Consider the following 72,089-nt stretch of genomic DNA (forward strand, 5'->3'; position numbering starts at 1 on the left):
GGCTTGCAAGAGTGAAAGCTTAGTTTCGAAATCTTTCACTGTTAGGACATGTAAAACACACCAGTACATGTCCCACCTTTAACATCCAGTGCACCCTGCCCATAGGGCTACCTGGGGCCTAATTTAGGGGTGCCTTACATGTAGAAACAGGGAAGGTTTAGGCCTGGCAAGTGGCTACACTTGCCAAGTCGAATTGGTGGTGCAAGACTGCACACACAGACACTGCAGTGGCAGGTCTGAGCCATGTTTATAGGGCCACTCATGTGGGTGTAAACCAGTGCTGCAGGCCCACTAGTAACATTTGATTTACAGGCCCTGTGTACCTCTAGTGTACTTTACTAGGGACTTACTAGTAAATCAAATATGCCAATCAGGAATAAACCAATTACACATACATTTTACACAGGAGCACTTGCACTTTAGCACTGGACAGCAGTGGTAAAGCGCCCAGAGTACCAAAAACTGCAAAAACAGAGTCCAGCACACAGTCAAAACATGCGAAGCAGAGGCAAAAAAGACAGGGGAGAGCACACCATGGATGTCAGGTCTAACACTCACAATCTCAACATCATTTCCTACACAGACGACACTCAAATCATCCTCTCACTCAGCAATGACCCCTCCACCACCAGGACCAACTTCCATAGGTGCATGACAAGCATCGCTAACTGGGTGAAGAGCAACAGCCTGCAGCCGTCACAGACAAGATGGAAGTACTGATCTTTGACAACAACAGCAACACATGGAATGACTCCTGGTGGCCATCAGACCTAGAACCCCCACCCACTCCCACTGACAGTGCCAGAAACCTCAGAAGCATCACTTGAAAACAAGCTCACTATTAAATCACAGATCAGCGCTGTTTCCTCTGCCTGCTTCCTCACTTTGCACATGCTATGAAAGATCAAGTGGCTACCCCTACATACGAGACACATTGTGACACACGCCCTCATCACTAGTGGACTGGACTCCGGCAACAACCTCTACATAGAGATTACCACACACCTCCAACAGAGACGTCAGACCTTACAGAAAAACACAGCCAGACTCATTCTCGGCCTTCCCCAGCAGACCCACATCACACTCCACCTCAGGCAATTCCACTGGCTCCCAGTACAGAGGAGATGCCAATTCAAGTTGCTGACCCATGCACACAATGCTCTACACAACCAAGGACCCATGTACAATAACCACTACCTGAAAATCCACCAAACGTCGAGAATACTACACTCTCACCCTTGTTCACTTGCCCATACTACCCGCATCTACAGGAGCAGAAGTGGAGGATGCTCCTTCTCTCACATCACAGAAAAACCTGGAATGGACTTTCCACGCACCTCCAGACCATCACCTCACTTCCAGAATTCCAAATAGCCCTCAAGATCTGGCTATTCAAATAAGCTTCTTGGACCTGCAAGCGTCTGGATACCCTATTGGGTCATTAGCTTCACTTTATAAATCCTGATTGTTTGATGATTAATTGAACACTATCATAATTCTGGCTTACAGTTTTTGGTAGAGAAAACAACGAGTGGGAAATTAACATGTAGTGGAAAGGAGCTGTGGCTTTTCACCATGCTGCCACATTCTGCTCCTGGCCTGTGCCCATATTTGTTGGGCATTCATTTGGCAGGGCTCAAGAAAACATTATATTTGTGTGATCATGAACACACACACTGTGCTTGTCAGTTATCTCTCCCTCCGCGTTTTATTGACAGGAGGATGAAGGGGCCTGTGGCTACTTGACCAAGATCCATCCAAGAGTGCAGATTAAGAACAAGTAAATGGATGTCAGGATTGTGCATGTGTGAGGGTGTACTTCAGCTACATCCCCTAATACAAGTATAACCCATATTATTTAGCAGATTTGCTGTGCATGTCCCTTGCAGTACAACATATCTGCTAAATTAGGGCTGTTGGAGGACTAACCAATGTACCGGGGTGTCCAACTAGAATATGCACAGATCAGCAAGGGTGATATCCCAAGCCCTGTCACAGCTTCTGATAGGGCTGGGCATCAAGTTCTATTAAAAGCTGGGACACCACTTGAGGCAGATCTTCAAGTCCTTTATCCTACACATGCTGCATTGACTGGCTTCTGGTTGGTAGAGCAGGAGTTAAGGAGTAAGTCTTGCTGGTTTCTTTTTCCAGTGCCAGATTCCAGCCCTGCTGCTGCCAGGGAGGAGTTCCTAGCAAAGGGAACAAGGTAAGTAAATGAAAATATCAGTGTTGCTCTGTGTGTGCATGTGTGTGTCTGTGTGTGAGCATAAGTGAGATTGAGAGAGAGTGAGTAGGTGGGTGTGAGTGAGAAAGACTGAGTCAGAATGAGTGAGTGCAAATAATTGAGTGATTGAGTCTGAGAGAGTGTGATATGAGTGATTTAGAATGTGTGAGAGTGTAAATGTGAGTGTGTGTGTGATACTTTGATAGTGATAGTGGGAGAGAGTGAGAATGTGAGTGAGAGTGTAACAAAGTGAGAGGGCAAGAAAGTAAAAGAAAGTGAAAGTAAGGGAGTAAGAGTGATCATGAGTCAGCATGTTCATGAGAAAGAGTGAGTGTGTGAGTGACAGGATATGAGTGAGTGAAGGGGAGTGAGAATAAACATAAGTGAAAATGAGTGAAAATGACAATGAATGAGTGAATGTTAGTGAGCATAAACGAATTTGAGTGAGTGCTGGGAATTCTTGTGAGTCTGCCGCTGTCACTGTCATACTGGAGGCACCCATGGCAACATGCTGGTGGTGGTGTATTGTAGTCAGTTCATGGCATAGGAGATGGTATCTATGGCTGAATGGAAGCCCCAGCATACTGGAGGTAAATCTTGAAACTTGGGGACACCAATGGAAAAATTCTGGCACTGGAATATTGAATGAATTTCTTGTCCAAAGGAGGGCAACCAATGTTTATGGAAAGTGGGGTTTAAAACTGATCCTGGTATACTGGATGAGTTTTTAGCATATGAGGTACCCATAGTATGCTGCTCCATCCTTGAAAAACGTTTTTCAATGGCATTTTGCAGACAATGTTTGCCATAGGGAGGGGGGTGTCCAGGTTATATGGATGGGTGCATACCCATTCCAAAAAGCTAACCTTAGCACATTAGCACACTGAAAGTGAATGAGTGAGTGAGTGAAGTTTGCATCTATTATCCATGAGATGAGTCAAGAAATAACTTACCCTGAATCCTGCCTATCCTTTATCGAATCCTGGGATTTAGTGCCCACCACAAAATAACATGATAAAAACAAAATTTGTTCTTAGATTGACTAACACTGGTCTCCCCCTCATCCACTGCTGTCTTTCAGAAATGAAACTAGAAGGGTTAATTCCACTTTCAGGTCAACTGAACCAAGTCTTCAGGTTTTGAATTTTACACCAATGGGTATCCTTATTTGGTTTCTGATCACAGTTTCTCACCATAAGCCCAATTAGTTATTTGATCAAGCACAATCATTACTCATTGACGTTCAGCATATGTGATTGATATCAGAAGTTTAATTATTATTCTGAAGTTTCTTCATATATAACAAAGGCTAATAAACTGTCCTTAGTTGACTTTTAATAAGTGGGTCACTAATTGCCAAAATAGCCTATGACTCAAAAATCACCAATGTCTGTGACTCCATTTCCATCACACTGGGACAAGCTCCATACTCAAAGAGCTGAATCCTATAGTTACAATCTTGGTGTCAGATTTACAAACACTTTGAGTTGGTTTGCATTACTTTTAAACACAAATCTAACCATAAAAAAATGGGTTATTGATTGGCGGGGATGGAAGACTCACTCAGCTGACAGCCACACCCCTTGTCAGGGTGAACCACAAAAGTCACTAAATTAGCCTCTGCTTAATCCTCTGTTTCTGTGGCACAAAAGCAGGCAGGCTTAACTCAAAAGTAATGTGGAAAGAATTTCTGGAGCACACAAACAGTAATAAAGTGAAAACACAACACAAGAAAAAATCCAAACTAATTTTGCAAAATAGAGCAAATGTTAATATATAAAATGATACCAGAACTACATTAATTCAATCAGTAGAATTGAAGATATGCCATTTTTTATTTTTAGGTAGATATAGATCCTGAAAAACAAACTGCCACTTGTAGTCATCTTGTCATGCTAGACTGGGGTAAAGTCACAAGTTCATACCAACCATGATGGAGCACAGGCGAAATACATGGACTAAGTTAGTCCCTCTGAAAAGCTTACCTTCTCAAAGGCCTGGCCGAAGATTTCTTTTTGCTTTGGAAAAGGCTGCGAGGAGCAGGGAAAGAGCATCACAGATGGTCATTGCTGTAGTGCAAAGAGTAGGCCGAGTGGCGCAGGTTGTCAGCGATGTAGCACAAAGAATCAGACGTCACAGTCCATCATTGCATTGGCAGCCACCATGGGCTGTTGTTGCTGTAGTAAAAAATGTAGATCGTCCATTGCTAGTCATTGCAGTTGACTGAAACCAGGGTGGGCATTGTCACAGTCCCAGAGAATCCAAAACCTAAGAATTTCTCCTTTCTTCTTAGGAGGAGCTCAAGTGATGCCAGTTAAGTGTCCAGGACCTGGGGTAGCACCACTTGGGAATCAGGAACTCACTTCAGCAGAGGCCAGCAGGTTGTAGGCAGGTCCAGGCAGGTCCAATGCAGTAAGTTAGCTGGGCAGTTTCAGGGAGGCCTGTGGAGCTTGTTGTGTCCCTGTAGCTCTTACAGGAGGTCAACCAACTGACCATTGGAATCACTAAGGATAGCCTGGGATAAAAGGAGCAGGTCCATTCTTTCTTCTCAGAAAGCAAGGCAGTCCTGAAGCAGCAGGGCTGTCCTTTCGTAGCCGCAGTGTAGTCCCCTTGTGGCATGAGAGTTCTTCTGCCATTCATGGTCATATGACCCAGGATACTGGCAGAAGGCACACATGGCTAGGACCAGAAAATGCCAACTTTCTAAAAAGTGGTATTTTCAGAATTATGACTTAAAATCCAACTTTACCATTAAAAATGATTTTAAATTACAATTTATTTGAGTCTAAACAGCATATTTCTGTCTGCTTCCAATCGAACGTTAACACTAATTAAATGTAATAAGGTAACCCAGTGTTATCCAATAAGAGAGATAGACCTTGTTGTAGAGAAACAAAAACAACTTTAGCAGTTTTTACTACAGGGACATGTAAATTCTAAACCCACATGTCCTTTTTTATATTCAATGCACCTTCCACTATGAGCCTTTTTGGGCCTACCTTAGGGATGACTTAGAAGTATTAAAAAGGAAGATGTAGGCCTGGCAAAGATGTATTTTGCCAAGTCAAAATGTCAGTTTAAAATTACACTACAGATTCCGGTGGCTGGCCTGAGACATGTTTCAACATGCTACTTAAGTGGGTGGCACAATGACTTCTGCTGCCCACTAGTAGCTGTTAATTTACAGGACCTTTGTACCCGTAGTGCCATTTACCAGGAACTCCAAGTAAATTGAATGTTCCAATTAGTTATAGTCCAATTTTTCCATGCTTGAAGGAGAGAACACAAGCACTTTAACACTGGTTAGAGGTGGGAAAGTGTACATAGACTTAATGCCAACAAAAACAAATCCAGCAAAACAGCAGGGGTGATGGCAAAAGACATGAGAGAATACTACACCAGTGATGTCAAGCTTAACACAACACAAAGGGTTATGCTAGGATTGTAACCTAAAGTAACGCAAAGCTGTGCACTGTGCTGCCTTCCATTACTTTGTGTCAAGAGGACATTCTGGGGGGGATGCAATTGGTTACAATTAACCAATGATTGATTGTGCCACAAATCCTTATCTACGAAGAATCGGAGACAGGGATTTGCTCCAGAATCCTGAACCTTGCTCTGTGGGGCATGGCTGTTTAAAATACACAAGTGCAGGGAGAGAGCAGTACAGCACCACATCTTAGTATACATGGCACTGTTCTGCTCTCTCTCTTTTGGCCAACGCAGACCAGCAACTATACTTGCTGTGCTGCGTTGTGTTGCATCTTATTAAAGCAGGCAGACACGCGGCACCTTTATTCATACATTTGTATCATACCGTGGAGAAAAGAATAGCTAGAAAACAAGATAACATCATTATTTATTAGAGTGCAGGTTTACGTTATTTTCAGTGTTGAAATGTAGGTTGTGTGCCTGGTGAATCAGTAGATTTAGGAAAGGTTTGCTCTACAAAGATACCACCTACAGACATGCATACATTCCAGACATGAATGACACTTGCAATTACATTGAGTCAGAAAAATGCTTACAGATGTGGACTATTTGTGCTGGACCAGAGTTTGGCATTATTTGCATACCTAAGCAGGCTGGTTTTGTACATGTGCTTTGGAAATGCTTTACATTGGTACAGTGAAAGTGGAAGCATTTCTAAAACCTATTATGTGAAGACGTTATTACAGCACAATAGAGAACTTCATCGTGGGTGGTATTAGCTCCTAACCTAAGCTGGGGTAAGCAGCAACAAGGTTTGCTCATCTCCCCTTATTCTCCTAGTCTCAGGAGGGTGTTTATCCCCACCTGGATTTAGGTACAGCCTGCTGTGCAGACCGCCAATTCACGTAACTCTTCTGCCGTCGTAGTGTTACGCGGCATGCACCAGTACATTAAAATTATGCCCCCCCCCAAAAAAAAAAAAATCTGCGGCCCATGCATGCAATATGTACATCTTCACTAGTGTACAATCACACCTTCTATTTACAGTTCTATTTACAGTTCTTAGTATGGTCTGAAGTATTGTTTACGAGCTAGTTATTATTACAATTATTATAATGCTTGAAACGACTTTTGTAGGTGTCAAACTCTTTGTGAAAAAGAGACAAACACCACACTATTTCATGCTGATTCTTGTAAAATTATGTATTCTCCAGGAAAATGATTGCCCTGTTGAAAAAAAAGAGAAAAGATAGTAGCATTGTAGATTGTCAGATCTGCTGACTATCCGAAGGAGCAAATTTAGAGCAACGGGAGTCCTTGAAAAAATGTATGCTTCAAAGTTTTCAGGGCCTACTTCTGTGGATTACTGTGGATCTTCTAAATGTCGAGAATCTACTCTAAGTTTAGGAGAAAACGTTCAATGAGTAACTTTCAAAATTTTACAAATGGGTTACTGAACCTGGTCGTTAGAACTGTTTTGTTTAGCTGATGAGACCATTCACATGCCTATATGGACTGATCTTGTCTGTGCACATACAGTATGAGTCTTTGCATGTCTACTATTTTGTGGCTGGCCATTATAGCTTTAAACGTGACTCGGCACTTTTCAGAATATAGTTTAACTGGGGTAAGGGTCATAGAGGTTATCATCTAGAGCACAGTCCCACCTAGAACCGAAGCAAATAAAGAGAGAAATATATCCCATGTGACTCATCTCACATTTAATTTTCCCGCCACAAAGTAGGGACGATCCAACTCTGTAATTTCTCCGTGTCTAACCAACCACATCAAGAAATATAATTTTACAAGTAGTTTAAAGGAAAACAACAAGGCCCGTATTTATACTTTTTTTAGCGCCGCATTTGCGCCGCTTTTTGACGCAAAACGGCGCAAACCTACAAAATACAATGGGCCCGTATTTATACTTTTTTTAGCGCCGCATTTGCGCCGCTTTTTGATGCAAAACGGCACAAACCTACAAAATACAATGGTATTTTGCAAGTTTGCGCCGTTTTTGCGTCAAAAAACGACGCAAATGCAGCGCAAAAAAAGTATAAATACGGGCCCAAGTGTGCAATGCATTGTTTTTTATATTTTAGGAGTTTTGTTTCGTGACGTGTGAAACCTTTTGGTTGAGCGCTAATGAAGATAAGTGTACAGTAAAATGGCAATGACAGGGGCAATGGAGACAGAGAGGACAGAGAAAGAAATTGCTTCAGATGTTACTCAGTCTCTGCACGTGGTCTAGCATTCAGTTAGTAAGCATTTTTAGGGAGATCCGTTTCTATGATCTCTCTGAAATGCTTCTAATTGGAGTCTGATGTTCCAAAATCTTGGATTTTATACTTAGATGGTACTGCCACCCTGTTTCATCCATTTGAATGAGAATTTATGAAATTAAGTGGACAGACAAAGGCCAGAGGATCCTTTTTGGGGTTTAGTATGGTGTCATTTTTCATAGCTAAGCTGGGAATATTTCCCAATATGGCTTGTAGATGGGCTTTGTATTTGATTGAGGCTTTGTCTGGAAGCCATGGGAGAGCTTTTAAGGAGATGTGTTGTTCAATTTAATTCAAGTAATCTTTATTTGGTCATTACTGACCATAAAAGTACAGCACAATTAAAATCCAAAATATATGCTTAAGTTAATAAGACACATTTCAGAACCATTTCAATATCACAGATCTTTTCTAATCCTTCACAAAAGACTGGAATATTTTCAGAATGTATTGTAGTTAATTAAAAAGGCAGTTTTTCAAAAAGCAAAACAGCATTCCAAAGAGTAAAATACAAAGATCAGAAAAGAAAGACACTCCTTGCAGACACATATAGCAAAACAATCAGATGTCAATGTTAGACCTGGCATCCTTGGCGTGGTCTCCCCTGTCTTTTTTGCCTCTACTTCCCATGTTTTGACTGTGGGTTGGACTCTATCTTGTTGCACTAGAGGTGTCCAGGGCCTGTAAATCAAATGCTACTAGTGGGCCCGTAGCACTGGTTGTGCCACCCATATGAGTAGCCCAGTAAACATGTCTCAGACCTGCCCCTACAGTGTCTGTGTGTGCAGTCTTGCACTGCCAGTTGGACCTGGCAAGTGTGCCCACTTGCCAGGCCCAAACCGTCTGTTTTTATAAAGGCAGAGCAGAGGAGAATTGCTGCCCCTGCCTGTGAAAGGGAACAAAGACTGGACTTTGGGGTGCATTCCTGCTTGAGAAGAATCTCCAAGGGCTTGGATTGAGCTTGCCTCCTGTTTTGAAGTCTCAGGGCCATCAAATACTTCCTCTGCCAGCACCTGGACTCTCTGATGATACTCCTGCTCGGCCAAGTGGTACCCCATTCAGTCCCTGCGCCCTTGAAAGGTGAAGTTGGCAGATTAAACACAAACAGAACACTGTGCGGGAACATTTTCGATGCACCACCTGCAACGTGGCTGAAAAACGACACTCCACCCTCTTCGCGGCTAGAATCGACACTCCACCTGCATCGCGGATGAGAGATCGATGAATCACAGTGGGAGAAATGACGCAACACATTCTTGCGGCTGCTCATAATGATGCAAACCCCCATGCAGCACGGTTTTCTAAAACCGTGCAACTGGGTTCTAATTCATCATCACTGGGTGTCAAAGTCATCATGAATCTGCGCAGATCCGAGGTGCACTGTCAAGAAATCGATGCATCACTCTCTTGCGAGGGAGAAAAATTACGAATCGCCTACCCAACCTGAGAAGAAACGATGCACGGCCTCACGCGTGAGTAAGGAATTTACGCATCGCTGACTTTTCAGACACACGCTCGCCCGTGCGGCTTTATTTTTGACACAAACCAGGTACTTTGCATAAAATCAACATTTCCATTGTTTTTTATGAGGTAAGGCTCTTATGCGTTTGAAAATTCTTATCTTGACTTGTGTTTTTCGTTTTGGTCATGTTTGATTTAGATAAATATTACTTATTTTTCTAAACCGGTGTGATGTTCATTTTGTAGTGTTTTCACTGTTTTACTGTGTGTGTTGGTACAAATACTTTACACATTGCCTCTGAGATGAGCCTGACTGCTTGGGTCAAGCTACCTAGGGGGTGAGCAGTGGTTATCTTGAGCGTGTATCTCCATTGCCCTGACTAGAGTGAGGATCCCTGCTTTAACAGAGTGCAAACTGACTGTCAACCAGAGACCCTATTTCTAACAGCCAACACTACAAAAAAACACAATATACATCCTTAAAGTGCATAGCAATGTGCAAAAAGCAATAAGATCCAGAACAATAATGCTAAAAAATATGTGCATTCAATTTAAAAAACAAATCAAAATAAGGCAAGTTATTTTTGGAGACAATGTTGCTAAAATTAATTTTAAAGCATTTCAGAGGAATACATTCTCCTTAATTTTATAGCAGAAATAATACAATTTAAAACAGAGAAACAGACATCAGGGGATATCAACCTTTGTAAAAAATGCAAGCCATCTAGATGTGTAGTAACATTTCTGTGTAATGAAATAGGATGTAAAAAATGGGATCTTAAAATGCAATATAGTGTGCAAAAAAACAGAAAGTTTATTGCTGATTGCAAGAAACAGCATTGCGGGGGCAGCAAGGTAATGAGTTAAACCAGGAACCAGTTATTGGAAATGCTACCATGAAATGAACCATATTCAGTTTTAAATGTGAAAGATAATAATCTGTGCTCAGGGTTCTTAATCCAATTTAAATATGATTCAATCCGTACAATGGTAGATAGGGATAGGCACATAACGTGTGATAGAGATCACATCAAGATATTTATATCTCTTCTAACATTTTCCCTACTGGCAAGGTGGCAAGAAATCACAAGGCTAGAATGGATTACATAGTACTACCTATAGTAGATGAAAATTAGCCCAGTGAGCTTATTACAGTGACAATTGTATCAAAAGCTATGATGCGTGCCGTTTCTAGGAAGGTGCTTGGCTTTGATGGGGTCCTAATAGAGTTATTTAAATATAATCCTTATCTTTAGGCACCCCTGATAACTAATTTACTAAGAGGCACAGTAAGGGTGGGTCCCATAGATTCCTGGTGACAATCAATAATGGTGCCAATGTTTAAGAAGAGAAATAGGAGTCTTTCTGCCTGCTAACAACCTTTTTTTCATCATTAGACTTCTTTGCCAAAATCTTAGTGCATGTGATCCCTGGGAAATTAGAAGAATGGGCCAGATCCAACTCTTTTTATTCAGAGGTGCAATATGGGTTTGGATCACCCTAGGTACTGTAGAACAAGCACTTAATTTGTCCCAAATATTAGGCAAATATGTCAAAGCCAGGAGAAGCACCATTCACATGGCATTTATGGACCTCTCTTGTGTCTTTGATCTCGTTGACAGAGGGAAATTATGGGCCCTAATGGGATAAGCTGGTATTGACCCCTTACTGTAGGATTTACATAAGCATCTCCACCAGGATACCATCATGAACGTTTTATACTCCCTAAATGGCGATTGCACTAATTCCATAAGGGTCACAGAAAGGGTAAGGTTGTATACTGGCACCTTTTCTCTTTTTATTTTATATAAATGCCTTAGATTCATTTTTAGTTTCCAGATTAGGGATGTTCCCAAGATTGTCCAACGCCCAGACCCAGTTATTTACATGCAGTCAATGCCATTATTATTGCCCACACACCAAAGGGACTATAGGCCCTTCTGGATGGTTTGTACATTGTTATGAATGATTTTAAGTTCACAGTTAACCAGAACAAAATCTTTCATATCATTTTGTGGTCCAAAAAATACCAAATCCAAAGTTTTTTTTTATTGGAGGTCCCTACTGTTAAAGTCTCCAGCTTTAATTATCTTGGTATTTCATTTGATGCAAATTTAGCTTAGGGTAAGCTAATTAATCAGAGAACTCAAAAGTTCCTGGCATCTTGCAAATCAATTTGTAGGTTCGCTAGTAAATTTGACCGCAAGCCAATTAAAGAGATGTCTATATTATACAAGTGTAAATGTTCCTCGATTGGTACCTATGGTGCGAGAGTATGGGAATATGCTGGTTTGGGCGGTCTGCAGGTAGCTGAAAATAAATCTTTCTGCAGGCTATTGGCAATCTCAAAACTGATGTCAAGCCTCGTAACACAATATAAATTGGGCTAGGTTACTTGTAGGCCCTCGTTAGACTGCCCCTATACTGCTATGGTTAGAAGTATGGGCCACCCCTTAGGTAAATGTTTCCGTAATGGAGTAAAGGGCAGTCTCCAGCTAAATAATATGAATGCTCTCCCTCGGCTAATGTATGTAAAGAATACCTTTGATGAGCTGATATTTTGAATCTCCAGGTCAGATTAATACCCATATCAAGTAAATGGTAAAACAAGGGTTCCCTGCCAATAGTAAGTGCCTGAATAGATAAATGTCTATATATAGAGATTTGATGTATTTTTGATATTACAGGATATTTGGGTTGCCTGGTACTATAGTCTTCAAAGAGTCCCTAAGGTATGACCTCATCTTATGTAGGCCTAGACCCCATCTTTTTTCATGGAGTCCACCATCATTCCTATCTTGAACAACAGAAGCTGCCATATTCCCTGATTTATGCAGAATCATTTTTGTGACTGTCTTTTAAAGTAGATGTCACCAAACCTTGTCTTTCTAGAAACTGTGATATCATCAGGTTCTTTGATTAATGACGGATACAAAATCTAAGGCAACATTTGTCTGTGCCAAAAGTCTCCTTCTCACCATGTCAAGGTTAATAAGAACACATACAGACATATAATCAAAGTAATGTAGCCTGTCTGTCTTACATGCTAATGAGTAAATGTCTGAGACATTTAAATTGATGCACATAATCTGTGTCAAACATTCTCAAACTTTTCAGAAATTCCAATTTATAACAATATTTTATGTATATAAGGACTGCCACTTGACCACTTATCAGGAGAGGTTCTTCACCCAATTTATCACTCGAGATTCTGCCAGAGACAATCTTGCATGCTGTCAGAGCACTTCACACTTTGCAGATGGTACATCTTGCCTGAAGACTGAAGCTGATAAAACCAAGTCCCAGAGAAAGACCAACTGACTATGAATGTAGTGGGTATTTGCCCTTTGTAGGGAACACTCTCTTCATGCCTTCAATGATAAAGACAGCCTTTCCTGTCAAAAAGGTACGCAGTGTGTCTCTTCCCCCGAAAAAACTCTTGCAAGTTCTCTGCCTTTCATGCTCTTATAGTATAGCGCATCAAAGTAGGCATAACATTTTTTTAGCAATGCTGGAAATGTTCATTTTGTTCTCAGTATTTATAATGTGTCTTGTTGCTGTTTTTATAATATTCTGTATATTTGTTTTAGATATACTGAGAAACAGATTATTCCTTAATTCTTCTTAGTACAGTGTGTGTGATACTGTGAATACCATAATAAGGTTTATTGCTGTTTTCACAGTGCCCCAAATTCCATTATGAGATTTTTTGTAACCCTAAATCAAAACTTCTATGTCAGATGCACATTGAATAGTGTCTTGTTGGGCTACAATAACTTGTCGTTCACATTCATTGCCGGTGCACTGAACCAAGTTCACCCGTCACACCCGTGGGTGGAAAAGCACAACTTGTGGATTTATGCCAAAGTCATAACTTCTGTAGCAGTCTGGCAAAGAATTCCTTGGAGATGTAAATGATTTTGCAATGATGCATGTAGGCTATGACAAGAGCTGGTTTCATCCCAATGTGGTGTTCATTTTGGTGGAATGGGAGGATACAATAAAGGAGGAAAAGTTGTAGTTGATTCCCTGACCAATGCATTTACTTGTGGAGCAAATGCGAAGTCAGATGAACATGAATCCTAAAGACTGTGGTTTTTAGGGTGGTAGACCAGAGTGTACCAAGACCTAATGACTCTTCAAAGGGCAGTGAAACCAGCAAGTGTTATCCCAAATACTAAACTCAGTGTTAGCTCTATTATCACAGAGGAAGCACAGCTCCAGCCAAAAGTGCACATGGTTTAGGCGCAATGTGATTTTGGAGGGTTTGTTTGCTAGTTTTCTAGACAAAGTGAACTTATATGTCATCTCAATACAGTTAAGCATCCACTTTGTACTACTCATTTAACTGTGCAAACTGGAATACATAGATGAAGAATGCAAGACCAAAGAAGGATGATTCTTAGGTAATGACACACAACATCAGGCACATGGACAATCCCACCAACCAAAAATATTTTTCTAGCTACTGTTAGAGAGAAAAGGGTAGGACAATGATTCAAAAAGCACCTGATATGTTAATCCCTTCTTCCAGCCTTTTAAGCAATATTATGTAGTTGGCTGTGCCATAGGGCATGAAGAGATCAAGACATTTTAAGGTGATTTACATATCTTCATCCACAGACAGAAGGAATTTCTTTCTAATGTTGACTAAAACTGGTTAAGACCCCATATAGGTCTGAATTCACACTAGTGGTTATAGAAGTGATGCTTAATTTCCACAAAAATCTTTAGTTGTTTCACCATCTTCCTTTCATTGATCTTTTTGGGGCAGGTGAAGGTTGAAAATAGCCTGTAATATGCCAATATCTTTGGGCAATGTTATGTTTCTTTAGGAGTTGGGTTGTGATGTTTTCTTCAGTGGGACACACATACTTCCTGAGCATAGAGAACTATTAGGCCTGTTTGTAACACAATTTGACTAAGAGAAGAAGCAGTTGCTTGAAGCATGGGGCAAGGCATGACTTTGAAGGTAAGTCAGATGCTTTTATTTGGTGGCCTGGCATATCAGCTCAGAGTTCTCCTTGCAGATAACTGGGGAGAATTCAGGCCTATATTTAAGAAAAATTCATGTAATGCAGCATAGCATGTGAAGTTGCTGTGCTGCATTGCGTGAAAGGCAGAGAGCAGGACAGCGCTATATCTACTAAGATGCGGCTCTGCTCTGTTTTCTGTCTAAACTGGTGCACTTTTGGCTACAATGCACCAAACAGACAATCTTTCGCCATAGTGCAAGACTGCCTGTGTTGTAGGAAACATAGGTTTTGTTATGGAAGAGAGCACTTCCAGCACAAAAACTATGCTTTAAGGCGTTTCCCACGTTGTATTGTGTGCATCTACAATGCAGTACACATGCAAAGTGGGACAATATAAGGAGAAATGAAAACATTTCTCCTTATTACGGCTGCCACAAGAAAGCTAGAATTTCGGCCACATCCCTGTCTAATATTATTTATAGATAGGGATTTGCATCAAAACCTATGGATAGTGGCATGGAAATGCCTATGCACAACTCAAGGAACACTGCCTTGTGGCAAAGTAACTTGAGGCAGCACTTTTCTCACCTTGGTGTTACGTTAGGTTACTCTACAATGTAAATCCTGATTTCTGTTGCATTGTAAATTCTACCTGAACACTGTGTCAAGTTTTTGCTACATAAGAAACACAGTCCTGACTTAAAGTGGTTGTAAATCTGGCCTGTACAGTGTAGTGGATGCAGAATACCTGCCATGAATGTGTGGATGCCTGGCTCCACCACACTCACAGTTCCCAATGGTGAAGTCTTTGGTGTCTTACTCATCCAGCTTTATATCATTCACTGACTTGCCACATTAAGAAAGGGCCTTTTGAAGTTCATTTTTCCTCTTTGTTACTGCTAAGTAAAATATGCATATAGAAGAAAGGGAAGATTCCTGTATTATGTTTTTGCCAAATATGGTCCCATTTTGGTGGCTGGTGCAGTTCCAGTAAAAAACATAACTGAAACGCTTGTGGTGATATCAACATGTTCAGTGGGTTGCCACTAGGCCAGGAGGAGCAGGGCCTCCACCTCCTTGTCGGGTTGGCAGATGGTTCACTAGAATGAATATGACCCAATTTACCTTTTTATTTTTTAACAATTATTTCTATCATTGTCCATTGTCAATCCCACATCTAACCTCTCTTTCACAAAATTATGGTAAATGGCTTTTGTTTAACTTTACTACTTTTGGCTATTTACCATTTATGAATGTTAAGTTACGTGTACACTTACATGTCGGAATCCCCAGAAAAGGGGTGGAACTGTATTTACGAGTTTAAAGTTACCACTGCCAAAAAGAAGCAGTAGTAAGTCCAGCACCACACATAGTCAACCACTGATACTGCAATACTATCCCTTAAAAAATATTCAATGCAAGGAACCCCATAGGAATGATTTTAAATGGAAATCATTAATTTTGAATTTTCAAAAAAATATATTAAGCAAATTTTAATGTTAAAAAGGTAATTTATGCAGTAAAAATAAGGGTCTGATTATAAGGTCGGTGGACGGGATGACTTGCCCACCAAACATCCGGCAAAGAGGCAGCCGCCTTACTAGCTACCTCCCCGCCATAACTATAAAGGGGGCACCAGCACCCTGCAATGCATTGCGAGGGTGCTCGGCAGGGGGACCTCTGCACTGCCCATGCCAAATGGCCCCCCGCACCCCTCTGCACCTGTTCTCTCCCATCCTTTACATGGCAGTGAAACCGCCATGAAAAGGCTGGTGGAAAACCAGGTCATAATCAGCCAGGCCCTGGCTGATTGCAACTTGCATCCGCCGTCAACCTGGCAGTACCCTGGTGGTCTGACTGGCAGGGTCGTAATGTGGCGGTGGGACTACCAAAGCAGCAGAGGACCTGACCGCCACTGTGAGTCTGACGGTCTAGTGACCACCAGACTCGTAATCAGGCTCTAAGTGTTATTTAATGATGAAATATTTTAATAACCTTTATTTTGAAACGCAATGTAAAGATGGGATGATCATCTCAGAGTTGAGTGGATGGTGAGGTATTTTCATAAGGAGAAAAGCACTTCTTAAATCTATCAAATTGCTACTAAATGTATTTGACTATTGCAGAGAAAATCTGGGCCGCAAGTCATGCATTCAAAAACAAACTACAGATTCTATTGCATAGAATTTTGGAGGCCAAAAGTGCTCAAGAATAAACAGCAGGGGCATTTTTTCTTTTAGGGCTGAGGCTGTGCCCCTCTGAAATTCCTACACATTCATATAAAAAATATTAAATAGATTGATTTGTTTAGAGCTGCAATCATATCACTAAACAAATGGATGCATTTATGTCTGGGCTGTCTGTCCCAGGGTGCCTGCTCCATCTCACTTTCAAGCATGAGACGGAAGCCAGGCAGTAAATCAGCTTTCTACACTGGGACACACAACGCAGGACTGACTGCTCTAAAGCCCTTCCTTTCCGTTGTGGTATATGGCAATATCCACTATAGGCCAATGACGCTTTTTGCATCATATTTTGGGGCGTCCAAGTCTTCATCCCTTCCTGAGGGCGGCCATCTGTCATTAATAGGCATAGATCCCACCCTTTCCCAATTCATCACACATTAGGAGTGGATGCAAGCATGTGTGATTTAGTGCCCTGTCTTCCATAACGGTAAGTTATTTTTATTGTACAAAAGACCCATTGTCACGCTGACCCCCCCTATGTGACATCCCAGGCCCTGGCTGCAGACTGCTAGGTCCTTTAGAAGTGGAGCTGCTGTATTTGTTCCTCATGAAGCTGTTCCAAACGAAACGACAAGCAGAGTTCTTGCTACCTTGCGAAATAGATCCAATTATCCGAGTCAAGCACAAGGGGAGAAAAACGTGCTTTCAGTAACAGCAGTTATCTCCTGCATGGCGATAAAACTGGCCCTATCTTCATGCCCCTAACATTAATGCCACAAACATGGATTGATATGCAAACAATGAAAGTTAAAATGTGTGTTATGTGTGTCAGCCATTTAGATCCTCTTATTACACATCTTTTACTTAATGCTGCATTCCCCAAGAGAGTTAGCTGTTTCATCATGCTGTATTTCTGTGCATTGTATTTCTCTTGCATAGTTCATACTTTGACTCATGCCAGGTGTTTATGAGAGGCCTTGATTGAGAGTGCTGGTGTGAGGCTGAAGGCAAAGCAAAGTGCCTGAGTGCCTAACAGTGGGTTGGTCTCTCTGCAGAGCACACGGAGGAATGTTCATGTATTCCAGGTGCAAATGAAATTCAGTGTAAATGTGTGTGAATGGGCGAGTAGAGGTCAAAATATTTAGAAGACAAAAGCAAAATGTAATAATGTGCTTAAATGTGAATGAGTGCAGTGTATGTTTGCGGTGGTAAAATGAGGGAGATGTGAGGGAGTGCGTTTAGGGGAGAGGGAAAACAGGGTGCTGAAGAGGAAAGAGAGGCAGTTGAAAATATGCAGATAGATGAGATGTGAGGAGAAAAAGGGCATTCCTATCTAAAGTAAAACACACATAACTGAAGGCCATACTCCTTCCATAAGCCTCAATAATATTTAATTCACAGTCTCGCAATGTCAGAATTGAAACGTTTCCAATGTTAATTATTTATAACTAATCATTGTTGTTACTCATTTATCTGAAACAGCTAACATCCATTGACAAAGCCAATAGTACTGACAGGTTTTTGGTGTGTGTCAGTTGTTGTGTTATATTTCTGGATGCATTAACATCTCAGAGAGAAACTAAAATACAGGCTGGGTGGCACACTGTGGGAATTACAGAAATTTATTTTACATCTTCTCTTTTAGAGAGCCCCCACTTTTTTCATCCCACTTAAAGATCTATCTGCACATATTTCTGTATGATGTATTGCAGCCAGCAGCTGTGGGTGCTTCCTGATGCCTGGTTAGAGCATTTTCTTCCAAAGCTGATGCTGCTTGCAGTGCAGGACACTGGGCGAGCACGCACTTTAAAGGGCCTGAAGTTGTCGTGCTGCTCAATTTGCACATTAAAGCAAATGTTGAGCTATTAACACAGTAAGATAAGGGTCAGTTTTTAATGTGTTTAGTATTAGTATTTCAGGACAATATGTTCCCACTGCTCTAAAAATCTTGCTTTCTCACAAAATTCATTTGCTTTCAAATGCATCATATGTCGATCTTTTTTACAAACATTTTTGGGAGAGCTCACCTTGGACCCCACGTTTGCCCATCAAGCTTGCTTGCTTCCCTCACCACCTAAAAGTCATACTTAACAATTACGCCCCACCACTTTCAAATGTCACCAGCCGCCACTGATAAACAGCAGCGAAGATAAGCATGTTGGAATCATGCATTTAACTAATCTAATCTGGTATGATCTTGTCCACAAAGGAAGCAGAATCATTCATGAACAGCATGACAGAAGGCCCGAGAAAAAGACTGGAGATTAGGATGGAGCCGATGGATAATTTGGTCCCACCTGAGACACTGAGTGGCAAGCTTCAACACCAGACTTGCTGTGATCTCTTTGCAGACAGCAGTGGCAAAGAGAAATATCTTTGACAATGTTAGTATATAAACATCCTGGAAAGAGCACAAGAGCTGAAAAGAAGGTGGGGGCACAGCTATGATTGTTTTACAGTCAACAGAGATGATAAACAGGAGCCGAGGAAAAGTGATTAAGCAGAAAATGTATTTCATGGCTATTACCATGTTAAATTTTTGGATCCGTACCTAAGACCTGGGTATAGCAAGCAGTGGCAAAGCCAATAGGTTTCGCCCACACAAGAGCTATTGCCTTTGCTATTGTCTTTTAGCCATGTTGTGGAATGGAGTAGAGTAGAATTGAGTGAAGTTGAGGAGCATGGTGTAGAGTGGCATAGAAGGGAGTGGAGCAGAGTGCATTGGAGTAGTGTGGCTTGAGGTGGAGTTGAGCGGCGTAGAGTGAAGTAGCATACAGAAGAGTGGCATACAGTAGAGTGGTGTAGACAAGAACGGTGTAGAGTGGAGTGGCATACAGTGGCATACAGTGGAGTGGAGTGGCGTAGAGTAAACTGGTGCAGAGTAGAGTGGCTCAGAGTACAGTGGTATAGAGTAGAGTGGTGCAGAGTTGAGTAGAGTGGTGTAGGGTGAATTGATGTGGTGTACAGTAGCCTTGAGTAGAGCAGCGTAGAGTGGTGTAGGGTGCAGTGGTGTAGAGTGCAGTGACATAGAGTGGTGAAGAGTTGATCTCATAGAGTGAAGTGGCATAAATTGCAGTGACAGAGTGCAGTGGCGTTGAGTGGTGCAGAGTAGAGTATAGTGACATAGACTGCAGTGGTGTAGAGTGCAGTGACGTAGAATAGTGGAACAGAGTATAGTACAGTGATATAGAGTGCAGTGGCATAGAGTATAGTGCAGAAGTGAAGAGTGTAGTGGCTTAGAATGCAGTGGCATGAAGGAGTGGCACAGAGTAGAGTAGAGTAACTAGAGTGCATTGGCATGGGATAGAGTAGTGCAGAGTAAAGTAGAGAGGCATAGATTTCAGTGGTACAGAGTGCTGTGGCATAAAGTAGAGTGGTGCAAATTAGAGTGACAGAGTGCAGTGGTGCAGAGTAGAATGGTAAAGAGTAGAGTGCAGTGTCATGGAAAGCAGTAGCATAGAGTACAGCGGTGCAGAATAGAGTACAATGGTGTAGAGTGCAGTGGCATCGATTGGAGTGATGCAGAGTAGAGTACAGTGGTGCAGAGTGGTGTGGCATAGAGTGCAGTATAGGGGGTGGGAGGGAAAAAAGCAACATGGAAGGGAGTAGATTAAAAGAACAGAAGCTACACAGAAGGGGCTATGGGAAAGTGACTGAAAACACAAGCACTCACATGGAGTGCTTGAACAGAAACAAGTATCTCCAAAATCATGAGCAGTGGATTGACACAATTACTTGGTCCATGCTCCAGTAGAGGGCCACACACAAGAAAAGGACATGATACCTCATGCCATGACAATCTGCCGTGAAAAAAATGAAAATGACACTGAAGCTAATAAATGGTAAGCTGTGGATGGCCTGTGAGCACACTAAATGTAAACAAAAAATCTGTGGAGACAGCACAGTCACTGGTTAGACAACACCTAAAAAGGTTGTCCATTAGGAGGGAACTGAAAAGGTTGAATATTCAAACCTCCCTCATCTTTTCACTACAATTGGATCTCCTTTATCATTTTGAACTTCACCGGAAAAGAAGAAAGCTGAATACCTTATATATTAATGCACCTTTCTTATCAGCCAAAATTAAAATTGCGATGTCTTAAACAAATAGGCTAATGCAGTAGATAACTGATGTCATCTGTCATACATGGAGCAGGAGTTGCGTGGTCCTATCTCTTTTTTAGGTGTTGCGTAGATAGCGCATCCACTGTCTCTTCAAGACATTTTGTTTATTGTTAGTGGGCTTGGAGCCCTCCTATTACTTACAGTTATTGGGCTTCAAAGCCACTCTCTATTGTTTGCTTCCTGCTAATCAGCTCTGCAGTCGGCAATTTGCTCTTCTTACATGTGACCTCCTCCATGAGCATGCTGGAGTGCTTGTGTCCTTCTACTCCTAGCACTTTTGGAAGCTTTTTTGTCGTTTTGCTGAGCCCCTTTACAGAGCGCATCTTCTGTAGCTGGCTCTGTCATCTGCTGCACTCCACCCTCCTGTTGTCTGTGTCCAATAGTTTATTTAGCTTTCACCACTGTTTGCAACTGCATCTTGGCCACATTCTTACTGTTTTTTTTAACAATTTTCATTCGCCTGAGTTTATGTGTTTAATGTGTGACTGCGAGGGGACCTTGCACATGAGTGTTTGTTTATTCTTAGCTCAAGCACGTGTAATCACATTTGGGGAACTGCTTGCCTGCTATACGCACACTCTGTCACATCCCTTTCATTTGAGATAAGAGAATGTGCTTCCAACACTGACATTGGACTTTTACAGGTTCCCCAACTTCAAAGACCACTAATCTGCCAATAAGAAGAATAAGAAGACCTGCCTTGCTATATGTTTTGTTAAGCGCAAAGCCGTGCCCTTTAAAGCCAGGGAACCACCATCGAGTTCCAGCAGTGCCACAACTTCTTGTGATTGTGGTGAAAATTAGCTAATGGTGTGGGTCTTTGATCTTTTCCTTTTAGGTTGACACCCTCCGGTTCACCACAGCTCTATTAGGCTGTTTGAGCAGAGAGGGCACCAGCTCTTTCACCCACTTCCAGGTGTGCACACTGCCATTTTGAGAGTTGGTGGGCTAGTTGTTGGCCGTAAACTATTTCTTGCTCCTTTAGACGGATCATGCCAGCATGGATGCCCAGCAGATGCACTTAGTGGGTGCAACTCAGGGTTGCCAAAGGGGTACATAAGGCAAGCCTTTTTGTGCCTATCCATGCCTGGATGGCACCAGGGATGTGGCCGATCAATAACGGGCCAGCCTCAGGGTTGTTGTCTGTCTCATAAACAACTTTTAGACCTAAAGTATTTGAATCCCCAGGCAGCCTGTCCTTTAACCCCTCTTCAAATCCTTCTATGAATCCCCGCCCAAATTGTGATTTCCACTTTATGTCTAATTTGGAAACTGCAATATCTTACAGAGTACCTAATTTAAACCATTCCTAATCAAAAATGTCTAGCCCTACACCTACACACTCTGGAAAACTTCATTGCGCTCTGCTGAACAAGCGCTCCTTAATTAAGCATACATTTGAAAATTATGAATTGATTTTTTTCAGAGGCCTTGATTGCCTTTTTATCACTGAGACGTGGGCAAGGAAGACTCAAACCCTGATGTTGTTGACGCCATTCCTCCAGGCTACTTTAGTTATATACAAGGCCTACTGTTTTCAATAGTACATCCAAGAGCGCGATTACAGGAAGATGCTGTTGCTTGCAACATTCAGACTCACTTGGGTATTTTCATTACATCATTGAATATCAATGCTTGTTTAATGTCTCATTTATTATGACTAATGCTTGTTGATTATGCATATAGTATTTCACCTGCTCCATCTTTAACTGCCAAAACATATGCTATTCACAATGTGATCTGTATTGAACATGTGCCATAATCAGGAGGATAATTGCTCATTTCCTTAACAAGCAACCAGCTGCCTTTCCACCTGCTCCAACTGTAACTGGCAAAACATGTGCTCTTCACAATGTGATCTGTATTGAACATGTGCCACAATTAGGAGGATAATTGTTCATTTCCTTAACAAGCAATCAACTGCCAAAAGGCATGTGTCCACATTTGATTAATTAAGGATGGTTGTGAGTCTCAGGCTTTGCTTGGCTTCGTACCTATTGCTCTGCTTACCTGTTTCCAGTCAAGTTGAGCTTCTTGTCCTCCAGCCTACCCCCCAGTCGAGTTCCAGTGTAAGTTAAGTTCTTTATTCTCCTTCTTACCTACAGTTGAGTTCTAGTGTTCCTTGTTCTCTGACTAGCTTCCAGTCGAGTTCCAGCACTTCTTGTACTCAGTACAGCCTCCAGTCGAGTTCTGGTGATTCTCGCCCTCCGGTCTTCTTCCTACAAAGTCCTGGCTCTCCTCGTCTGCTAATGATCCCATATTTCCCGTAAAAGAGAAGAAAGGTGAAAAATCCCAATTTGGGTTCTTCTGAAATTTTCAAGCAAGTAACTTAATTTCAAGATAAAGAAAAATTAGTCTCTTAAATTAAACAAAACAGAGCTCTGCCTTTTAAATAATTTATGACAATAGGAACTAGCATTACTTGTAGTTTGGGTGGGAACCCAAGATACCGCTAAACAGACATTAAGGAAAGATGTAACAAGCGCTCCCCTGAGAATTAGGAGATTGGAAATAGAGCAAGTTTATCAGAACTATTATTGGCAAGAGATTACGTCAGAACACAAAGAAGCCCTTTAGTCCAGTTGATTGTTTTTGAGTTTGGACATTGCTTCAGACGCTCTGAAAGTATTGTAAAAACAGGAAGAATCTAGTTTAGCCTTATAGAAACGTATGCACAACGTGTCAACAAGAACTGACTTTATGCAATGTACAATACTTTATGCAAGTTCAATGTATTAGTGAAGTAATTCTTTTGCAGCCCTGAATCCTAAAGAAACAAGAACCCAGTATTTTGAGGAATCATAAGTCCTGACGCCCAACATGACACACAGTCCATGGTTCAGCAGTCAGATTAAAGCAGAAGCTGGTATTTTCCCTTTTTCTCTTCCCAAAACCCACTTCCTCTTGAGGACTTGTGAGAGGTCAATGTACTCTTCATCAGGGTCATGTAACTCCTCATCGGTATTGGGGTATTGCCATTGCTTCATTGGAACGTCTGGAATTCGGGTGAGTGGCTTGCACAGGACAACGTCAAGGCCAGGTAAGTGGTAGACTGACTATTATAGCAAGGAACACACTTGGTTGCCTGCTGGATCCAATATCTTTTAACATAAAAGATAGGACCGAAGCAAACATTTTTAGACTAAGGCTTTCAGCTAAGGATACCTTTCCTGGAATCCTAGTCTACAGACCACCTGGCCCAAGTGCCAGCATTGAAACGTGGGGGCAGCCTATTGAATCTTACCTATATTACAATACTAGGGACTTTAATGTTCACCTAGATGACCCCTACTGCAGGGACACCGCTTACTTGCTTGAACTACTGACTAACTTAGAGCTTTCCCAGATAGTTAGGATGCCTACTCATTCCTCGGGGCATATCTCAGTGGTGTTTTTTCTAATCATCCTGAATTATCTGTCAATGGAGTCCACCCTCTGGCATGGACAGACCATTAAATCATTCTATTGTGCATCCACCAAGCCAACTCCAATGCTAAACAGGTCTCTTCAAAGTCCATTATCTGCAGGAATGGGAAGATCACCTCAGATACCCTAGAACAGGCACTTTACTCCTCTAAAAACAGCCAGGTTGCCTTCACGGGTATTTTGACACCTGTGTCACATCTTCTTTACATACTATCACTCCTTTAAGGACCAAAAATTTGACCAGGATTAAACAATCTGTACCTTGGTTTTCTGCAGAACTTAAGGAGTTGAGATTGAAGTATTTTAAACAAGAGCTCAGGAGGATTTCCACTACTGATACAGACGAAAAAAAAAAACAATTGAAGAAGTAAAGCATAAGACTGTTCTGTTGCAGTACAAGCTGGTGATTAAATCCGCCTAAATAGCCTTTTTTACAGACAATATCAGCGTTGAAAGTAAGTCATCTAAACTACTGTTTAAGGTTAAGGATTTGATCTCTCCCCCTTCTCAGAATCTAGTTTCCATCTCTCAAGATTTATGTGATGGTATGCCGGTCCTTTTCCAGCAAAGATCCTGGATATATATTCAACCTTTGATCTTCCTCTGGATGGTGGCTCCTTGCCTGTTGGTGTGTGTTCCACTAGCCATAAGCTGTTGGAATTTCCTGCTATCTCTCCACAGCACACTAAAGAGCTTCTTTTTAACATCAAATTAGGGTCTCTGTTGCATCTGTGTTCTGCCAAAGTATTTCATCTAGCTCCTGAACCTACTGCTGATTTTTTGCAGAAAATTTTTAGGTGCATATTCCAATCTGGTATTTTGTTCTATTTCATGGAAAAAAGCTATTTTACTCCTCTATCAAAAAAATCTAATCTAAATCTGAAAGATTTCAAGAACTATCATCTGATCTCTTTACTTCCATGACCACCCAAGGTATTGGAAACATTTCTAAATCTTGAACTTGTGCAATTCATGGAGGCATGCAGCTGCTTGGACTCCTCACAAAATGGCTCTACATCAGGCCATCTCACTGAAACTGCCCCTGAGGTGGTAACTGAAAACATCCGCCACCATGTCGATCAGGGAGGTGCTACCATTTTGCTAATGGTCAATCTATCTGCAGCATTTGACACAGTCTGGTCAGCATGGCTGGTTCAACTGCTGGAGGAGATCAGGGTTGGAGGCCTAGCCCTCTGCTTACTTTCCTCCTTCCTCATGGATATAGTCCAAATAGTCAGCTGCGGGGACTTTAAAGTGGAGGCTTTCAGTCTTCCATGTTGCATTTCCTAAGGCTTTGCACTCAGTCTGACTCTCTTTAATATTTATGTTGCTTTCCTGGTGGTTTTGGTGCACTCCTTTGGCTGTGATGTACAGTCGTATGTGGACAACACTCAAATCATGCCAATTTCCAATGACTTGACCTTGGTTGCTAAAAATTTCAGGCATGCATGTCCAGCATTGAGAAATGGATGAATGACAACACCCTCAAACTCAATGCTGGGAAGACCGAGGTCCTAGTTTTTGGCACTCAGGAATCGATTTGGTCCAATATCTGTAGGCCTAAGGAGTGTGGACCTCTTCCTGCCCTAGTTAAATCAGCCAAAAAGCTGGGCATTGTGTTTAATAACTCTTTGAGCTTTGACATCCAAGTGAATTCTGAGGAAGCTCTTCGCTTATATTCCTGTGGAGTTATGTCAGGAAGTTGTTATTGCTCTTATCACCTCTCGTCCAGATTATTGTAACTCTCTATATTTGAACACTAATACGGCATGTGTGAACAAGTTACAGGTTGTTAAAAATGAGCTGCTCATCTCTTTCTGAACATCTCCAGGCATGTATCGGTCAGGGAACGTTTGTGGGCCCTTCAATGACTTCCTGTCAGGAAGAGAGTTGTTTTCAAGGCCTTATGTATGGCCCATGGGGCCCTCCACCAACGGCTCAACGTTATGTTCTACTGTTATGTTCCAACTAGACCTCTCAGATTCTCCTCTCGTAAACTGGGAGCTGTTCCTAGGTTTCATAGAGACAGATGAGGAGGCAGGGCCTTTTCATTAGAGGCTACCACGCTGTGGAACACCCTGCCAGTCCACATTGCAGACATGGAGTCGTTTTCATTTTTTTAAAACAGCTGAAAACATGGCCCTTATACAGCATCTCCCATAAATAGTACCTCTATTGTCCTCCTGGGTTTCCGCAGGCACTGTGTAGTGCGCTATGCAAGCTCTAAATACAAACACAGATGCAAATGTAGACAAGTAAAACATTATTAATCCTGTCCACCCCTTAACATTGCAGGTGAAAGCAGTATGGGAAGCACATTTTTTTTATCTCAGACAAAATGGACCTTGCATGTGAGGGTTTGTTTATTTACCTTTATTCCACGTCAAACAATTCTGCCTTTCAATTATTTTGTTAGATAGCTTTAAACAATATTTGTGACTGCACCGCAAACACAACCTAAGTTTTACCCCCCGAACAATGCTGCCTTGCAATTCTTTTGTTACAGAGCTTTAAACAATAGTTGCGATTGCAAAAACACAGAGTGCATGCAAGGTACACTGGAAAAAGTTACCCTTTACTTATTTTAACTTATGGGTGTCCATAAAGTGACCAGGAAGGAAACATTTGAATTTAGCTTAATTCCTCCTCAGACAATGCTGACTTTAAATTGTTAGGTTAGACAGCTTTAAACAATATTTGCGACTGCACGTCACCCACAACTTTACTGTGCCAAAAACACTTTTTCTGCACTTTTTAAAACAAATAGCATGCATCCTTAGCTCAAGTTCACATGTTATCAAATTCTGGGAACTCCTTGCCTGTTATACACATGCTCTGCCTATTCAGTTTCCTTTGAGATAAGAAAATGTGCTTCCCACCTGTCTTGACTTGCAATGTTACGGGGAAATTTCATTAATCTTTTTTACATATGCAAGTTAATTAAATTGCACCATAATCACAATCATTTTCATCAATTTAAAATAAATCATTTAAAAAATAAAAATTATACAGTCCTTTCCACTAAACATTATGCATATTTACTATCATACTACTGATTATCCGCCTTAGTTGGTAACTACCACTACCCATCCCATGATCTACATTTACCACCCCAACCCCATAAAAGTGCAGCGTACACTATCTCATAATACTTGTTTAAGGCAACCATTGTTCATGTTGCTACTTCCCTTCCATTTCATATTTTAATGCAGAGTTTGTACTACCCCTCAAGCATTGATAAATAACAAAAGAGTAATGGCTGTTTTATATACATTTCGAATAAAACATACTGTACAACCATAGTGCTGGACAACACATTTATGATAAACTAAACCAATAGCTTTTGCAGAGGCAAGACCTGTTGGCTTTGCCAATGCTTGTTCCTTATGCTATATTGATATTAGTGTTGCTTAATAAAAAAACACAAATCCTCAACAGGGAGCATATGTTTACTAGGTGACACTTGAAACAAACATCCAAACTCCAAAACATTTGACAAACCAGTTTTCTAGTCCTAGGTTATTGATGAAGGGGTACTAGAGAAGCCTTTAATGCTTTTTAGAGTTCACAGGTTGGGAGACTACAGTTTCAGGCTGCAGGCACTTGTCTTCCACCCACATCTCTGCAACCTCTGAGGTACTGGGAGTAGGACTGTTACTACCATTGTCTGTGCTTAAGGACTGATCACTTTCCTGGGAGACTTGGTCTTCAAGGATTAGCAGAAAATGCAGTTGTTTGATGTTGGCAAATCTTTCTGTGCCATGCAGTGATCTGTCTGGTTCAGGATTCTTCTTCCACCTCTATGACAGCAGAGTCAATACCTCCGCGTTAGAAGTAACCGCTCAGATAAGGGTCTCAGCTACCTCTCATGTGATAGGTAAACCCTGGCTTCCACACTGTCCTAATAGATCCCTGATACATGAACTTAGTGGTCACTACCCACAGAGACTCTATGCGGGGAAACCTGGGTGCTCTCATTCTCAATTTTTCTATCCACTTGTGTAGTTTATTGCCTGTGATGCAGGTCTGCTTGTAGGCAAGAGCAAACAGTTACCCTGATGGGGCAACCCTATTCCATTCTAGGTTAACTCCGGTCATAGGGCAGTCATTCTCAATTTTGAAGTACTTCTCTGGGAAACCTAACCTTTCCCCCACCAAGGTCTAGATGGCACAGGTATGCTGCAGTGGAGTCATAAGGATCCTATTCCTAGAAGCCTCCTGAAAGAACATCCTGGAACTTTCAGATGCCAAAAGCTTACCCCACTTTCATCTCCAAACGTAGGGTCACTAAGACATGATCTACCCCATCTTCCTGGAAATGACCTCTTATTAGCCTCACAGAGGGTATCCCTGTGGATTGCCAACCAGAATGGGGATTCCTGAGGAATAACAAGCCCCCTCTCTTGTCCACAATTCCATCCTGAAGTGATAAGGGTCCCCCATTCTGTTTGAAAAATTTAGTTGTCTAGGAGAACTTGAACTTTGTTTTTTCCATTTGTAACTCGGTGTGCCTGTTGATCACCCACTTGGCCTTTTTAGGCATTCTGGGTCATACCTATCTGTCTGATTACCTGCCAAGCTCAGTGAGTCTAGAGCCTTATAGGGACTGGCCTAACTCTTGGAATTGCCTATGGCACTGTACAAAGAAATTGTCCACAACAAGCACAGCACGATCACTGTCATCTCTCACACATTGTTGGAACAGGAATGTCCTCTACATTGTATATTGGCATTTTCCCTTGCCCTGAGTGCCCAACTGTGTAGCCTATGGGAGAGATAGCCTTCAACAGGTTAAAATGACTTTAGGAGCTTTTTACTGCCTGAACATGTAAAATGTAAACATACGTTTTGTACTTTTTAAACACCATGCTCCCTGCCCTAGGAGCATTTTGGGACTCTCGTAAGGGGGACTTATGTTTAATAAAGAAGAAGGTTTAGGCCAGACAAAAAGGTTTATTTTGCCAGTTCGAAATAGCAGTTTAAAACTGCACTACAGGCTGCAGTGGGATGCCAGAGATATGTTTTAAAGGGGAAACGTCAATCGGCAGTACAGGGTTCCCAGGCCACACTTCATACCCAAGACAATCAGGTACCTGGGGTTAGTGGCAGTGGGCACACAGTTCAGGGAACAGGGGCACAGGCCAACAGGGACAATGGGAGGACTGCTCTGCACCAGGGGGAAGACAGGAGCAGGGAACTGACTCTCCAGGTGGCACTCTCCGAGATCCTAGGAGCCTACCAACATTCCCACAACATGATGGGCCAGATCCTAGACAATGTGCAGAACAGGCAGCTGCAGGAGGGACGGTATCAGGGGATCAGGGAGGACTTGCAGGCCATCAACACCACTATGATCTCCATAGCAAGGGTGCTGGCAGACATGGCCAACATCACGAGGGAGGCAACAGCATACCAGCGGGCCACTACCACTAGCCAGCCAATTGACCATCCCTCCACTTTCGCAGCCCCTAGTGGGCAGGAGGCCCCGCCACAGGACCCACAGGCCATTAGCATCCCTCCCCTGCAGAATATGAACCACCCCGCAAACATTCCCTACAACCCAGACAGAAGCCAGAGACATTTGCCAAGACCACCGCCAGGGAATGAGACTCTCCTGATTGTCCTCTTTGTGTCCCACACTATCACCTTGTCCACTTTGAACTGCCTTTGCTCACCTTCCTATGGCCACTTGGACACTGGACCTGTGCTACAAACAGCCTGGAACAAAACCCTGGACTTTCCTCCATCATCACCCCATTCCATTGCACTTTCCCCTCATTTTTTAGCACTTCAATAAACACCCTTGGACACAACTCTACTACTTGTATATCATGTTTTGAAAATGTGTGTTCATGGAAACAGTCACATCCATTGTAAAAATACTGTACATTGTGGGTGCATAGAAATAATGACCTGTAGCTGGTTGTAGTCAGCACATTGGTACACAGTTGTTATATCACCAACATCTGCAGTATGACAAACCATAGGTGACAGTAAGTAGAGTTAATAGGAAGTGAATGCCATCTTGCCACAGCCACAAAGAATACACCAATAGTCATAGGACTGTTAATTTACACTGTCTCACCTGTGTGTCACTGGAAGTACTGATGGATTACTGATGTTCTCTTGTCCTCATCCTCATCCTTACCATCTTCATCCTCACTGTCCTCAGCTCCACTGCTGCCATAGGGGCATCTCCAGTCTCCTCCTCCTGCAGAAAAGGTACATGGTGTCTGAGGGCCAGGTTGTGAAACATTCAGCATGCTACCACTATCTTGCAGACCTTCTCAGGTGAGTAGCACAGGGACCCACCTGCAAGCTGGAGGCACCTGAACCTGGCCTTCAGGAGGCCGAAGGTTCTCTTGATGATCCGTCTGGTCCTCCCATGTGCCTCATTATAATGTTTTTCAGCCCTTGTCCTGGCATTCCTCACAGGGGTCAGCAGCCAAGATAGGTTTGGGTAGCCGGAATCACCTGCAAGTATTGAGGGACAACATTTAGCCACACACAATCCTATGGAGTTGACACCAGAGGTATACACTGGCATACAGTGGGTGGGGACCAGGGCTCACCTATTAGCCACACCCTGTGCCTCTGTAGTTTGGCCATCACATTTGGAATGCTGCTATTCCTCAAAACAAAGGCATCATGCACCAACCCAGGATACTAAGCATTGACGTGGGAGATGTACTGGTCCACTAGGCACACCATTTGCACATTCATTGAGTGGAAACTATTACGATTCTTGAACACCTATTCATTCTGGCGTGGAGGGACAAACGCAATATGTCTACCGTCAATTGCACCAATAATGTTGGAGATATGTCCCACTGTATAGAATCCAGCATTCACAGTGGCCAAATCTTCCACCAGGGGGAAAGAAATGTAGCTGCACATGTGTTTCACCAGGGCAGACAACACTCTTGCCATACGATTGAAAACACTGGCTGTGACTTTCCTGCTGCCAAGCCCACTTTCACTTGAAAAGACCCAGTTGCCAGGAAATGGAGCACTGATAGCAGTTGCACAAGAGGGGGGATTCCAGTCCGATGACGGATAGCAGATATCAGGTCAGGCTCCAACTGGGCACACAGCTCTGTGATTGTGGCCCTGTCCAGTCTCGAGGTGAGTATTATGTGCCTGTCCTCCAGTGTAGCCAAGTCCACCAGAGGCCTGTACACAGGGTCATGTCTCCACCTCCTATTCATTGCAGCAGTAGTTATCTAAGGGACACAAAAGTGAGTAGGCTGTCACCATTGAAACAACAAAACCACCACTGCATTCCGCATGGTGCACTTATATATTGGGACAGTGTAAATGGCGAAGTATGTGCCAATTTAACCTGTGGCACAGTAATTGTCGATAGGCCTGTTTCCCTCCCCCCCTGAAATGGTGACCGCCTGTCCTGTATGGAGGGACAGGTGGAAGTGAGGTAATTCCACTGACGTTGGGCATCGTGGCAGAGGCGGTCTTGCACCGCTGTGCAATTCCTCATTGGATAATATGGGGCACTATGGAGTATAGTGGCCAATGGGGATGTGCGCCGGTGGTAACGGTGTACACCGGCCACGGATGTGACTGCCATTTTCTATCTGATTCCTCACTTGTTTCTTGACCTTCAACAGGAGAACACTTTCACTGCGTGTGCTGCTGTGGCCTGTTTCTGGAACCTACAATGGCCGGTGTGACAGGGGAAAGGGTCCGAGCCTTCACTTCAGAAGAGTTGGAGCGACTGGTGGATGGAGTCCTACCCCAGGACGGACAGCTATATGGGCCTCCAGACCAACAGGTGAGTACACTTTGGCCACGATGCATGTGGCATGGATGCATGGAGATGTGGGTGAAGCCATGGCAAGGTAGGGGTAGGTGGAGGGTGGGGGGATTGTCTATTGGCAGTGTAAATGTTGTGCGCTGGCCTATGTTTGTGTCAATGATGATGGAATCAGGTTTGGTGGGCCATATGTGTGACAGGATGGACTGTTTGTTTAATGGAGTTCTGTCTCTATTACCTCTGCAGGTCAGTGCCCATCAAAAGAAGGGATTATGGCATGCCATCGCCAAGGACGTTCGGACCCTGGAGGCCTATGGCAGGTGGAGCACCCACTGTCGGAAACAGTGGAAGGACCTGAGGCACTGGGCATGGAAGACCACGGAGGCCCAGCTGGGAAGGGACTCCCAATGAGGAAGGGGTACCTGTCGGACACTTGACCCCCCTGATCACCCGCATAGTGGCCTAGCCTGAGCTGGACGGTCACTTGAGGGAATCACAGCAGTCACAAGGGGGTGAGTACAGTGGTCTTCATTACATATTTTGGCTGGTGGGGTGGTATCAGGGTGGTGGATGTATGTTAGTGGGCGCCCCTAAGGCCAGGCCAGACATTGCAGCGTGGGTCAACTGAAGGGTAAAGGCTGCATGGCAAATATAGGTAACCTAGCTTGTCAGCAGTCCATTTCAGCCAGGGCATCGTAGGTCCCAGGTGTGCTGCAGTTGGCGGTGTGTGGTCCTCATCTTGCCTTAGTGATTAGCCATATCACTGGTAGTGCAATGCATAGTGCTTAAGCTTGATCCCGGTGTGTGACGGTGATGTGCATGCCAATGGTGGTGATGGTGCAGTCATTGACCAAGTGTATCCTTTGTCCCCCCCGTCTTGTTTTGTCATCCTGTCCTTGTGTGCATTAGCATAATCTGGTGGAGGAACAGGGGCACCGGTGACAGAGGGAGCTGCATCCCACAGCTCTCTGGAGGCTGAGTCCACCGACACCAAAAGAATCAGTGGGACGGATGGCAAGGAGAGCACCATGGCGGAGACTGAAGGAGACAACACAGACTCTGATACTTCCTCCGATGGGAGCTCCCTGGTAGTGGCAGACACCTCTGTGACCACCCCAGCTTCAGGTACAGCCTCCACCCCGTACCAGCACCGTCCTCCCAGTAGCCCCTCAGCAAGTTGCCTGTGCCCGCTCACACAGGAGGGTGGGCATCTCCTTCGTCCCAGACACCTCAGGCCCTGCCCCAGTGAGCTCTGTTGCCTTGAGTGAGGAGGCTATTGACCTCCTGAGATCCATCTCTGTATGGCAGTCAACCATTGTGAATGCATTCCAGGGGCTAGCATCCCAGATGCATTTATGCAACAAATTCCTGGATGGCATTCACAGTGGATTGTCAGCCCAACAGAGATCGATGCAGGCTCCGGCCTCCTCTCTGATCGCAGCCATTGTCCCTGAATCTACCCTCCAACTCTCACTTCCCAGTCCCATTCTCCTCAACTCCAGCCCATCCCAGGCACACATACAGATGAGCATGCAAACAAGACGACACCGAAGAGTGGCACAGGCAAACACAGGCATCCCACAAGCACTCAAGCAAACACCATACAGTTGCAGACACTGCAACATCCACTGTCTCCAATGTCTCCTCCTCCTCAACCATCTCCCTCGCAGTCACTTCGACACTCACACCTGTATGCACTACATCAACATCCACTACCAACATCACCACACCAAGCAGAACACACACCTGACTGGCAAACACCTCCACAACAGCCATGTATGCAGCCCCTCTGTCCCCTCCTCCTAAAGAAACAAATGCAAGCACTCACACACCCAATAGCCATCCACCTCACATCAGCACACTGCCCATGCACCTGCACCCAAGTCCAGCAGGCATACACCTCCAACAACCACTGCCTCATCCTCCACTCCCATTACTTCTCCCTCCTCCTGCCCCAACATCCCTAAAAAGCTTTTCCTTTCCCAGTTTGACCTCTTCCCGACCCCTCCAACCGTCCTGCCCATATGAAAAGGGTACCAAGGCCACAGCCCAGCACCTCAGTCAAACAGTCCACGGGGACAGTGGTAGCACCACCTACTCGTGGTGGTAAGGATACCACACCTCCATTGAGGAAAGGGAAGGAGCCAGCACCACCAGGAAAGAAGGGGAAAGAGTCAGCAGCACAAGGCAAGAAGGGGAAGGAGCCTGCACCACCTGGAAAGAAGGGAAAGGGGCCAGCAGCACAAGGAAAGAAATGGAAGGAGTCTGCACCACCAGGCAGAAAGGGGATGAGCCCATCCACCCCTGCCAGGAAGGGTAAGGGATCCACGCCCCATGTACTGGAGGAGACGAAGCCCTCTACTCCAGCAGAGCCTGTCAGGCTGACACCTTCACCACCACCAGCTGTCACTGGGCCCCCACCGCCAGCTGAGGAAGTGCAGCCATCAGAAAGTGCAGAGGCTGCCCAGGAGGCTCCTCCATCCACCACCGCACTGCAGTCATCAGACAGTGCAGAGGCTGCCCAGGAGGCTCCTCCATCCACGACCACTCTGCAGCCATCAGACAGTGCAGAGGCTGCCCAGAGGCTCCTCCATTCACCACCACACTGCAGCCATCAGACACTGCAGAGGTTGCCCAGGAGACTTCTCCATCCACCACCAAGCTGCAATTATCAGACAGTGCGGAGGCTGCCGAGGAGGCTCCTCCATCCACCACCACACTGCAGCCATCACCACCAGCGGACGCCATGTAGGCCACACTCCAGGGGCTGATGTGCAAGGTGTCCCCTCTAGAACCAGTGGGGTAGTCACCTACTCAAGAGACTGTGGCCTTGCACGACCCAGGACAGAGAACTGGGCATGGAGACCCCTTCAGAACCAGTGGGCAAGTCACCCAACTGAGAAACGATGGTCTTGAACTCCCCAGATAGTCACCCACCTGAGAGACTGTGACCTTGCACTACCCATGACAGAGCAATGGGCATGGAGCCCCCTCCAGAACCAGTGGGGTGGTCATCCACCTGAGAGACTGTGGCCTTGCACTCCCCAGGACAGAGCAATGGGCATGGAGCCCCCTCCAGAACCAGTGGGGTGGTCATCCACATGAGAGACTGTGGCCTTGCACTCCCCAGGACAGAGCAATGGGCATGGAGCCCCCTCCAGAACCAGTGGGGTGGTCATCCACATGAGAGACTGTGGCCTTGCACTCCCCAGGGCAGAGCAATGGGTCTGGAGCCCCCTCCAGAACCAATGGTGAAGTTCCCATATTCAGCTGAGGTGCCCCCTCACCCCATCCCCCTGAGGTGCCTTCCCCCTTGCAAAATGATGTCCCTGCAGTGTTCTCTTTGGGTGTGTCAGGATACAAGTTGGGCCTTGGACTGTGCCCTGTGGCCTTGTGTGCCCTTATGACTTTGGACTGGACATAGGCCCTTTATGAACATTTGTATATATTCAGTTTGCGTGGTGGGTTTTGCCATGCTAATACATTGTCAGTACTTCAGCAATCTGGCCGTGTTTTATTATGCCATGTGTCGTTTGCCATTGGTTTACATGTTTAGCTGGTTGTGTGTATAGTGTGTGTGTGTCGGGTGTGTGTGATGCGTGTGTGTGTCACTGTTGTTTCCTCCTTCCCTCCCTTGTGTTCTAGGAGGTTGTACTCACCGTCGTCGTCTTCGTCAGCGTTTCTGTTCCGGGTGGAGCATAACGTAGAAAATCATGAGGAAAACTTGCAGTTTGTGTTCCATGGCGGCGTAGTTCTTCCCTGTGTCTCCAATGGTGAGTCCTTTCACTTATGAGCTCTGTTTCTGCCAGGCTTTTGTTGGTGTTGGTACCACCCCAGAAAAGGTGTCAGTTTGCACTGTCTTAATATGGTGGGCGGTACTTTGTCTCCCACCTGGCTGTTGGCGGCTACCACCGTGGTGAGTGTTGTTTTCGCCCTGACGTTTGGTGTGGTACATTGGCTGTCTATGGGGGTTATCACCTCCATGGGTATAATTTGGGGGTAGTTACCGCCAGCCTGTTGGCAGTATTACTACCACTTGATCACTACGCCAGGGTCGTAATGAGGGCCTATGTTTTTATCTAATAAAAAGTGACATTGAACCACTGAACCATGTCTCTATCCCAAGACACTTTAAAAGTAATTTATGATTGTATCATTATTGTGCTGATAAGTATAAACTGAACAACAACAGCTTAGCTTAGGAAACAAGGACAAATGAGGGTGCATGAACAGAGGGGTGCATGCTTGATTTTTCCATTAACTCACTCTCGTTGGGGGTCTCCCCATTCACAAACTGGGGTTGTGTGCCTCCTTAAGAAGAAAAAAATTCTGCTTGGGGGGGCATGCACGACCTCAGCGAGTTCATGGTTGCATTTTAGGAACAAAGAAATTGTTTAGCCTCTGCAGACTTCATGTAAGTGGCTCCTTTAACAAACATTGGTGGACGCAATTAAGGTGGCTGCAGCCATACAATGCATTCACCCTAGTGAATGCCTCCAGGCAGTGGCGGCTTGTGGGTGGAAAAGGGGCAGGGTGGTGCAGGGGTGGGGGAAATAAAATAAAATATTAAAAAATAAAAATATAAAAATCTTACCCTAATTCCTGCACCGCGCTGCTTCTCCGCTCCTCCGCCATTGCTGCGGGCTACAGGCACAGGCTCCCAGCCTGTCCTGTAGCCAATCCTTATGCTGCTCAGGGCAACGTCAGGATTGGCTGGGAGTGCCCAGCCAAGGTGCTTCCCGGCAGACTGGGAGTCTGTGCAGGCTCTCTCCAGCCCGGCAACACAGTGCCCTGTGCACATGTGTATTTGGCCGACCTGAGGCGGCCAGACAAATATACATGCGCACTGAGAGGAGTGCTCGGTGCACTCCCCTCAGTGCTCGTCACACCAATGCCCCGCCCCTTTGAACACAAAACGATAATAAACATAGTTTAGTATCGTTTTGTACACATGTATGAGCCATTCTTTATGTGTATAATGTAAAGTGCTCCAACACCTTACATTGGTAAGAGAGGTGCTATAAAACAAATGAAATACATGTGAGAGAGGGGCTATGGAGAGATGAGAGACACTGAGAGGGTGATGGTGAGGGAATCATTGAAGAGCTCAATAAGGATTGTCATATCCTGGTGCACTGTAAGGTCATTATACACATTGCTTTAAAAATTGAATATATAATGAAAGATGTGTTGTAAAATGCACTGTTTTTGCCATTTGTCCCAACTTTTCTTGGGGGGAGAACACCCCCAAGCCCCATTGTTGTGGTCAGGCTCACTCGCTATGCACCCTATTGGTGCTGGTCTGACAAAATTTGCTACGCCGGCTTTGCTTCCCAGTCTGGCCCTGATTCAAGGCAGTGGATTCCGACTCAAGAAAGTGATGCATGTTATAAGTCAAGAACTGAAATGTGTGGAAATTGGCTTTTCCATTCTCTTGTAATGCAAAATCTTGCAATGAGTATAAAGAAAACTAATAAAGGCTCATTTGCCTGTGGTACTTTTAAATAAATGCCCACCAAAATATTTAATACATCTATTTTCACCTTAATCTCTAATTTTACGTTAAGCCATCTCTCAATTTCACTCCAATAACCTGGAAGTAGAGGACACACAGCAAACCTGTGAACTATATCTGTCACCAACATCCTTATCGAAAACACATTCGGCCAGATTTACAACAAAATGGCGCAGCACAGTGCTGCGCCAAAATCAGCAGCACTGCGCTAGCTTTGAAACGCAAGGACACACAATTTTTACAAGAATACATCACACCCCTGTGTTTCCCCTTGTGCTGGCACTAAATTTAGCTGCTTAGTGCCAATGCAGGCATCCTTACACCATAGTGCAAGGGTGTCTGCGTTGAGGGAATTGTTTATGTGCAGGAAGGTGTCCTTTACTGCAAATAAACAATCTACAATGGCAATTTGGCACTTCTGTGTGTGATGTATAATGCAGCACTCATGGAAGTACCAACCTTTATTTTTGAATGATTGTTTATGATCAGGAAGGGACACCTTCCTGTACATAAACAATAATTCATGGCAGTTTTGCTCTTTCTATGGGTGCTGCAGAATGCACACATAGAACAAGCAAAAACGAGGAGAAATAAAAGCCCTTCTCCTCGCTGCACCATGATAACACCACCCCTTGGGTGGCTTTAGTTTTTGCACTGTCGCAGATTTACAGATTCTTGTAAATCGGGGGCTGCGTCAAAAGCAATGAGAGTTGTGGTGGAACGCCCACAGCAACACTGATTGCATGCCCCTCTGCTGCAGAAAACTGTGCCGGGGGGCATATTAACAAGGCATCGGTAACGCACAAAAGGTGGCTTAGCACCGCCCTTGTAAATATGCGTAATACACAGCGCCACCAGAGCATCACAAAAAGTGACGCACCTGTGGTGCTACGGGGCTTGTAAATATGCCCCATTGTTTTGATTCTCATTCACTGTAGGAAGTTGGCTCTGTATGTGCTATTTCAAAGTAAGGAATAGCATGCACAGAGTCCAAGGGTTCCCCTTAGAGGTAAGATAGTGGCAAAAAGAGATAATACTAATGCTCTATTTTGTGGTAGTGTGGTCGAGCAGTAGGCTTATCAAAGGAGTAGTGTTAAGCATTTGTTGTACATACACACAGGCAATAAATGAGGAACACACACTCAGAGACATTTCCAGCCAATAGGTTTTTGTATAGAAAAATATATTTTCTTAGTTTATTTTAAGAACCACAGGTTCAAAGTTTACATGTAATATCTCATTTGAAAGGTATTGCAGGTAAGTACTCTAGGAACTTTGAATTCTCACAATAGCATATATACTTTTTACATAAAACACATTTAGCTGTTTTAAAAGTAGACACACTGCAATTTTCACAGTTCCTGGGGTAGGTAAAGTAAAGTTAGTTCTTGCAGGTAAGTAAACCACCTACGGGGTTCAAATTGGGGTCCAAGGTAGCCCACCGTTGGGAGTTCAGAGCAACCCCAAAGTCACCACACCAGCAGCTCAGGGCCGGTCAGGTGCAGAGTTCAAAGTGGTGCCCAAAACGCATAGGCTTCAATGGAGAGAAGGGAGTGCCCCTGTTCCAGTCTGCCTGCAGGTAAGTACCCGCGTCTTCGGAGGGCAGACCAGGAGGGTTTTGTAGGGCACCAGGGGGGACACAAGTCCACACAAAAAGTACACCCTCAGCAGCGCGGGGGCGGCCGGGTGCAGAGTGCAAACTAGCGTTGGGTTTCCAATGGGAGTCAATGGGAGACCAAGGGGTCTCTTCAGTGGTGCTGGCAGGCAAGGGGGGGGCTCCTCGGGGTAGCCACCACCTGGGCAAGGGAGAGGGCCTCCTGGGGGTCACTCTTGCACTGGAGTTCCGATCCTTCAGGTGCTGGGGGCTGCGGGTGCAGGGTCTTTTCCAGCCATCAGGGTTTTAGAGTCAGGCAGTCGCGGTCAGGGGGAGCCTCGGGATTCCCTCTGCAGGCGTCGCTGTGGGGGCTCAGGGGGGACAACTTTGGTTACTCACAGTCTTGGAGTCGCAGGAGGGTCCTCCCTGTAGCGTTGTTTTTCCACCAGTCGAGTCGGGGTCACCGGGTGCAGTGTTGCAAGTCTCACGCTTCTTGGGGGATTGCAGGGGTCTTTAAATCTGCTCCTCTGAAACAAAGTTGCAGTCTTTTTGGAACAGGGCCGCTGTCCTCGGGAGTTTCTTGTTCCTCTTGAAGCAGGGCAGTCCTGTGAGGATTCAGAGGTCGCTGGTCCTGGGGAAAGCGTCGCCGGAGCAGGTTTCTTTAGAAGGCAGGAGACAGGCTGGTAGGACTGGGGCCAAAGCAGTTGGTGTCTTCTTTCTTCTTCTGCAGGGGTTTTTCAGCTCAGCAGTCCTCTTCTTCTTGTAAGTTGCAGGAATCTAAATTCTTAGGTTCAGGGGAGCCCTTAAATACTAAATTTAAGGGGGTGTTTAGGTCTGGGGGGTTAGTAGCCAATGGCTACTAGCCCTGAGGGTGGGTACACCCTCTTTGTGCCTCCTCCCTGAGGGGAGGGGGGCACATCCCTAATCCTATTGGGGGAATCCTCCTTCTACAAGATGGAGGATTTCTAAAAGTCAGAGTCACCTCAGCTCAGGACACCTTAGGGGCTGTCCTGACTGGCCAGTGACTCCTCCTTGTTTTTCTCATTATCTCTCCTGGACTTGCCGCCAAAAGTGGGGGCTGTGTCCAGGGGGCGGGCATCTCCACTAGCTGGAGTGCCCTGGGGCATTGTAACACGAAGCTTGAGCCTTTGAAGCTCACTGCTAGGTGTTACAGTTCCTGCAGGGGGGAGGTGTGAAGCACCTCCACCCAGAGCAGGCTTTGTTTCTGTCCTCAGAGAGCACAAAGGCTCTCACCGCATGGGGTCAGAAACTTGTCTCTCAGCAGCAGGCTGGCACAGACCAGTCAGTCCTGCACTGAACAATTGGCTAAAATACAGGGGGATTCTCTAAGATGCCCTCTGTGTGCATTTTTTAATAAATCCAACACTGGCATCAGTGTGGGTTTATTATTCTGAGAAGTTTGATACTAAACTTCCCAGTATTCAGTGTAGCCATTATGGAGCTGGGGAGTTCGTTTTTGACAGACTCCCAGCCCATATATTCTTATGGCTACCCTGCACTTACAATGTCTAAGGTTTTGCTTAGACACTGTAGGGGCATAGTGCTCATGCACCTATGCCCTCACCTGTGGTATAGTGCACCCTACCTTAGGGCTGTAAGGCCTGCTAGAGGGGTGACTTACCTATGCCACAGGCAGTGTGAGGTTGGCATGGCACCCTGAGGGGAGTGCCATGTCGACTTAGTAATTTTCTCCCCACCAGCACACACAAGCTGGCAAGCAGTGTGTCTGTGCTGAGTGAGGGGTCCCTAGGGTGGCATAAGACATGCTGCAGCCCTTAGAGACCTTCCCTGGCATCAGGGCCCTTGGTACCAGGGGTACCAGTTACAAGGGACTTACCTAGGTGCCAGGGTTGTGCCAATTGTGGAAACAATGGTACATTTTAGGTGAAAGAACACTGGTGCTGGGGCCTGGTTAGCAGGGTCCCAGCACACTTCTCAGTCAAGTCAGCATCAGTATCAGGCAAAAAGTAGGGGGTAACTGCAACAGGGAGCCATTTCTTTACATTCACCCATTTAGCGAGCCACTTAGGGTGTAATAAAGCATACAGATACAGCCTAGCTAAGATTAATTGTGCGAAGATATTGTAAATGCATGGACATTCATTTGAGATTCCATCTTCTGTCCCAACTTGTTAGGCCATTTATTGCCAATTTTTCCAAGTCGTTTTTCCCTGATATCAGAAAAACAGATGTAGGGCTTTCGAACAGGAATTCAAACCCTATGCTCAAACATTAAAGGCCTCATTATGGGTTCGACAGACAGGTAATCCCATGTGCCAAAGTCCCGACAGGGTGGCCTTCGTGTTGACCAACCCGCCAGATCTATTAGCAGTTTCCAGCTAGGTCAGCCGGTGGAAACCGAGAGTTCCGCCTGACAGCCTAGCGGGAAACAGGTTACAACATTGTTCCCGGCTCGTAATCTAGCTGCCACCAAGCTGTAGCCCGCAGTGTGCACCAGCACCCTCGCAACATTCATTTTCTGCAGGGCAGACAGTGAACATTTGGTATTGCAGAGCCCCTCCTGTGGCCCCTTGCACCTGTCTCCACCAGCCTTTTCATGGCAGTGGAACTGCCATGAAAAGGCTGGCGGAGTACGAGGTAGTAATCAGCAGGGTTAGCATGCAACACTGCCCTGGCGGATTACAATCTCCGCCACCGCCATGCCATCGGTAGCGTGGATCCTGGAGGTGCTAGTGAAACCCTGGCGGTCTGACTGCCAGCGTCTTTATGTGGCGGTCGGACCACAAAATAGTGGCAGTCCTGACTGCTACCGCAAGCCTGGCAGTCTTCAGACAGCCAGACTAATAATGAGTCCCAAAGTCTAATAAATCACTTTTGTTAAGAATGCAAGGTTGATTCTTGACTGAGTAATCTTGTATCTGGAGATACTTCTTGGTTTAAAATGCAAATTCCTCTTGTAAATCTAAAAAAGTGGACAATGTACCAAGTCGGAAGAATTGATTGATAGTTTTTAGTCAAGGGTAGTGCCACGTATTATCAATAGAATCTTGAAAAATGGACAGATAATTTGTTTTGTATTCATGTATACAGAATGGGCTACGAGAGAGTAGAATTTTAGGGTTTTTAGAGTTGCCTCAAGAAAAGGGTGGGTGGGCTTTGCCAGACTTTAGCAGTACTTGTGGGTCACATTCGGGAATGCATTCAGTGCCTTGTGACAGAGAAGTGCAATAGGTGAGGGCTTTACATTTAGGAAATAAGGGCTAGAATTATCAAGGTTTTGCATTGCCCTTGCACCACACAAGGGGGTATAAGTGTGATGCAAAATCTAAGTGAGATTTACCAAGCCATGCAAGCCCTCCTTGCGTGGCCCTGCTTGGGTTGAGAAATGAAGAGTAATGCAACAGAGCATAAATCACTCATGGATCGTGGTGCACTCCACCTGCATCAAATGAGGAAAAATATCTTAATTTCTTCTACCTTTTCCCACTATCTATGTGTGCTGTATTCTGCAGCACATATAGGAACAGGAAAATGCCTTTCAGGATTGTTTTTATGCAGGAAGGTGCCCCTTCCTGCACAAAAACAATCCTGCCTAAAACACATTCACTCTTGCACCATGATGCAAGAGTGCCTATGTTGGCGCTAGGCAGCAAAAAGCGTTAAGAAAGGACAGAAATCCAGCATATAATTTTAAATATTGTACATTCCTGCCCTTTTCCTGTCAGGCGCCGTAGCAGGGTGCCTTGCTGCATTGTACTGCGTGAAAGAATGATAGATTTGCTTCATAATCTGGATAGGGAACCCTGTAGCTGTCTTTCCCGCTATGATCCTAATTACTCTAAGCAAATCATATTCAAGGTGGTACAGGATGTATGGCATGTCTGGTCTGACTATGTGAAAAAATGTAATATTAGGCAAAACCCTGTAAAATACACAAAATTGTTGCTCGTATTCAGGTATGCATGCCTATTCGTATTTGTTTTCCTTGCAACCTGCATGTGACAGCAGACCTACAGTATACAGTAACGAACTATCATCATTTAATTTCAAAAGCTCAATCAATCTACCGTATCCATGAAGGTGAAAGTGAACAATCAGCAACCATTGTTTTACAATGGGTTGCTACATAGCTTCCCAAAAAGTAAATGTTGCATATTAAGTTCTGGATTTTCCGGTAGTGCATTCCTCAAAGGGCAAGTCTGAGAGTGACGACGACTTCCCTGAAGCTTTTTAATCGGTGGGGCTCTTTCTGAGTTGTATTGTAAAATGAACTGGCAACACTACACATGATTTTACTAACACCACGGAGTGTGGTAATTACCAGATACAATATTATTGCATCCTTTTAATTTTACAGACATGGCTTGAGGCTTTACATGCAGAATCTGGGTGTTTTTGACTGATTACTGCAAGGATTGCTTCTATTAGGGGAGTTTTCACGTTCAAATTTAACAAGGTTTTTCTTCTCAAAAGGTGATGGTGAGATGAAGCATGTGTTTTCAGATAAAACTTGGGGGCATATTTAAGAAAAGTGGCGCTGCACACAGTAGAGCGCCACTTTTCTTGCATCATTTAGCATCCCTCTAATGCCACCACGTGTGCACCATATTTAAAATACGGTAAACCATGGCGGTAGTTAGGGGACTAGCGTCAGACTTTTTGATTCTAGTCTGGAGCTTTGCAGGATTAGCATAAAAAATGTTGACGCTTATCCTTACAGCTCATTGAGACCCATTGTAATCATTGTAATCAATGGTGTGCCTCCTTTTAATGCCTGCTCTGAGTAGGTGTTAAAAGCGCCAAAATTATGATGCAAAGAAATCTCTTTGATTTCTTTGCACCATTTTCCTCATCCCCTAACGGGGGGAACACCCCCTTTGCATACCTTATGCCTGGCGCAGGCATAATGCAGCACAAAGGGTTATAAAGTGGCGCAATGCATGCTAAGGTCATGCTAGGAGGCGTTAGGGGCTGTTAAATATGCCCCTTGGAATCCCCTATTCAGGCGCAAACTCCAGCTGGTGCCCAAATCCAGAACCCCATGAAGTCAGAATGAGTCCACAACGATACACAGTTTCATGTGTAAGAGATCTAAATTAAATTTTTACTCTTGCATGGACGAGAAGTCTGTTCATATTTTTATGGGTTCTAAAGGGGGGCAAGTATGCAAATGTAGTCAGAAATAGAAGATAATAGTTTAGAATCAAGACATAGAAACCTCAAATTTGATATTAGAAAGGGACTTCTAAGCTTGTCTACTGTTCTTCTCTCTGAGCTTAGTCTTCAGTTCCACTGCTGCTTATCTAACAGTTATGCTTCTCTATTTGTCAGGAGTCCTTTTGCATTTGATTATTGTTTTATGCCTTATTTAGAGTTTGAAATGCAGGATACTCCATCAGAAATTTGGCAGATGTCCCGTCCACGTTACGACAAGTGTGTTATAGACTCTGACCCTTGTAATATAGTCGACGCAACATCAATCACCTATTGATGGAGAACCCTTCTGCCAAACTCCAAATAAGCCCCTCAGTCTCCAACAATTCTACTGGAAGTTGTAAACATACATCGGATACTTTAGCCATGAAATTCTGTTCTCTAATATTGCTGATCTTCTTAACACACACTTTTAGTTCTAGGACCATGCATTTCTGATCAACTCCTTAGTCAGTCAAGTTATAATCCACAAAGTAAAATGATTATTTTTCATGACCTCCGCAATAAACTCCAGGGATTCACTTTGAAAGCATGTGACTGAAAGGTTGTTCGTGTAGCTTATCAATTTTCATGTTTCCTCGCAACAGAACGTTTCTCCCTCCTTTAACAGAGTTATTTATACATATGAGCAGAAGCCTGGATTATATCCCAGTATTATTCAGTATGTTTATAAGTCTCCTACTGGAATGGAACCAGAACTTTTAATAGATTCCCACCTGAATAAAAATCACACATTTTTTACTTTGATCTAGTTCCCTGATCACCCATTCAAAAAGTCAGATTATATTAATTGTCATGATCGTTTCTCCTTCAAACACATTGTACAGTCAACTCACCCAGAGGCACGTATCTGCTTATTTTAAAGTTGTTCACATTTTTTTTTGCATTTTACAGTTACTCCCTAGTGATACATTGTTGCCTAGCTGTAAACCTCAGTCTCTGCCCCTTCCTTGCGTACAGTTGAGCTTCAACTACATTTAGTCAGCAATCCTTAAATGGTTTCCCCTTCTGCCCTTTAGATGGTAGAGTGGCTTTGGTATTAACCACCATCTGCAAATAGGACAAGGCTAAGGGGCTGTGCCAGCCCAAATGTATGCAACTCAACTCTCCACCACTATGAACATATTTAAACTCATCCTCACAAGCCAAGACTGAAATCAAGTCCACTTGCATTATCACTTCAACAGGTTAGCTACCCACCTCATTAGTTCACAACAGAGCACCCCTTCTCGTAGCTGGACTCTCGCTTGAGACTGCTGGTTTAGGGATGACAGCGCTTTTTGTCTGTAGGTGACTAAGTCACTCCTACAACAAGTCGCAGCTGTCGGCCCAACCCTCCCAGCTCACACGCAGTACCTCACCAAAATCCAAACTGTAAAAGGTGATTTCTGGCAGCCTTACACATTGACTTATTGTATAGCTATTTTAGCCATATATTAGGTGTGTTATTTTAGCAAAACTAGGCCTGCCGTTATGCACTTTAACCCAGTTATATTTTATTCAGCATTGCTTATTTTTTCTAACATTAGCCACATTTGTGGTGTTGTTTTATTTTCTCTATCTATTTGTTCTTTCGTCTAGGAAGGCATCACGTTCTTAGCATTTCACTTTGTGCTTTCCTCAAGGCTGCAGTCAGATAGGGTTGCCGGAAAATGTTTTACACTGTGTCTCCAACATTCTCAGAAACATACACATTCCTACGTGGGGACCGTTTCTTAGCATGTCAACTGTTTTAATTAAAAATACTCTTTGTCCCATTCATGTTAGAGGGAGTTCCAGCCAGATGACCACGACTGCATGCTGATTGGTGATTGCTGATTGCCTTTGCTACAGCTGGCTGCTTAGACTACCGAATCTCTGGCCTATAAGGGGATGGTGTCTCTCTAGATTACAGACTTTCTTGCTCAGGTATGGGGGATGATGTCTTCCCAGGGGGGAAACCTGAAGGGTGGATTAGGCCTATTATGCTGTGCTCTAACATTGCTTAGGTAGGAAGATATTTATAGATATCACTCCTAGTGACAGTATGGTGGGACTGATTTTGTGTTTCACTCTCCTTGTCACAATCTTACTTCTATTGTGTTTTATCATCCTAGTTATTGCAATACATGTCATTTCATCTAAGATGCAGTTACTCCAATAAACTCTTATTGAACTATATTCTGCTCTGTTTGCCTTTGCCTGTGTGAGTCTAATGTAAATGAGGGAAAGGGACGAGATCTGATCGACCACAATTCCCCTGAGGAGTCTTTCTTGTCATGCGCCTGGTTGCCACAATCATCCCTGCCCTTGAGCAGAGATAAGGGGGGTGCTAGTTAGCCGGAAAACCCGGATTAGACTAACAGTTGTCACATGGTGTGGAATTTTAGTTATTATCGTACAATATATGTGATTCTGACACCCAAATCCAGTAGCCTCATTAGGATAATGAAAACCTACTCAACATACTCTAGATAAGACCTCTCAGGGAAGTCGTGGTGGAACGGAAGTTATCCTTTTCTCTTGTTAGCAACAAGTCACACACAGGCAATGAAGGTGATGCAGGAGAGTTTTCAATAGGTTTATTGACAAGACTGCAATCTACGATAAAAGGCATGGGCTGCAATGATTAGGATAATGAACAGTAAAAGCAGCATAATTGTAAAGATTTGAGTTGTAAATACAAAACTCCCCACCATCTTGCAATAAGCATTGGATGTAGAATTCCTAGCTAAGAGAACCTACTCTTTAACCTAATAAGAGATAGCTATGATTAACCTAATCTGCTAGTACCATGTCCATGAGAAGTGCCCCCAACCCTTGTTACCTTGGAATGAGGTTTCTAGGTGAGACTCTGTGGTGACACAAAGGCTGAGTTCTGCAGCAAGGTGACATGCAGTGTAGATGGCATCTGGAAGAAGTCCCTCTAATGACCATGTCTGTGTGAGATGTAGTTATTCAGATCATGTAGGACCCCTGACGCAGGTATAATCCCAAACAACTGATAAGGAGTCAGACTTGTGGCCGTAATTATATAAACAATCTCCAACAAGTGTACATTATGTTCCTATCACACGTAAGTGAGAAAGGGACATGATGTTAATACCTACGTACATCATTGATCATGACACTGATAATGACACCTTCATAGAGTAGCACTGATAATGCAAATCAAAACATTTCTATAACTATAAACAATGGCTGCCATTTTAAAAGAAATAATAAATAAATTGGCTAAAACTGAGCAGGCTAAGTAGGTTAAAAGTCACTAGGTGGTGGGGACACATGCCTGCAAGCCAAAGGCTAAGCTAAACTCCGGAGTCCCAATAAAAACTAAAATGGATTCACCACACACTAATATCATCAACAATACCCTGAGGCTGTCAATTCAATAGCCAAATCTCCTACCAACCACTTTCTATGACAATGGCCAATGACCTACATCTTCAGTCCAGAATAATGTAGACCTGTAAGTAACTACCACTCACAATCCCATTCATTTTACTGTCATCTCGCAATGCCCCAAGTACAAATCACCATTGTTCACCCTAATTGTTCCTCTCTTCACTCATATCCCTCACAGTTTGATGCCCAAGCCCCAAATTCGGCCTCCACCTCCCAGCTAGTCAGGCATTTTGTCCTGTTGCTTCACACTATGAGTTTCTTTCTTACTTCAGGACTATGAACAAGTATGCTCATGTTGATGAGCACTAGCCAGAATCTGCTGTTCATTCATAACATTGCCAATGGATTCTCCCCTCTCACTTATGTCCTTTGTAAAATTCAAACCACATTTGGCTCTCTAACTCCAGACCACCTCATCTGAATGACTATGGACACTCTATCATACATAAAACCATTATGGTTATGTTCCCTTTCCTACTAGAATTAACACCCACTCTAATATACAATATAGAATCCCTTAATTAAAACCATCTTTCATATCTGAAATGCCTCTACCGATCATTCTCTGCTCTAGCATTGTCACATCTTTTCCTTTGCTGACTCATTGAGCTTTCATAACATCAGCTGTAGACATATTTTTAAACATTTTACATGAAAACAAGCATTCAGAACATCTTAGTACAATGAAGAAGTCATGAAATACAAACCTGTCAGCTGATTATAACATTTCTCTTTCTTATTGTAGTGTAGTCATTACATAGTCCTAGAAAGTCATCTTCTCCCTTCAAACAACCTGCTACTGTTTCAAGACTTCAGGTATGGAATCTTTGCTAGTCACAACCACACATCTGACATCTTCAGCTCCATTGTTACCCTATTACCTTCATAGTGATGATAACAATATGAGGTGTATTTTAGGCTTTGTAAACACTGACAATACAATCCTGTATTTCCTGGCAACTTAGGGATCTGTCTTACTTGGGGTCATGGTGCTCTGTTCCACATCCGGGACTTTCTCTTAGTCACAAGTTATCTTAGCTTGCATCTGCAAAAGCCTTCTTCACCAATGTATTATGATCATTTGGTTTTACCAACTACTTTATTACCTACGGAACTTTACCTTCGCATTTCTCATCTATGACCGACCTACTCCAGGTATGGTGAAAGCTTGTTCTTCTACTGTTTATAGGAAGGTTAGTCTATCCTTACTGCTAAACTCTGTCAAGACCAAGATCATTTCCTTTCCTTCATCCACTGCTTTCAGCTCTTCCACCTGCCATTTTTCTCAATCTGCTTCATCCTCCCCTCAAATCACTAGTTGATATCTATCGCAAACAAAGGCCCAGATTTTCAAAGGTTGTAGCTCGAGTTCGCATCATGGAGACCCAATGCAAACTCCAGTTTGGTATTTACAATGCAATACACATGTCAATTTGCATTGCCTTGTTAAATGAAGGCAGCTCATTGCGTTGTCTTGTATTACTTTGCATCAGCGAGGCATTACATGGGTGGTGCATGGGATTTCCTGTGCATTCACCCACGGATTCTGACAAAACATATATTTACAAAGAGTTGTAGACATGGATTTTCACCAACATGATGCACTTGCCTGAGGCTGGTGAAATGAAGAAAAATATCTTTATTTCTCCTTGTAATGTTTATTTGCACTTCTGCCACATTCTGTTTGTAAATTTGGACCTTAGACTATTCAGTCAGCCACTTTTGCCTACAAATAGATATCTATTGTCTACTCTACCAAAACTCAAAAAATGTGTACAATTCACTATTTAAATACATCCTTGGTGACCTATCTCACCCTTCACCAGTTGAACCACTGGGGAGCCCTTGCAACACCTCACCTGAAATTTGCTTCAACCACCTTCTAAAGATTTGGGTCTTCTAGAACAGCTGTCCATGGTCAAATAGAAAATGATTTGTGCTTGGAGGAGAAGTTGTTCTTTAAACTCATATGCAATTGTAGTGTGACAAAGTTAATTTATTCCTGCTCTTGGCTTTTGCATATCTGGTGCCTTTGGGATATTCTGAAATCTGTTAGTCAAAGATGTTTTATATCAAGCTCTTGTGATTGCTAAGAGGCTTGACTTTAAATCTAAGAAAATACTCAACATATGTTTAAGAGAAGGATTTGTGCTTAATAGTGTGCTAATATATGAAGTACTTTTTGGATTTATACATAGAAGTGTAAACGTGGTTGTGTAGTACTTCAGTAGTGTGTCACTTTTAGGTCTGGTGTTAGCCATGACCTTTTGATTTTACTAAAAGTATTTGTATAATATACTTAAAGGGGCTTCATCTAGTGGTCTGTAGAGGTGTCATTCACATTTCGCTTCTGCTCACTATGGCATACAGCATGGGATACTCGGTCAGTCTCCTCCTGCCACCCATTGCTTCACTTTCAGTGTTTGCTCTTTCACAATGAACATATCGTCACACAAGGACATTTCTTTCAGTGCCAGTGGTTTTGTTTTTACTTGTCATTATTTAGTGTTTCCTTTGCCTTTAGAGCCTAAGGCAAAACTAGAATCTTTCTGTCAGATGTAAGCATGGGCCAAAATCCATGTTTTATCAGTTTCTGCCTCCTGTCAATGTTGTTGTAAATTTCATTTGAACTGTCCTTTATCTTTGCGGTGCAAATATTTTCAGATTTTCTGCTTTGTGATACCGTAGGTTTGAAAAATATCCCTGAGTTATTTCTGATCATGATCTGTTTGTTTTAAAGATCCCATTAGAGGGTCACACTGAGAGGTATGATAAGACCTATCTTAGTTTTTTGATAGGTCTTTTGAGAAAGCCCTGCTCAAAGATTAGGAATACATCCAACATATGAGCATGTGGATACAAGAACTTTTTTCAATTCAATAGGGGGAGTGTTTCACCTGAGATGTTATGGGATGCCTATAAGGACAATGCCAGGGGGGAGACATTATGCTTGAGCTCTAACCAGCAAAGGAAACAATCCCAACTGCTGATGGCACTATACAAGAAATTGGCCGAAGAAGACACTCAATTGATATCCGCAGCAGTTGGGGCAGCAGCATTGGATAGCACACAGGAGAAGGTAGCACTAGCCAGGACAGCAATCAATGATACTTCTGTTAAGCGGCTGGAAAGTTCCTTTCAGGGAAGCAAGAATTTAATGAATATAGTGAGTTGGTGGGTCACCTTTTAGCGGTGCAAACGAGATAGAAGCAAAGTCAAGGGGAGATCACAGAAATTAGGGACAATAAGGGAAATCTGGTGCCGGCCCAGGATAGAATTAGGGAGGTGTTCCGTCCTACTATGAGGGGCTTTATGGCGTGGATAAGCAGTTTGTGGCTGATAACGTTCCAAAACACCTAGAAGCCTTATCAACAAATAGGAGAAGAGGACTGAGCTTGTCTAGATGCTTCAGTGATGTGGGAGGAAATGCCAGCTGTTCTCAGTTATTTGGCATAGGGCAAAATGCCAGGTCCTGACCTGATTCAGCTTGAATTTTATAACTTTTTTTTACTATACTCGGCTCTGATCTAGTTGACCTATTTTTGGGGGTACAAAAAAATAAACCTGTTTTGCCATCACGGGCATCTGCCAACATTTTAGTCTTTTCTTAAAAAGTGGAAACCCCCCAAGAACCTGGCTCTTATGGACCTATCACCCTGATAAATAGCAATTCTAGAATTTCCTACGAGGTGCTGGCTTCTAGACTTAGCCAAACAATTGTTAAGGATGAATTGGGTTGATCTTTGTTTCGGCACATATGGCTATAAAAGCACATAAAAAAACAATTACATAAAATACAAGGGTACAATCAATCTAGACTTTAAGAAATCTCTAGAAATCTGTATATACAGTCTTTCAAAACATTAAAATCCAATAAAACCAATAAAACCAATGTGGAAATAACATTTTAATCACCCAATACTAATATTTATGTACGTTAAAGCAAGGGATAAATATATTACACTAAATATAAATAGGCACCGGCATGATTCCCTATAAAAACACAAATTTCTTACTTTATTCTTCGGTTTAACCTCACCTGTCTTGTAAATACAAAGTTAGGAGAGTATTTGATATCTAATCACATAACCCTTTCCACCTCCTAAAGCACCCACATGCCCACATTCTGTCCCAGCTAGATTATCTAATCAATACAACCAAGTCAGTGACACTAAAATCAAGTTAAAAACCAGAAATTACTGGTGAGTCAATTGGAGCTAAGAATATCCCCACTCTGTTGGGAATCTTCTCAATTGACAAATTCCCAGCACATATTCCTCCCTTTAAGGTCGAATACATGCCTGGGATATAATTATTCATGATGATTTAAAGCTAAAAACTTGGTTCGCTTGTACCAGGCAATAAGAAGGAAGCCGCTCACTGAATACACAATAGGCTCTGCAGTATTTCTTCTGAATGAGCGCGTCACTGCTTGGTAATCCCCGACCCCTAAAGATAGACAAGTAGGCTGGAGCCAGCGATGCCTTATTTCTCAAAAGCTTGGGCAAACAATGATGATATGGTTTACTGTCTCAGGAGCAGATTCACAAATAGGTCATGAAGCAGGTATACATCTTTTGTACCATAAACTATGGGAGGTGCTCAATGGCAAGCAGCTGTATCTAAAGCACAAATAGAGGCTTTTGGCCAATGTGGGAGTTACAGTGTCCAGAAAATACTCGAGCATTGGGGATATTTTAACCCTGAGAAACCTTCTGGTTAAATGACCCAAGTTAACATTGGAGAGTTGGTGCTCCAGGGTGTAATGCCAGAACGCTGAATTTACAACCTGTTTATCCAACTTGCAGATTCGCTCAGGGGTCTCCCAGAGTGCATCAAGCTTCAGTCTCTTACACCAGGTATGTATTAACCTCAACCAAGGTACTTTTAAGGCTCATTCAAAGCTTATTAAATCACTTAAACAATCTCCTTCTAAAGCCTGTTCAGGAGTAGAGCAAATACGAACCCAATAAAGAAGGGGTTTCAGCTGAGCAAGATCAGACACCCCATTGATGCTCAAGTCGTAACGCAAAGGAATAAGCGGTGTACTGGCTGGAACAGGCACTAGAGCTCTAAAATAGTTTTCAGACACTGCTAGATGTGGGTAAGGCATTCAATAGGGTCTCCTGAATATATCTGTGGCAGGTGATGGCTTCGGTTGGAATTGGACTGAATTTCATCCAGGCAGTGTGGGCTGTTTATTCTGAGCCCACAGCTAAGCTGCAGATAATGGGTGGCCAATCGAGTTGGATCCAAATTCTACATGGTACGAGGCAGGGTTGTCCGTGCTCCCCTCTTCTCTTTGCCATTTATCTCAACCCCTTTTCAGGAGGCTTGACCTTAATAACTCAATTGTACCTGTACACTGTCTAGGGGGATGCAAAGGTGCTAGCTTATGCAGATGATGTGGCCATAGTTACGCCGGATCCATGGGGTGCTTTAAAGGATATAGAGCAGGAAGCACCCCTGTTTGGGGAATTGATGCGATTGAGCTGGATAATTTAACACCAGTTATTACAAAGGCAAAATGCGAACTCCATCAACTTGATAATTTACATCTCTGAATCATAGGTTGATGCAACATTGTCAAGATGCTCTTTCTCCCTAAAATTCTTTTTTGGGCCAATCCTCTTGAATTAGAGGCTCACTGGCATCAGTTATTAGACAAAATAGCTTCCCGATTTATGTGGGCCTATGCCAAGCCTAGGAGGGTCTAGAAATTTCTGACACTCCCAAAGGAGATGGGGGTGGGGGGCTGGGCGGTGCCAAGTTTTAAATTACAATATTGGACTGCAGCCCTGCAACACATCTGTGTCTTTGTAGGGGGTCGGAAAGATAATAGATGGACAGGGGATGCTTTATCCTCTGCTTACTCCTTTTGGACAGATCAGCCTATTATTTTTAGGCTGATCTGCCCCCAAGGGGGGCAGAAACCACTAGAACGCCAGGGATTTTTTTTTATTTGTTTATTTTTGTGGGGGGGCGTCCCCTTGGTCACGAGGCGCCCCCCCCCAAGGGGGGCATTGACCTGTTGGCCATTTCTACACCCCCTGGGGGCAGATGGGCCTATTTTCTTAGACCCACCTGCCCCCAAGGGGGGCAGAAGCCACTTAGACACCAGGGATAGTGTGTGTGTGTTAGTGGATGGGGGGGGGCCTTGGGCAAGGGCCCCCCCCACTTTGGGGGCACATCTACCCAGGCCATTTCTGCACCCCTTGGAGACAGAATAGCCTATTATTTTTAGGCTGATCTGCCCCCAAGGGGGGCAGAAACCACTAGAACACCAGGGATTTTTTTTATTTGTTTATTTTTGTGGGGGGGGCGTCCCCTTGGTCACGGGGCACCCCCCCAAGGGGAGCATTGACCTGTTGGCCATTTCTGCACCCCCTGGGGGCAGATAGGCCTATTTTCTTAGGCCCACCTGCCCCCAAGGGGGGCAGAAGCCACTTAGGCACCAGGGATAGTGTTGTGTGTGTTTTTTTGTTTTTTTTGTTTGTTTGAGGGCTGTCCCCTTTGGCAAGGGTCGCTCTCCATGGGGACACACTACTAAAGGTATTTTCTGGCTTCCTTGGGGCAGACAGGCCTATTTTTTAAGTAGGCCCATCTGCCCCTATGGCAGAATCCACATAGGCACCAATTTCTAAAATGTTTGATGGTGGGGTGTTTGTCAACTGAAGAAGTCTTTGCATTTGTGATAAAAAATGTTTTCCTCCTTTTTGTTCTAGTTCAAAGCTTTTGCTTTATTTGCTGTGGCTCCTTGCGGTTTTGGCAGTGGTTGACCTGCAGTTTGCACAGTTGCATGTTTTAGGTAAGTAAAAACAATTTACTCCAAAGGAGTATTGTTGCCATGCATGAATGACATGTTTGTAGGGGGTGTACTAAATGCAGGATTGTGTGTGAAATTGTCCTTAGGTTTGTGCACAATGATATTTGTTTTGTCTTATTTCTAATCTGCCTTTCTTTCTTTATTTTTAGTGGGATATCATTGGTGATTGCTGTGTAGTTGCTGGTGAATCAAGCTTTTTCAGGCAAGAGAGCGGTATAGTTTTTGAGTTTATAACTCTTACTAACAAAGCTACACTTTGTTACTTGTCTTACACAATGCTGGTTGTTGGTGGTGAATTTGTCCAGTTAATTTTAGCAGGAGAGATCATGGCTAGCCGCAGGATGACCGCTCAGCAGGTGGTTGGTATGCTTTTTGAGTCACAGTCTGATCATGACTATGAGACGGACTCTGCATCTGAGGCAGAGGAGGAAGTCAGAGATTCTGGCAGTGATGTTTCTGTTGGAGGGGAATCTTCTGATGATGAAGCCACACTCAGTGCAGATGAAGGGCCTGTTTTAGAGGAGGACATTGATGTGCCAATAGTGCAGCAACCTGGGGCTGAAAGGTTTCCCGTTATAAGACCTGATGTCTGGGTTGCCCCAAACATGGAGCAGCCAGAGTTGCCTGCCTTTACTGGTCTCCCGGGGTGTAACGCCAATACAGAGAACTTTATGCCTATCAATTTCTTTGAGTTATTCATGGATGATATGTTTTTGGAAGAGATTGTTGAGCAGACTAATTTGTATGCGGAGCAGCATTTGAGGGACAACGCTGCTAGAATTAGGCCACACTCTAGAGCAGCCCAGTGGATTTCCACAAATTTGGAGGAGATAAAAAAGTTTTTGGGTTTGACTTTTTTGATGGGGTTGATAAGGAAGCCGTCACTGGCTTCTTATTGGTCTACTAGTCCCTTGATGGCAACAGCTATATTTCCAGCGACCATGAGTCGTAATCGGTATTTGCTTCTTCTTAGGATGCTGCATTTTGTTGACAATGCATTAGCCTTGCCACGAGATCACCCAGATTCTGACCGTCTTTTTAAGATTAGGCCTGTCCTTGATCATTTTGTAGATCGGTTTTCGGAGGTCTATGTTCCAGGCAAAGAGTTAAGTGTGGACGAGTCTTTGGTCCTCTTCAAGGGTCGTTTGGTTTTTAGGCAGTACATTCCTAGCAAAAGGGCACGATATGGAATTAAATTGTATATGCTGTCTGAAAGTAGGACAGGATATGTGCATAGTTTCCGTGTGTACACTGGTAGGGATTCCAATATTGACCCCCCTGGTTGTCCTCCCACTTTTGGAGTCACTGAGAAAATTGTGTGGGATCTTGGTAGACGACTGTTCAACACAGGTCACCATTTGTATGTAGATAACTTCTACACTGGTGTGCAATTGTTCAAGGAATTGTTTAGAGTGGACACAGTTGCTTGTGGCACAATCCGTTCTAACCGGAAAGGCTATCCAAGGGAGCTTGTCTGTAAAAAACTTGAGAGGGGACAGTGCTGTGCCTTGCGGAACGAGGAGCTGCTAGCTTTGAAATTTTAAGACAAGAGGGATGTCTACATGCTAAGTACCATCCATGATGAGAGTACTTCCCCTGTGACTGTTTGGGGCCAGGTTGCGGAAGTGTGCAAACCTGTGTGCATTTTAGATTATATTAAGCACATGGGAGGTGTAGATAGAGTTGACCAGAGGTTGGAACCTTATACTGCTATTCGTAAGTCTTACGTTTGGTATAAGAAGTTAGCACTTCACCTCTTCCACTTAGCAACCTTCAATGCTTTTATTGTGTTTAGGGATAGGTCTCCAGAGTCAAAGATGACATTTGTGAAATTTCAGGAGTCAGTGATAGAGAGCCTTATTGTGGTGGAACAGGCCAGAGTTCCTAGAGAAGCAGTGGTGGAGGATGTGGCTAGATTGAAAGATCGCCACTTTGCTGAGCACATTCCTCCCACACCCAAAAAAGACTTTCCAGCTAAGAAATGTAGAGTGTGTTTTCGAAGAGGTATCCGGAGGGAGACTCGAATGTACTGCCCAGATTGTCCTTCAAAGCCTGGGCTGTGTGTCGGTGCTTGTTTTAAGAATTACCACAACCATGAGTGTAAATTCATGTCTGTTTTGTATTTTCATGTGTTTAGTTTCATGGTTAGCATTTCTGTCATGTTCTTAGTTAGAGCTTTTGTGTTTGTTGTTTTGTAATTCTTCCTACTTAGTTAGGGGTTCCTCTGTTTAAAAAAAAAAAAAATGATGCCATTGTGTGTGGAGTGGGGCTTGGCTGAGAGTGTACATATTGACTTGCTGTTGGCTACTGCAACACACTGCCAGCCAAACACCAGTCCACACACTCCCATCTGCTGGTGTGATTGTTGTATCAGGCATGTGGGCGTATGTAAGTGATGGGCCCTTGAGTGGCGCTGTCTGTCGATGTGAGTGTTGTAATGTGCTGGGCCCGTGGCTGGCGGTGTGAATGGCCTTGTGTGTGTCATGTATGAAAGTTGTGTGAATGGACTGTAAAGCGGTTGGTGCCTTGTCGCGGCTTTACAGCTCACGAGCTGTGAGTCATTGGTTCAGTTTTTTGCCTTTCAGTTACTAACAGTGCATTTCATTTTTGTGAAAGCTCGTGTTAGTAAAATTTGATCCACTGAACCATCACTCACCCTCGTGCCAAATCCAACCAGTATGTGTGGTAAAAATGACAAAACCTGCTCCGCTGTAATCAGGCGTCGCAGCACACCTGTGACACGCTAGGTGCCTCAGGTGGGACCCCGATGATGAAGCATGCCACCAACTTGGTTGGTGGGTGAGGGGTCTTTTTCACATAACCTAAGTGTGTTTCTTTTCAAAATGTTAGTGTTTGGCACATCACGGACGTATGTGGGCACATCAAAACGATATATTACAAAACTACCTGTGTTTGGGGGGGAGAGGGCACCTATGTTTTTGGTCCTGTGTGCGGCCTTCATCTAGGGAAACCTACCAAACCCAGACATTTTTTAAAACTAGACACCCCAAGGAGTCCAGGGAGGTGTTGCTTGCGTGGATCCCCCAACATTTTCTTACCCAGACTCCTCTGTAAACCTCAAAATGTGCTTAAAAAAGCATTTTTTCCGGACTTTTCTTCGTAGGATCACCACTCCAGCAAAAAAATCCTACTCCCCAGTCTCCCAAGTAAAATGACACCTCACTTATGTGGGTCCCCAAAGCAGAGTCAGTCTAAAGATGTATAAAAGAATAAGTCCTTATAAACTCGCTGTGCTATCCCCTGTATCTCTACAAGTTTTGGGCCTTATTCTGTTGCAGGCACCTGGCCCACCCACACAAGTGAGGTATCATTTTTATCGGGAGACTTGGGGGAACGCTGGGTGGAAGGAAATTTGTGGCTCCTCTCAGATTCCAGAACTTTCTGCCACAGAAATGTGAGGAACATGTGTTTTTTTAGCCAAATTGTGAGGTTTGCAAAGGATTCTGGGTAACAGAACCTGGTCCGAGCCACACAAGTCACCCAATCTTGGATTCCCCTAGGTCTCTAGTTTTCAGAAATGCACAGGTTTGGTAGGTTTCCCTAGGTGGCGGCTGAGCTACAGGCCAAAATCTACAGGTAGGCACTTTGCAAAAAACACCTCTGTTTTCCTTCAAATATTTGGCTGTGTCCACGTTGCGCTTTGGGGCGTTTCCTGTTGCGGGCGCTAGGCCTACCCACACAAGTGAGGTATCATTTTTATCGGGAGACGTGGGGGAACGCTGGGTGGAAGGAAATTTGTGGCTCCTCTCAGATTCCAGAACTTTCTGCCACAGAAATGTGAGGAACATGTGTTTTTTTAGCCAAATTTTGACGTTTGCAAGGGATTCTGGGTAACAGAACCTGGTCCGAGCCACACAAGTCACCCCATCTTGGATTCCCCTAGGTCTCTAGTTTTCAGAAATGCACAGGTTTGGTAGGTTTCCCTAGGTGGCGGCTGAGCTACAGGCCAAAATCTACAGGTAGGCACTTTGCAAAAAACACCTTTGTTTTCCTTCAAAAATTTGGCTGTGTCCACGTTGCGCTTTGGGGCGTTTCCTGTCGCGGGCGCTAGGCCTACCCACACAAGTGAGGTATCATTTTTATCGGGAGACATGGGGGAACACTGGGTGGAAGGAAATTTGTGGCTCCTCTCAGATTCCAGAACTTTCTGCCACAGAAATGTGAGGAACATGTGTTTTTTTAGCCAAATTTTGAGGTTTGCAAAGGATTCTGGGTAACAGAACCTGGTCCGAGCCACACAAGTCACCCCATCTTGGATTCCCCTAGGTCTCTAGTTTTCAGAAATGCACAGGTTTGGTAGGTTTCCCTAGGTGGCGGCTGAGCTACAGGCCAAAATCTACAGGTAGTCACTTTGCTAAAAACAGCTCTGTTTTCTGTGATGTGTCCACGTTGTGTTTTGGGGCATATCCTGTCGTGGGCGCTAGGCCTCCCCACACAAGTGAGGTATCATTTTTATCGGGAGACTTGGGGGAACATAGAATAGCAAAACAAGTGTTATTGCCCCTTGTCTTTCTCTACATTTTTCCCTTCCAAATGTAAGACAGTGTGTAAAAAAGATGTCTATTTGAGAAATGCCCTGTAATTCACATGCTAGTATGGGCACCCCGGAATTCAGAGATGTGCAAATAACCACTGCTTCTCAACACCTTATCTTGTGCCCATTTTGGAAATACAAAGGTTTTCTTGATAGCTATTTTTTACTCTTTATATTTCAGCAAATGAATTGCTGTGTACCCGGCATAGAATGAAAACCCACTGCAGGGTGCAGGTCATTTATTAGCTCTGGGTACCTAGAGTTCTTGATGAACCTACAAGCCCTATATATCCCCGCAACCAGAAGAGTCCAGCAGACATAACGGTATATTGCTTTCGAAAATCTGACATTGCAGGAAAAAGTTACAGAGTAAAACTTAGAGAAAAATTGATGTTTTTTTCACCTCAATTTCAATATTTTTCTTTTTCAGTTGTTATTTTCTGTAGGAAACCCTTGTAGGATCTACACAAATTACCTCTTGCTGAATTCAGAATTTTGTCTACTTTTCAGAAATGTTGCGGTTTCTGGGATCCAGCATTGGTTTCATGCCTATTTCTGTCACTGACTGGAAGGAGGCTGAAAGCACAAAAAATCGTAAAAATGGGGTATGTCCCAGTAAAATGCCAAAATTGTGATGAAAAATTGGGTTTTCTGATTCAAGTCTGCCTGTTCCTGAAAGCTGGGAAGCTGGTGATTTTATCACCGCAAACCCTTTGTTGATGCCCTTTTCAGGGAAAAAACCACAAGCCTTCTTCTGCAGCCCATTTTTCCCATTTTAAAAAAAAAAACGAAATTTTCACTGTTTTTTGGCTACTTTCTTGGCCTCCTTCTGGGGAACCCACAAAGTCTGGGTACCTCTAGAATCCCTAGGATGTTGGAAAAAAAGGATGCAAGTTTGGTGTGGGTAGCTTACGTGAACAAAAAGTTATGAGGGCCTAAGCGCGAACTGCTCCAAATAGCCAAAAAAAGGCTCGCACAGGAGGGGGAAAAGGCCTGGCAGCGAAGGGGTTAATAGGGCAAAATGTTCAATTAGTCAAATCTATAGAATTGTGAATGCCCTATCACTGAATGATCTGGAAAAGCATACTGGGAAACAGCAGGGAAAACTCGGGTTAAATGATCATTTCTTTCTTGAGTCTCGTGAATTAGGCCAAACTCTCTTGCGTCCAGCCTCTCTCCAAGCTGAACACTAGAAGACTAGCTTTGATTTATATTATACACCTGCCAAAATCGCTAAATGGGGAGGAACGGTGGGCACCTGTTGTCAATGTTGCCAATCTCAGGAGGCGGATCTAATCCATATATTCTCTTCTTGCATGGAACTTGGAACTCTCAAGAATGCAGTTAAAGTTTTTTGGGGGGAGCATCCTGGGCTGCGATATGGGATTAACCCCCAAAATAATCCTTTTCAGAATTCACGGCAAGGTGGTTCCTGAACCTCCCTGCATGTTTCTTTCTGTTGTTATGGTGGTTTTCCGCTTACGCATCACCTCAGCCTGGAGGGATTCATCGCCGCCGTCTTTCTTTTAACGGTTGTCACGCCTGTTGGCTTTGTTCAGTTTGGAAAGAGTACTGTACTTACTTAGGGGTAGGAAGGCCACGAGAAGGGCGAACAGATATGAGCCCCTTTGGAGGGCTGGGTAGACTTTTGAAGTTGACAAGAACTGCACAATCTGCACTTTAAACACCGCTTTATCCATTGAGTATTAGTGGCGTATTCCCCTGAATTGCTGAGTGATGTTATTTTTTTGTACTGTATTATTAGCACTTTATTGATTTCCCAATTCAACAGAACTTGATAACCAGATGGGCCTGAGCGGACTTTGTATGAACTGCACTCTGATCTGTCTAAATCACTTTGCCTGCAGGTTTTTTGTATTTTATGTTTCACTGAATTGTATGCTTAAATGTATTCTACTCTGTTACTGCCTTATAAAATCAATAAAAAAATGAAAGGTCCCTTATCTGACTGCTGATATTTCACAGCATGGCAGATTGCGTCCATTTATAACTGTTCAGTATTACGTTTTTCTTTTTTACTATGCTTGTAATAAACAAACCAAAAGCTTCAATATTATTAATGTGAATTCATAAGGGGCAATTCTTCTGAACACTTTATGTGGGCTCACTTTTGCCAAAGGTTCTTTAATATTCTTTGCCCAGGAAGAAATTCATCCTTTGGCATGTTAATTTGCAGCACTGAAACACTTCTTTCTTTCTTTCTTTCTTTCTTTCTTTCTTTCTTTCTTTCTTTCTTTCTTTCTTTTCTCCCCATTTTAAAACCATCTTTTGTTGTTTTATTATTTCCTTCCTATGTGTCTTTCTTTTTTCTTTCCATCTTTCTTGACCCTTCCCTTATTTCTTTCTTGCTTTCCTTTTTTCTTTCCTTTCTTTCTCTTTCTTTCTTGAGGCTGGCAGCCAATGGCAGAATTATTAACTTTTTTTTAGGTCTGTGCTAGCCAAGACCTTGTATTTTTACTGAAACTATGTGTATGGCATAGTTACTCATAGGGGTTTTCAGCCACACATCATACATGTGTATGTGTTTGTGCCATTCACATTGTTCTCAATGAGCACATCCACACCCAAAGTAGTTGCCTTTACTGCCAGGGAGTACTATGGTACTGTGGGTGTTTTTTGAGACCTAAAGCATTTTTGCCATCAGTTGATGCTTTTTTTTTGATTGATGAACGCCCTACTGCTTCCTGAACAATAAATAAATGAAGTTTTGCAAAACCCATGACAAAACAAAACAAGAATTGCCCAAAGGTTTGCATACAACGCCAGACCTATTGGCCTTGTCAATGCCTGTTACAAATGTAAACACTGTACGATCAAATGTTTCACCTCATTAATATCCATTCTTACATTTAAATATCGCTATCAGCTATTGAAAGGTAAACAGCCTCTGAAAGAGAAAAGGTCTAACACTGTGCAGGAGCATGTCTGGGTGCATTTTAGTTAGGGGTGGGAAGAATATTTAACTCAGCCGGCAGAATTGGAGGAGTTTAGTAATTCTGCATTACTCTTGTACCAGAATTATTAATAACTTCTACTGCTCCGCTCCATTGGTGGAATTAGTCAGCACTTATCACAACTTGAGATGTCCAGAGCATGTACTCATGAAAGCCCAAACATGTACTCAAACCACAAGATCTCTCTACTCTTTTGTTTTCATTTGCATGTCACACAAGGCCAGAGTAGAATGCTCCCAGTGGAGAAGGGGAGAGAGAGGGAAAGAACAGGCAGTGAGGAGACTCATTGCAACCAGCATTGCTACTGCTGCCTCTTTCAGTGCATTGTGGGATCGTGGCAGTTTCCTCAGGAGGCTTGAGTCCGGTTTCCACCCTCCTTTTTCAGCAGCTGTGGAGGTAGAGGGAGAGTTGCAGGCGCCCATGGGGGCACATACCTGACCGGGCACCTTGATGGATTTCGGGGTGGCCTGCTCATTCCTGGAGCTGACAGGGTGCGGCTGGAGCTGTCCGAATTTACCTTCCCGCAGCTGGAGTGAGTGTTGCTTACCCTTACAGAGAGTGGCTGCTTGCTGGTAGGCGCACAGACACACATTGAATGAACGTTGGTTCATGAGAAGCTCTATACGTTTTATCTGTTACTGTGAAGACTTCATTTGTTTAACCTACCCACCTCATTTAGTAGGTTGGATTTCTTTTGCATTTAATTTCATACTCAATTAAGCTTATTTTTTAGGCATTTTTAAAGATTACTAATTACTGGCAACATTGCCATTTCCCCATTGTCTGAATTAGTGAAGGAGATCAGACTGAAGTCATGACTCCTAGCATGCTCGACATGGAGCTTCTTTTTGTAATGCAGTTTTAATAAAAATGTTCCACATTGCGCTATGCCTGGGCTCAGTAACTGAAATTAATGCAGACTATGGGGGTGATTCTAACCCTGGCGGTCGGTGATAAAGCGGCGGCCAAACCGCCAACAGGCCGGCGGTCCAAAAAATGGAATTCTGACCCTGGCGGGAACCGCCAACACAGCCCGCCACTTTAACACTCCGACCGCCACGGCGGGACCGACAAACAGCGCGGCGGTCACCGCCAACAGCCAGGCGGCAGACAATGTACCGCCCACACTATCACAACTCACCAATCCGCCACCTTTTCCGGGGCGGGAGCACCGCCGATAAAAACACGGCGGAAACAGACTACGAACGGGAAAACGCTCACCTCTACGCACTCCACGAGTACGGAGGACAGCATGGAACCCGAATTAAACATCCTATCTGCTCTCGTCTACCTTCTCATCTACCACGAGTACGAAGTCCGGCGCAGACGACAGCGGTGAGTACTGCACCTACGACACACGGGAGGGGGGAGGAGGAAAGGTTACGGGCACACACATATGCGACCCCCCCCCCCCAAGATGTACACACCAATGCAGAGCAACAACTCACAGTGACACCACCCAAACACCCGTAAAAAATACAATGACATAACCAAATTGAGAACAAATATTTATGTACAAAATAGCTTCAGAAAAGTCTTATTCAACCATCAAAAAATATTTCATTAAAAAAAAGTATTTACACAGCAGTGGATAACTGAAGCAAGTAGTCCTGCACATCTTACGAATTCATCATGTCCGTGGGACAAAGTGTAGCGAAACAAGGGCAAAGCCCACACAGGAGACCTGAGTCCTTTGGAGAGAACACTGCAGGGGCATCTGGTGACAAAACTACAGGCACCTCAGGGGGAAGGGAAGGGGGGGGCACCATAGCCACATGAGTCCACGACGCCAGATCCACGAAGGGCCCACCATGCCCACTGACATATCCTGGGGAGTGCAAAGCCACAGTCTCTCAAAGTCTCTACAGTGGGTGGCTTACCCACTGTGCCATCCTGGGGAGTGCAAAGCCACAGTCCATCAGGTGGATAACAGAGTCCACTGGTCATGGAGGATGCATGGTGGGCACAGTGAACCGTGAACAGTGCTTGACAGGAAGGGCCCAGCGGAGCGGTGCTTGAGACGGCGGGGCCCAGCGGAGCGGTGCTTGACAGGAAGGGCCCAGCGGAGCGGTGCTTGAGACGGCGGGGCCCAGCGGAGCGGTGCTTGAGACGGCGGGGCCCAGCGGAGCGGTGCTTGACAGGAAGGGCCCAGCGGAGCGGTGCTTGACAGGAAGAGACGGCGGGGCCCAGCGGAGCGGTGCTTGACAGGAAGGGCCCAGCGGAGCGGTGCTTGAGACGGCGGGGCCCAGCGGAGCGGTGCTTGACAGGAAGGGCCCAGCGGAGCAGTGCTTGAGACGGCGGGGCCCAGCAGAGCGGTGCTTGACAGGAAGGGCCCAGCGGAGCGGTGCTTGACAGGAAGGGCCCAGCGGAGCGGTCCTTGACAGGAAGGGCCCAGCGGAGCGGTGCTTGAGACGGCGGGGCCCAGCGGAGCGGTGCTTGACAGGAAGGGCCCAGCGGAGCGGTGCGTGAGAAGGCGGGGCCCAGCGGAGCGGTGCTTGACAGGAAGGGCCCAGCGGAGCGGTGCTTGAGACGGCAGGGCCCAGCGGAGCGGTGCTTGACAGGAAGGGCCCAGCGGAGCGGTGCTTGAGACGGCGGGGCCCAGCGGAGCGGTGCTTGACAGGAAGGGCCCAGCGGAGCGGTGCTTGAGACGGCGGGGCCCAGCGGAGCGGTGCTTGACAGGAAGGGCCCAGCGGAGCGGTGCTTGACAGGAAGGGCCCAGCGGAGCGGTGCTTGAGACGGCGGGGCCCAGCGGAGCGGTGCTTGACAGGAAGGGCCCAGCGGAGCGGTGCGTGAGACGGCGGGGCCCAGCGGAGCGGTGCTTGACAGGAAGGGCCCAGCGGAGCGGTGCGTGAGATGGCGGGGCCCTGTTCAGCGGTGCTCTTCTGCACGGCGGGGCCCTGTTCAGCGGTGCTTGTCTTCATGGCGGGGCCCTGTTCAGCGGTGCTTGTCTTCATGGCGGGGCCCTGTTCAGCGGTGCTCTTCTGCACGGCGGGCCCTGTTCAGCGGTGCTCTTCTGCACGGCGGGGCCCTGTTCAGCGGTGCTTGTCTTCATGGCGGGGCCCTGTTCAGCGGTGCTCTTCTGCACGGCGGGGCCCTGTTCAGCGGTGCTTATCTTCATGGCGGGGCCCTGTTCAGCGGTGCTCTTCTGCATGGCGGGGCCCTGTTCAGCGGTGCTCTTCTGCACGGCGGGGCCCTGTTCAGCGGTGCTTGTCTTCATGGCGGGGCCCTGTTCAGCGGTGCTCTTCTGCACGGCGGGGCCCTGTTCAGCGGTGCTTGTCTTCATGGCGGGGCCCTGTTCAGCGGTGCTTGTCTTCATGGCGGGGCCCTGTTCAGTGGTGCTCTTCTGCACGGTGGGGCCCTGTTCAGCGGTGCTCTTCTGCACGGCGGGGCCCTGTTCAGCGGTGCTCTTCTGCACAGCGGGGCCCTGTTCAGCGGTGCTCTTCTGCAAGGCGGGGCCCTGTTCAGCGGTGCTTGTCTTCATGGCGGGGCCCTGTTCAGCGGTGCTCTTCTGCACGGCGGGGCCCTGTTCAGCGGTGCTTGTCTTCATGGCGGGGCCCTGTTCAGCGGTGCTCTTCTGCACGGCAGGGCCCTGTTCAGCGGTGCTTGTCTTCATGGCGGGGCCCTGTTCAGCGGTGCTCTTCTGCACGGCGGGGCCCTGTTCAGCGGTGCTCTTCTGCACGGCGGGGCCCTGTTCAGCGGTGCTTGTCTTCATGGCGGGGCCCTGTTCAGCGGTGCTCTTCCAGTCAGTGTAGGGAGTCAGACCTGGCCTTGACAACCTGCTCACTCGCCCTCTGAACGTGCAGTGTCAGGCTCCTTCGGAGACGGAGTCCTGGGCCCTTTGGTGTCGTCCCTTGCAGGCGGGATGGGGCGTGTGGGGCCCTCCTGCTCCGCGCTCCTGCTGGCTGGCCTCTCCGCCCTGCTGCCCTTCCGCTCCTTAGATGAGGCTCTCGGGCCCTTGCCTCCCCTGGCTGTTGTGGCAGGTGAAGTGGCCGGAGTTACCTCCTTGGGGGCAGCCGTCTCAGTCCGCTCACGGCGGCCCTTCACTTTCCGGGTCCTCTTGCCTGGGGGGGGGCTGGCAGTCCCCTTGCTGCTCAGTGAAGTGTCACTGCCGCCAAAGGGTGGGCTCCATAATCCATGCACCACTTGTACCTTAGCAGCTGGGCTGGTGGTGGCTGAGGTGCCTTTGGGACTTTTCCCAGATGGAGGGGGTGGGTCAGGGGAGGGAAAGAGGTTAAGATTGGAGAGGTAATATTTCTTTGGACCAAGGTAAAGGGTAGGAGTAGTGGTGATAGAAGTGGAGGAAGAGGATGTGGTTGTAGGAGAGTCAGGTGTGCTGTCCTTGGGTGCAGGTGACTGGGACGTAGGCTGTCGTGAGGTGGTTGGCTGTTGCTTGGGTGGCTGCCTGCGTTTATGTGTCTTGGAAGAGGGGGTGACAGACACAGTGGGAGAGGACACAGGGGACGTGTAGATGGCAGTGGGGGTGGTGACTGCACGTGTGAGGACTGTAGTGGAGGGTGTGCTGGTGATGGAAGAACTAGCTGATGTTGGTGTGCACGCAGGTGTGAGTGTAGACGTCACAGGGAGGGAGGAGGGAGACGAGGAGGTGGGGGACACAGAGGTGGTAGTGAATGTTGGTATGTCTGCATCTGAGTGTTGCTTGGGTGAATGCTTGTGTGTTCTGTGGTGCTTATGTTTGGATGAGCTGGCCTTGGGTATTGAGGTGTGTGCAGGCTGGTCTGATGGTGTGGATGGGATAGGCTGAGGAACAGGAGACAGAGAAAGGGTGGAGGCAGTTAGAAGAGGGAGACTGGAGACAGGGACAATGGCTGCCGTCAGTGCTGAGGCCAGAGAAGTGAACGCTCGTTGATGGGCAGCCTGACCCGAATGAATGCCCTCCAGGTAGGCATTGCTCTGTTGCACCTCCCTTTGCACCCCCTGGATGGCATTCAAAAGGGTAGTCTGCCCAACAATGAGCGTCCTCACCAGGTCAATGAGCTCCGCACTGAGGGCAGCAGGGGTAACAGAGGCAGGGGCTGAGGTGCCTGGGGCGAAGGAGACGCGCGCCTTCCTGGGCGAACGGGCACGGAGCGAAGACTGAGGGGCTGCTGGGAGGGCGGTGCTGGTGCGCTGGGTGGCGGCTGTACCTGTTGTTGCGGGGGGCACAGATGTTGCCGCCCCCGCTAGGGAGCTCCCAAACGAGGACGTGTCCGTGTCGCTGGTGTCTCCACCGGCCCCCGTTGTGGTGCTCCCCTCGCCCTCCGGATCACTGGTGCCCTCGGTGTCTGTGTCAGTGCCCACCGGGGCCTGGTGACCTGCAGCTCCCTCGTGCTCCGACGCCAATTCTCCTCCGCCTAATGATGCTAATGCACAAGAAAACAAAGAATAAGGGTGGGGGGAGAAATAAAACAACGTTGAGTGTATGCCTTGTCAATACCCTTGGCGGAGAGGACAGACACAGGTGCCTCGTGCACTAAGCCGCGAACTTGGGGTATACTACTCAGTACTTCTGACTAGGCAACAGGTCTAGGGACAACAGACGCGCACATGGGTGATGGAGGACCATGGATAGCTGCACTTGGCACCCTACAGAGGTGGGGGGCGGGGGCACAGGGCCATGTCTAAGGGAGGGGACTACACTACGGAAAGCGCCCTGGCCTACTGTCACACACAGGCCTCCTCCCCCACCCAGACGCCTCAACTGCGCGTAAGGATAGCAGAATGTGCTGATACTCACCCCCTTGTGTCTGCTGTGCTGTCCTCAAGCGCCCATCCAACTCAGGGTAGGCCACCGCCAGGATCCGGGACATCAGGGGGGTCAGGGTACGACTGGCACCCCTCCTAGGTCGGGAGGCCATCCCCAGCAGTGTCTCTGCGGTCTTACGGGTTCCGCGGCGGATGTCCTCCCACCTCTTCCGACAGTGGGTGCCCCGTCTGGTGTAGACCCCCAGGGCCCGGACTTCCTTGGCGATGGCACGCCAAATATCGATTTTCTGATGGGCGCTCACCTGTTTGACATGTACAGGGTGGGAAAGAGAAAACGTCACATTTCTGCATGTATGGAGTAAATGCCCCCCCCTCCCCAACCTTGCCATGTGGCCCATTCTCACATCTGTCGTGCGTTGCACTCCTCATTTTCTCCCCACCCCACCAACTGACAGCCACCCCACTCCACACAGGCATAGACCATTCAAGGAGCACTCATTGTACTCACCTGTTGGTCTGGAGGACCGTAGAGTAGCGCATACTGGGGGAGGACCCCATCCACAAGTTTCTCCAACTCTTCAGACGTGAAGGCAGGGGCCCTTTCCCCAGTCGCAGCAGCCATTGTCTCTTCCAGACCGAGTTCACAGCAGCACTTGCAGTATAGGTCCTCTCCTGTGGATGATCAGGTCTCGAGTGATTAATCAGATAGAAAATGGCGGTCACGCCCGCGGCGGTGCGTACCGCGGCGGTGCGTACATCGACCGCCGGCGCACATCGTCATTGGCTCCTGAATCCCATAGGGTTCAATGTTAACCAATACGACTCCGTACAGCGGTCTTCGACTGCCTACCGCCACGGTGTGCCATGCCAGCGCATTGACCTCACATCCCATTGTCCCACTTCACAGGTCAGGCAGCCGCCATTTCAAGGGCCCACATGGCTTAAATTTGACTGCGTCACACAGGCCTAGGCCTTGCATTGCCACACATACACGCCTTTCAATGCATTGCGATTCTTTAACTGTGCAAGCTGTGTGAACGTACCTGTGGTTTGCCTGACTCGGTGCTCCATGTTGTCCTTCCTAGGCACCGTCCGCTGGGACTTCCGAGGAGAAGGATGAATCCTCGCGTGTACCGTCCGCTGGTGGACCTGTCGACAATGGAAGAACGCCATATAATACTACGCTACAGACTTGACCGTGCCACTATACATGAACTGTGTGCCCAGCTGGAGCCAGCCCTGATGTCCCCCATCCGCCAACCCACAGGCATTCCCCCTCTGGTGCAGGTTCTGTCAGTCCTCCATTTTTTGGCAAGTGGGTCATTCCAGACAACAGTGGCCATGTCATCTGGAATGTCTCAGCCTATGTTTTCCAAGATTTTGTCCAGAGTGTTGTCTGCCCTGATGAAACTCATGCGGAGCTACATCATTTTCCCAGAGGAGGGTGATTTGCCTACAGTGAAGGGTGATTTCTATGCCCTTGGACATATCCCCAACATCATTGGTGCCATTGATGGGACCCTTGTGGCTTTGGTGCCCCCAAAAGACGATGAGCAGGTGTACAGAAACAGGAAAAGTTACCATTCGATGAATGTCCAGGTGGTCTGTTTGGCTGACCAGTACATATCCCATGTAAATGCCAAGTTCCCTGGCTCAGTCCATGACGCGTATGTTATGCGAAATAGCAGCATCCCCTATGTGATGGAGCAGCTACAGAGACAACGTGTGTGGCTAATAGGTGACTCTGGTTACCCCAACCTGCCTTGGCTACTGACCCCAGTGAGGAATCCCCGGACAAGGGCAGAGGAGCGGTACAATGAGGCCCATGGGCGAACTAGGAGGATCATAGAAAGGACCTTTGGCCTCCTGAAGGCCAGGTTTAGGTGCCTGCATATGACAGGGGGATCCCTGATGTACTCACCAAAGAAGGTGTGCCATATCATCGTGGCCTGCTGTATGCTTCACAATCTGGCATTGCGACGTCAGGTTCCTTTCCTGCAGGAGGATGGTGCAGATGGTGGTGTTGAAGCAGCTGTGGAGCCTGCGGAGAGTGAGGAGGAGGAAGACTCAGAAGACGACACAGACAACAGGGACAGAGTAATAGAACAGTATTTTCAGTAGCACACAGGTAAGAATCACCCATGCCATTTTACATTTCCTGAAAGCCTCCTGCATCTCAACTTTGTCTATTTCCCCCCAGAACTTTAAAACTGATGTTTGATTTTCCGTTCCCTTTTCAGTGCTGTATGACCCACTGCGTGACTTCTGCTTGGTTAGTCCATGGACTAATGCTAAGTGACCTCGGTATGTGTTCAGCACAAAGTTAACAGAACGTAATTGATATGTAATATGTTATTCATTTGTAAATAATACAGGCTGAGTCCTGATTGATTTCAGTGCAATGAGTGATTTATTTTTAGTGCAAGATGATGGTACATTCTAGTCAAACGGTGATGGGTGGGGGTGGAGTAATGTCCATGGCGGAGTCCAGTTCTCAGTCTCACAGGTGCATTGTCCATATGCCTGTGGAAGGATGGAGCAGGGGCAGTTCAAGGTTTGACAGGGTGGCAATGTGGGACAGTGGGAGGATTTCAGGGGGTATCTGATGCTGGCGGGGGTCTTGACATCCTACTCTGTTGATTTTTTGGATCTCAGGCTCCTCTTGCGGGGTGGTTGTTGTTCAGCAGGAGGTGGGGTTCTGGTGGCCTGTCGGTGTGGTGGGGCCTCCTGTCCACTAGCGCCGGCGGAGGTGGTAGGCTGTTCCTGTTCCGGGCTAGTGACAGGGGCCCTGTGTGATGCCACATGGTCCCGAAACTTGTCCTCTATACGGTTGAGGGCCTGGACTATGCTCCCCATAGCGGTAGAGATGTTGGTTAGTTGGTCGCTGAACCCCATGTAGCGTTCCTCCTGCTGTGCCTGGATCTCCTGGAACCTGGCCAGTACCGTCGCCATCGTCTCTTGTGAGTGGTGGTAGGCTGCCATGATGGTGGTGAGGGCCTCTTGGAGAGTGGGTTCCCTGGGCCTCTCCTCCCCCCCCTGTCGCACAGCAGCCCTCCGAGTTGCCCGGTTTCCCCCGGCCTCTGTCCCCTGGACGGTGTGCCCACTACCACTGCCCCCAGGTCCCTGTTGTTGTTGGGGTGGTGGGTTACCCTGGGTGCCCTGTAGTGGCAGACACACCGCTGATTGACCTGTCCTAGAGACAGAGGCATGGGCCCGCTGGGTGGGAGCTGTGCTGTTCTTCCCAGAGGGGGTTGGGTCTGCAGTGGCCTGTGGCTGCCTGAGGGGAACCGACTGTCCAGAGGTCCCCGATGGTCCGGGCTGGTCATCAGGGTCCAGGTCGACAGAGCTGCTGTCATCACTAGGGGCCTCTTCCGGGGGTGGGATGGACATTGCTGGTCCCTCCTGACCGGTGTGTTGTCGTTCGGGTCCTGCATGGGGTAAGAGAGTATGGTTATTGTTCTGTGTGTGCAATTGCGTGCGATTTATGGGTGCCCTTGTCCCCCAGTGCTGGCATTCCCTTGGGGGAGGTGTTGTGAGGGTGTTTTGGGGGGGGGGATAGGTATGTGCAGTGGTCATGCTTAGGTGATGGGTGTCCATAGTTTGTGGTGGCATGCAGGGGTTGGTGTTGGGTGGGTTGTGCTGGAGAGACATTCTCAGGGAGGATGTGTGATGGGGGGTTGGGGGTGAGGGTGGGGGTGGTGGTTAGCATGCTGGGGGGGGGGTGAAGTAGTTGAGCTTGTACTTACCAGAGTCCATTCCTCTGGATACTCCAGCGAGGCCATCAGGATGCAGGATGTTTAGTACCTCTTGCTCCCATGCTGTGAATTCGGGTGGTGTGGGTGGTGGTCCTCCGCCAGTCTTCTGCACTGCGATGTTGTGTCGCGAGACCATCGAGCGCACCTTCCCCCGTAGGTCGTTCCAGCATTTGCGGATGTCGTCCCTATTTCTGGGATGCTGTCCCACCGCGTTGACCCTGTCCACGATCCGCTGCCATAGCTCCGCCTTCCTGGCTATGGTGGTGTGCTGCACCTGTGAGCCGAAGAGCTGCGGTTCAACTCTTATAATTTCCTCCACCATGACCCGGAGTTCTTGGTCCGAAAAGCGTGGGTGCCTTTGGGGTGCCATGGGGTGGTGTGTATGAGGTGTGGGGTGTTGTATGTGGTGATGTGTGTGTTGGTGTGTGGTGCTTTGTGCTTCTATGTGGTGTGTGTGTGATGGTGTAGTGTGCCTCGGTGTGATGTAGCTCTCTATTCTGTGATGTTTCTCTCTCTCCTTCGTCTCTGATTTTTGTTAGTAGGGGTTTGTGGGTGATGTGGGTGTGTGTTTTATATTGTATTGGGTGTGTGGGTGTGGTGTGTGTATGTGTTTCAGGTGTGTGCCTTTCACATTGTCCAATGTGGTAGAGTTTTGTAAAGGTGTGTGTATTTTGAGCACGGCGGTGTGTACCGCCAATGGACTACT

This window comes from Pleurodeles waltl, chromosome 10 (assembly GCF_031143425.1).
Source record: "Pleurodeles waltl isolate 20211129_DDA chromosome 10, aPleWal1.hap1.20221129, whole genome shotgun sequence".
Taxonomy (NCBI): Eukaryota; Metazoa; Chordata; class Amphibia; order Caudata; family Salamandridae; genus Pleurodeles; species Pleurodeles waltl.